The sequence below is a fragment of the Protopterus annectens genome, chromosome 12.part0 (genome assembly GCF_019279795.1).
Source record: "Protopterus annectens isolate FY-2018-M chromosome 12.part0, PAN1.0, whole genome shotgun sequence".
In the NCBI taxonomy this organism is placed as follows: domain Eukaryota; kingdom Metazoa; phylum Chordata; order Ceratodontiformes; family Protopteridae; genus Protopterus; species Protopterus annectens.
The window spans coordinates 1,381,347,102-1,381,419,190 of record NC_056746.1 but is presented as its reverse complement, the minus strand read 5'-3'; positions in this window follow the sequence as shown (position 1 = coordinate 1,381,419,190).

Genomic DNA, 72,089 nt, shown 5'->3' with positions numbered 1-72,089 from the left:
TGATACCCAGGTGAAGTATATCACATAAGGAATACAGTGCTAGTGTACTCTGTACTCAACACTATTGCTCACATGCATGACACCCAGGTGAAGTATATCACATAACGAATACAGTGCCAGTGTACTCTGTACCCACACTAATGTTCACAAGCATTATACCCATGTGAAGTATATCAAATAAGGAATACAGTGCCAGTGTACTCTGTACCCCTCACTAATGCTCATGTATGTCATACCCATGTGAAGTATATCACATAAGGATTACAATGCTAGTGTACTCTGTACCACACACTAATGCTCACGTGCATGATATCCATGTGAAATATATCACATAAGGAATACAGTGCCAATGTACTCTGTACACACACCAATGCTCACATGCATGATACCCATGTGAAGTATATCACATAAGGAATACAGTGCTAGTGTACTCTGTACTCAACACTAATGCTCACGTGCATGATACCCAGGTGAAGTATATCACATAAGGAATACAGTGCCAGTGTACTCTGTACCCACACTAATGTTCACAAGCATGATACCCAGGTGAAGTATATCACATAAGGATTACAGTGCCAGTGTACTTTGTACCACACACTAATGCTCACGTGCATGATACCTATGTGAAGTATATCACATAAGGGATACAGTGCCAGTGTACTCTGCACACTAATGCTCAAATGCATGATATCCATGTGAAGTATATTACATAAGTAATACAGTGCCGGTATACTCTGTACCTCACCCTTATGATCATGTGCATGATACTAATGTGAAGTATATCACATAAACATAAAGAACACAGTGCCAATGTACTCTGTACCCCATGCGAATGCTCACATGCATGATACCCATGTGAAGCATATCACATAAGGAATACAGTGCCGATAAACACTGTTCCCCACTGTAATGCTCATGTGGATGATACTGTTGTGAATTATGTAACATAAGGAATACAGTGGCAGTGTACTCTGTACCACACACTAATGCTCACAAGCATGATACCCATGTGAAGTATATCACATAAAGAATACAGTGCCAGAACTCTGTACTCGACACTAATGCTCATGTGCATGATATCCATGTGAAGTATTTCATATAAGGAATACAGTGCCAGTGTAGTCTGTACGCACACTAATGCTCATGTGCATCATACCCATGTGAAGTATATCACATAAGGAATACAGTGCCAGTGTACTCTGTACCCCTCACTAATGCTCATGTATGTCATACCCATGTGAAGTATATCACATAAGGAATACAGTGCCAGTGAATTCTGTACCCCGCTGTAATGCTCATGTGCATGATACCCTTGTGAATTTTATAGCATAAGAACACAGTGCCAATGTACTCTGTACCCCATGCTAATGCTCACATGCATGATACCCATGTGAAGCATATCACATAAGGAATACAGTGCCAGTGAACACTGTTCCCCACTGTAATGCTCATGTGCATGATACTGTTTTGAATTATATAACATAAGGAATAGTGTACTCTGTACCACACACTAATGCTCGCAAGCATGATGCCCATGTGAAGTATATGACATGAGTACAGTGCAAATGTACTCTGTACCCCTCACTAATGCTCACATGCATGATACCATGTGACTATATCACATAAGGAATACAGTGCCAGAGTACTCTGTACTCGACACTAATGCTCACGTGCATGATACCCATGTGAAGTATATCACATAAGCAATACAGTGCCAGTGTAGTCTGTACCCACACTAATGCTCACGTGCATCATACCCATGTGAAGTATATCACATAAGGAATACAGTGCCAATGTACTCTGTACCCGCACTAATGTTCACAAGCATGATACCCATGTGCAGTATATCACATAAGGAATACAGTGCCAGTGTACTGTGTACCCCTCACTAATGCTCACGTATTTCATACCCATGTGAAGTATATCACATAAGGATTACAGTACCAGTGTACTCTGCACCCCTCACTAATGCTCATGTACATGATACCCATGTAAAGTATTTCACATAAGTAATACAGTGCCAGTATACTCTGTATCCTCACTAATGCTCACATATGTTATACCCATGTGACGTATATCACATAAGGAATACAGTGCCAGTGTACTCTGTACCCCTTACTAATACTCACATATGTCATACCCATGTGAAGTATATCAGATAAGGAATATGGTGCTAGTGTACTCTGCACCCCACACTAATGCTCATGTGCATGATACCCATGTGAAGTATGCCACATAAGTAATACAGTGCCAGTATACTCTGTACCTCACTCTAATGCTCACATGCATGATACCCATGTGAAGTATATCACATAAGGAACACAGTGCCAGTGTACTCTGTACCCCATGCTAATATTTATGTGCATGATACCCATGTGAAGTATATCTCATAAGGAATACAGTGCCAGTATACTCTGTACCCCTCTCTAATGCTCACGTATGTCATAGCCATGTGAACTATATCAGATAAGGAATACAATGCCAGTATACTCTGTACCCCTCACTAATGTTCATGTATGTCATACCCATGTGAAGTATATCACATAAGGAATACAGTGCCAGTGTACTCTGTACCCCACCCTAATGCTCACGTGCATGATACATATCCTTTCTGAAGAAAAATCCAAAGCCAAACACAAGATGGTTTCTAGAACTGGTTGAAAGCCACAGTTCTAATGATGTCTTTGTAAGTAGACAAAAGTGCTTAAATTTGACTTTTGTCTACTTACAAAGACATCATTAGAACTGTGGCTTTCAACCAGTTCTGGAAACCATCTTCATTCAAAGTGCTTACATTTGACTTTGAATATTGGTTAATTAGAAGTTTTTTAGACTTCCTGTGATTGGCTAACTAACTGACTAACTGGTTGTGTTTCTGAAGAAAATGCAAACCATTCAGCTAAATAAATGTGCTTATGTCACCACCCCATAAGGTCTGATAATAAAGCCTACTAATGATGTATGTTAGCTTGCATGGGTTAATGCGCAGCATTATTTGTACTGGCTTGTAGAACTATCTCTTTTTCATAAGCATGCCATTATAGTATATTCCAACATTATAGATTCATAGGTTCATAGGTAAGTTCAAGGGTAGCTGCCCTTGAGGGCTATTTTAAACCTATCCAGTTTTCCTTTTGGTGCTTGAATTAACCTTTCCCATCTAGTGTTAGATTGGCCTTTTGCATCCCATGGGCAATAATTACATATTACTCCTGATGAGAATAACTAGGAACATACCATACATAATTTGAGGGGAGCCATACACTGGATAAAGCATTAGTAGAACACAGGGCCATCCTGGGGTAGATTTTCTGTTTCCCATCCATAGATTCAAATTGCACTTGAATATGGACAGGGCTGAACTTTGTTTTATGTGGATGAGGAGTCTGTTCCAGAGCAGTGGCATACTCTGGAAGATATACCTGTCCCTCCAAACTGTTCTGTTGATGTTGCAGAAGATTTTTAGATCCCTAGACCAAATATTTCTAATGCCATTTGACTTGCTGATGTGCAGTAAATCCATCTGTATTGGGTCAGAGGATTACTTGTATTCTATAAATAGGTCACCTTTTAGCAGTTTGTAGGATACTGAGTATAGTGACATAGCTGTGAGTCGGTCCATGTGGGACATATTGCTTAGGCATTGCATCCTTTTAGTAAGGTATCTCTGTGGACATTCCAATTGTTGCAGGTGTCTGGACAGATACATGCTAAAGGAGCATTATAATCAATGACTGACCTAATGATAGCTGAGTAAAGGGGAACAATGACATCACTAGATCTGGATCTAGATTTAGACACAGTCTCTTTGTCTATTTTATCATCACTCACACAACCCCCACACATTCAATCACAGTCTCTCCATTCCACACCCACAACAGTCTACCAGCATATAGCTCATACACTATGCCTTCCATTCTCACAGTGAACAAATCACTAATAGCTATAGCACTCCATATCTTTCCCAGCATTCTACTAATATCCCTTTATTCTCACACCTCCAGATACATCCCACTACTACCCTTCACCCCCCTTCCTTGGCAAACCTCATCTCTCCCTAACCCTAGTAATGCATCATACTATCCCATAGCCCCCACTCTCTTCAATACCACCTACATAGTCACCACAGATTCAAACTACCATCTCCATTATGAAAAAACACTTCCACCTATAGACTAACCAGACTCCATATTAAGCTCTCTACACTACTATTACATCTAGCTGTCCAACTAACCCGCTCTAGGGATATACACCTCAATCCAGGCCCCACCCTCCAAAACAGCATTCCACATAACTCCATCTCTTTCACTCCTGATCTCCTTCACAAAAAAAAAAAATAAAAAAATAAATCATCCTTTCTCCTTCTTAATATTAATTCAAGGAGTATCACTAACAAAGTCCATGACCTGCGTGCCACCCTCTCCCTCTACTCTCCTGACATTGTAATATTAACAGAAATCTGGCTAAAACCTAACATTAACAGTAATGAAATCATAGCACCAGGTTACAGCATACTACATAAAGGCAGGCTAACTAAGAAAGGTGGAGGAGTAGCAATCCTATTTAAAAATCACCTATCACTTGACGTCGTAGACATCCAAACTCCCTGATTTTGAAAAAGCAGAAATAATATTTGCTAGGCTACAAATTAACCCCAATAAAACTATTAATCTCCTTGGTGGCTAAATTACACCAGGAAACAATATTCCCACACTTGAATGCATACTACACTGGGCATCTAACTCCCTTCCCCAAGAAACTATCTTCTTAGGAGATTTCAACATTGACTGGCTACTATGCTCCTCCTCTAAACCATCATTGTATATTAACCTACACGGATTTACCCAACTAATCACATCTCCTACTATGATAGATAAAGCCTCCAATTGCCAATCCATATTGGACTGGACCTTTGTCAACAACCCAACCACAATTTCACACTCAGGATGTCTCCCTGACAACCTAAGTGACCACCAGCCAACCTTTCTCATTCGCGCCAAAACCCATCAGATCCACCAGACTACCTACCATCAGCTCAGAGACATAAGGAATTTCAATTCCGATGATTTAATTTCCTCCCTCAAAAGCTGCAACTGGGAAACTCTCAGACAGCTACCTCCAGACGAAGCAGTTAACTCCTTCAACTCCACTTTCTTAAACATCTGCAACCATCATGCACCACCAAGAACTATGCGAGTTAAATCAAACTATGCTCCTTGGCTTAGTAAAGAATGTAGATCCCTTCTTAAGTCCCGCGATAAGGCCTGGGTACAATTTCACAAAAACAAATCCCTCTTAACAAGATAAATATACCTGGAATTACATAATAAAGCTAAAAAACTAGTGAAATGGGATAAAACCAATTACTACCGTAATATCCAAACAATATACCAAAACAATCCACAAAAATTCTGGGCTGCAGTTAATACCATACTACACCCTGGTAAACCAGCTATCCCCACTCCATTAACACCCAGTAACACAGATAATGTAGCAACCCAGATTAATACCTACTTTACAGAGTCTATCAAAGCCCTTACAAACTCTCAGCCCTATAACAATGACCCTACTCCTGTCACAAACCAAAATACCTCCCATAACCAAACCTTCACCAACCAGTTTTCATTCCTACCAGTCTCTGTAGAAACAATCAGAAAACTACTCAAAAAACTCAAACCAGCTACCCTAGTAGCTGATAACCTCCCTGCAGAACTTCTTCAAATTGCAGCCAAAGGAAAAGCCTAACAAGTAGCCATTCTTAAACTAGATCAATCACTGAGAGCCTTGCCCCCACTATTTGGAAAATTTCTCACATTGTACCCCTACACAAAGGAGGTAACTCCACTGAGTTAACTAACTACTGCCCCATTGCTATATTATCCCCCTGTCTAAAATTCTTGAAAGAGTCATCCACACCCAAGTTATGAGCTACCTTCAAAGGGAAAAATTGCTTACAGATACTCAGCACAGCTTTTGCCACTCCCATAGCACTACCACAGCCATGATGTCCTTTACCAACACAGTTAATCATCATAGAAATAATGGCCAATATATATCCGCTATTTTCCTGGACCTATCCAAGGAATTTGATATGGTTAACCACACAAAATTAATCAACATCCTGTCTTTCCTACACCTCTGTACCCCATCCATCTCCTGGTTCCAAAATTACCTTACAGGGCATCAACAAGCCACCCTATGGCAACAACAACTATCCCCCCTCCTTCCAAGTATAATAGGAGTTCCCCAAGAGTCCATCCTGGGGTCCCTACTTTTCTCTAACTTTACCAATCAACTCCATACCTCAACACCTCATACCACCATAGTCCAATATGCTAATGATTCAACTCTTATATGCACAGCCTCCTCTCTTCAAATTCTCCACAAACACACCCAGGAATCCTTCCTATTGGCTGAAAATTGGCTCACTAAATCCCACCTCATCCTTAATCCAAACAAAATAAAACTTCTCCTCTTTTATCAAGGTAAAAACCCCTCCTCCCAAGCCAATACCCTCTCCCCAACTTTCAGGATCTCATCCAAAAACAATACCATCATTACACCCTCACCCACACAAAACTGCTAGGAGCTGAAATAGGCAACAATCTGAAATTTGATATATCTATTGCACAAACCATTAAAAAGGTCCACAAGAAACTCGGTGTCCTGTATAGGACCAACAAATTCCTAACCAAGAATATTAAATCCCCTATTGCCCGAACTCACCTACTATCTACTCTATTATATGCTTCCCCAATACTAACCAATCACCGTAAAACAGACCTTACCAAACTTGAATCTTGCTACAAATTTGCTACTGGTGCCTCATATAGATCCCATCACTGCACGTCACTTAAACAACTAAACTGGATGGAACTTCCACAATTACTGAACTTTAATCAACTTGCCTTCACTCACAAAATCCTCCATCACCCAGATAAAACTCCTGCTCTTCAAAACCTCTTACAGCCATACAACTCCTCTAGACATCACCGCTCTTCCAACAAACCCCTCCTAAAAGTTTCCAAAGCAAACAATGCAGCTGACGAATCAATATTTTCACACCACATTTCCAGATTATGGAATAAAATTCCAAGCTCCCTTATTTCCAACTGTTCTATCCCACAATTCAAAAAGCTACTCAAAATGCATCTTTCAAATTCATGGCTCTGTCCCTGCAACTCTACTTGATAGACCAATTTTTTTTTATTCAGTAGCTATTACCATTCTTTGTATGACTTCCCTTGGCCTTGAAACTAGAATTGCCCATTATATTATATCCACACACAATTATCACTCCTGTGCAACAATCTACATATTCCATCTATCCTCAACAGCACTTCACATACCCTCTCCATCCCCACTGTCTGCTTACATCACTTATCATGCAATACTAAACAACCAACAGTTATTTTCCATCATATGAATTCTAATCCATGCAATAATGACCAAATCCATACTACAACCTCTTCATCTAAATATAGTCTTTCACTCTTTTTGTATAGGATTGTATTCTCTTATATTATTTTTTATGACTTGCTATTTTTCACTTTTTTGTATCACTTGCTTGTCCTCTGTATCATTTTTGTATTGTGTCATTTATTATTGTACCTTGTTGCATGAATTATTAAGCAAATGTGGAGCTTTTCTGCCCGGGCCTCCACTGAAAAAGGACCTGTGTCCAGTCGGACTTTCCCAGTAAACAAATGTAAAATAAATAAATAATAAATAAAATATAAACTGTTCAGCACAGAAAGACTTTCTTATGACAATGAACACATATTGGTTGAAAGTTAGGTCACTGTCCACATAAGTTCCCAAATCTTGAACAACTGGATCGATTCTTAGGGGTGTATTGTCAACGTGGTAGTTCCCTGGGGTAGATGACTTCCCAAAGGGTATAATAATGCATTTTGGTGTCACTTATGTGCTTGGAACAGACTTCCTTCAGGATGGCTAAGTCATTTGGGGATTCAATGACTGCTCCTAGTTTACAATCATCTGCAAACTTAGTTAGCCAGATCCCTGTGGTATTGCCTTTTACTTCAGAGAATTAGATGTCAAACAGGAGAGGTCCCAGCACAGAACCACTGGTGACTGTTCAGTTTGTGGACCAGTTATCATGACCTGTCCTTGATGAATCAAAATTGAGACAGGTCCAGCATTTGGAGGTTCCCTGTTTCCTTATTTATTATTTCCATGAAACGTTTTTCCATGGTTTTGCATATGAGGCTAATCAGGCTTCTATGTCTGTAATTGTCTGTGTCTGTGGAAGATCCTCCCTTATGCAGGAAAATGACTGTAGCTGTTCTCAATTTACTTGACATGGAAGCTGAGATTGAGCAGTGTTGCTAGGGTTGTGGCTAAATTGTGCTACATGTTATTTAAGATGCATTCAGAGATATTGCCAGGATCCATCAATGCAGTATTTTCAGCTTTTGATAACACTTTTATGACCTGGTTTTATATGATAATTGGAGGCAAACCAGTTTTGGATATGTCTTGAGGGACAGATTTAGGGGAGAGAGGGAGGTAAAGTTAGAGACACATTTATCAGCCAGTGGGTTGTCTATATCTTCAGCCTCAGTGTAGGTAACATCATTCACAATCAGCTCAATGCATTTCTGCATTGTGTTTTTGGGATTAGAAATGTAAAAAATATACAAAATATACATAAAAGATCCTATCTCATTACTTGTTAGCTACCTTTCTATAACCAGTGGAGTCCGGTTTTCAGATTGTGCTGAATTAAGGGCTGTTTTGTAGTTTCTGTGTTGCCCAGACCTTACCGAGATAGAAGGAAGTTTCTCTGTTCATCAGTGAGAGTGGTGAGCTTTGAGTATCATATCTGTCACTGGAGGAGTGATTTCAGCTCAGAATCTGTAGTTTTATTGGCCATTTTGGGCTATTTCTATCACTTTCATCTTTCTGTTTAAAAAGCCATGTTTGCGCGGTTTTTGCACTTGTATTACCTCAGCAAGATCATGCCTGGGTGTCCTGCAGAGTTCTACAGCAGCAGAGAGACAAAAGAGAGATTTTGAGTGGATTAGATACCTCTGTTTTGCTTTTTATTGCTTATTTTCACTAACCGCACTATTCTGAGCATTTTATATTAACTTTGCAACTTATTTGATCTGTTTTTTGAATTCCGATACTGTTTTCACTTTAACTAATCATTTTTAAAATGTTTTCAACTGTTAAACTGTTGTGGGTACACGCTCAAGTGTGATAGCCATTTTTCTGCCTTGAAAGTATATGTATTACTGTATCTGCTTTAATTCTTGAAAAAAAAAAAAACTATCTCTCTACTCATTTCCCACCTTTCTATAACCAGTAGTGACCGATTTTCTGATTTTGCTGAATTCTGGGGCTGTTTTGTAGTTTCTGTGTTGCCCAGACCTTACTAAGATAGAAAGAAATTTCTCTGTTCATCAGTGAGAGTGATGAGCTTTGAGCAGCCTATCTGTCACTGGAGGAGTGGTTTCAGCTCAGAATCTGTAGTTTTATTGGCCATTTTGGGCTATTTCTATCCCTTTCATCTTTCTGTTTAAAAACCCGTGTTTGCACGGTTTTGCACATTGTGCCGTGCCATTTAACTAGGGTTAAAGTATTCCCAGTGCCAGAAAGTCTGCTCTTCAAATTTTCCCTTAGAAGTAGCCAGTTTTCTAGTTTTAGCACTCAAAACTGTCTTCTTTGTGCTCAGCACTTGTTCAAAACTCATTGTAAGCACTAAATCTACATAGTACTGCATTCAACTTTCCTCACTTGTCAGGAGGAAAGCAGTTTTTAGTACTTAAATTAATAAGCACCTATCCAGGCATGTCAAAAGGTCAGCTCCCAGTGTTTTCCCCTGTCCACCTGATGAACCTGGGAATCATGAGGCAATGTAGCAATTGCCTCATGTACACTGACAACCCTCAACTCCTACCACCCAACACTACAACCTGTGAGAGATGCACATATATAGCCAAACTGGAAGCCAAGCTCTCTCCAGCCAAGACTGGACTAGTCAGCCAAGAGGAGAAGGTAAACATCTGCACCACACCACACTCAACACATAGCCTATCAAAACCTACACCACCTAAACCCACACATAGTAATACAAAACACACACCTACATTCTCCAAGGCACTCAATAAAAACCTGGCCAAACAACAGAGACCTCCAAAGCTGAAATGCAAGCAGACACCACTACCCAAATGACACATAGCCCACAAAATCAGTGTGCCACTCAACCTCAGCCCAGAAGGCAAAGCAAAGTACCCAGCACACTAGTCATAGGCAACTCTATAGTCAAGCACACTGATGTCCCACTCACCAGGCTTTAAAAGGAGAAAATTACTGTTGGCTGCTTGTCGGGTGCCAGGATCCGCCACATAACGCATGCACTCAGGTCACTCCACAACAAGTACAAATATGCCTCTGTCATTGCCCATGTTGGTGTGAATGGCCTGAGATGTATCTCGCGGGAATACTTGAAAAGAAACATGGAGGAGCTCTCAAATCATGTAGCCCAAGCAGGTATGACCCTAGCACTGAGTAGCATCCTGCCATCACCCAGAATTATACCACAGTAGAAGGACAAAATGATTGACTTCAACAATTTGCTAAGCTCCTGGTGTCATTCTAAGGGGATTCAGTATCTGTCTACCTGGGCTGACATGCTCGACAGACCATGATGCTTTGTCAGAGATGGCCTGCACCTGTTGCCCCTGGGATTCTGGATACTGGCTAAGGCTCTTGCCACCCCTATAGTGCCGTTTTTAGGCAAGGTTCAAATGACAAACTCATCACCATAGCAGATCCAAGCAAGCAAAATCTGAGGGCAATGCTACTCAATGATAGAAGTCTAAACCTCAAAATGCACTCACTCGAGGCACTCCTTAAGATGGAGAACATCAACATCTGTGCAGTGACAGAGACCTCATTCAAGGTTCCAAAGAGCACCCCTGCATTACCAGGCTATAATTCATACCACACCTTTCAGCCACCTAACCTGGACCAAAACACTAAAGGAGGAGGTGTGTCCATATTCATTAAAGATATCCACACCTCCAGGCTAGTTGCTCAACATAATGTATCCAAAATTATTCAAGTGCAACTAACACTGGGCAAGACTGCAATCCAGGTTGTAGCTTGTTACAGATCCCCCGCCATGCCCCAGGATGCCAACTCCATGTTTCTTGATATAATAGACAACATTAAGGTACAGCCCAATACCCTAATAATGGGAGATTTCAACTACCCCACCATCAACTGGGAAAGCTACTCATGCACTAACTCATTTGCTCAACGTTTTCTGGAATTCATAAATTCCAATGCCCTGGATCAGCTTGTCCATACCCCCACCAGGGGCAGCAATATCCAGGACGTGATCATTATCAATATGGCTAACCGATGCTTCATGCCAGTGGTCAACTCCTCACTGGTCAGATTCGACCACAAGCTAATCACCCTAGACATCCATAGCCCACCCCCAACCACATTAAGGAAACCACCATAAAAAACTTCTCCAAAGCCAACTTCATGCTTCTTAAAGAAAAAAGTGGCAAACTTCACGATACCCATACAGATGGGAAATAATGGTATGACTGCTGAAACCTAAACAAATGCACTGTATAAGCACATACACGAGTGTATGGATCGTGCCATTCCCAACAGAACCAAGATGCTATCCTCCAAAAATAGGAAGCCAATCTGGTGGTCCCCTGCCATAAACAAACTCTACAACAGAAGGAAAAGCTGTTGCAAAAAAGAGTAAAATCCCATGATTGCAGGAACTCACTGGTCAGCCTCAGCAAGAAGCTGAGATCCCTTATAAAATCCTCCAAAGCTAGTTATGACAATAAAATCACCACTGATTCTAAAGACAACCACAAAGCATTCTACAGCTATGTCAAGAATCTCAGTGGCAACACTCAGATCTGCTCTGAGTTACAGCACAATGGCACTAGATATACAGAACCACCTATCACCAACATCCTGTCTGATAGATTCAGTGCAAACTTTACCTCCACTTATCCCCCAAAGGGCCCATCTCTATACTGGAAGAATGCAAAGCCCCTGTAAACACGGACACACAAGTAAAGACTGCACTCTCCAAAGCCAAGAACACAGCATCCATGTGACCAGACAACATCCCAGGCTGCATCCTGCATGAACTACAGAACGAACTAGCACCCCACTTAAGTACCATGTTCAATCATAGCTTCACTTCAGGCTTTGTGCCTCCTGAATGGTGCACAGCAGTGGTTATCCCACTCCACAAAGGGGGTGCCACCATGGACCCTGGGAACTACCACCCCATTAGCCTGATGAGCGTGGTCTGCAAGGCCATGGAACGTATCCTCATGGAGCTTATAAACAAAGACATAGGTAACCTACAAATACTGGACCCCACTCAGTTTGGGTTTGTAAAGGGTAGATCATGTCTCCTAAACCTGATTGACTTCTTTGAAGCAGTCACCAAAGCCGTGGACAAGGGTAAGGTGGTGCACACAGCCTATCTTGACTTCACCAAGGCTTTTGACACCACCCCCCACTCTGGAGTTATAGATAAACTCATTAGACTGGGTATAAATCCCTATGTCACAAAATGGGTGGCCAATTGGCTCACTGACAGAACCCACACAGTGAAAGTAGCCAACTCCAAATCCGACTTCAGACCAGTGACAAGTGGAATACCACATGGTTCAGTCCTGGGTCCTCTCCTGTTTGGTTTTTACTGCTCAGAAGTCCAGGCTAATACAGCAGGTCTTTGGCTAATGAAGTTTGTAGATGACTTCAAACTAAGAGCCATAATAGAATCACCTAACGATGTGGACAATCTACAAAGGGGCCTCACTGAGACTGATGCCTGGTGTCAAAGTCATGGCCTCAAGCTCAATGCCAAGAAGTGCATTGCCATCCCCTTTGGAAAAAACACTGTAACCACCACATAGGCGGTAGCCTACTAAACATTGAAAGTGTGATAAGAGACCTTGGGACACAGGTGGACAGTAACCTCTCCTTTGATAATCACATTGCCACAGTAGTCAGGAAATCATTCTACATGGCACACCTCATCACAAAGGGGTTCTCCTACAGAAAAAAAGAGGTCATTGTTCCTCTCTACTCATCCATCATCAGACCCATTATAGAGTACAATGCCCCATTTGGCATGTACCTTCAAGACACCTACAACAACTAGAAAGGCCACAGAAATACCTCACTAAGAAGATTACCGGCCTCAAACATATGTCATATGCAGACCGTCTCAAAAAACTCCAGCTCTACTCTGTCGCATATCGCCTACTCAGAGGCGACCTCTGTCTAACATATAAAGCCATATCAAGCCCAGATCTGTTGGACATGCTACACTTAAAGAAATCCCAGTCTCTCTGAGCCACACGCTCCAGGGACCTAAACCTTGTCACCACAATAAACAGAGCATGCTGGAGGAATATATTCCTGTCCCAGAGACTTCCCATGCTCTGGAACAAACTACCCATTCATGTCAAACAAAGCTCCTCATTGGCCCTCTTTAAGAAAAATCTTGATAATTGGATGGGAAATAGGTAATTCACACTGGAGATCACTTCTGTGGCTCTGCTCGACAGGGGTGCAGGAAAATAATTTTCTTGGGTGGCGAAAGCCAGGGTACGATTTTGGCTAGGCTTATATAGGCCCTAGGGTCGATAGTCTAGTACCTGCCTATGAACCTATGAACTGAAAAAGGCTTTGTGATTGTCTTTGACAAGATTAGCTATTTTAGCCTCAACTTTGTCTTTGGTGGATTTCATTACGCTCCTGAGTTGTTTGTTTATTTTGGTGACAAGGACACTAATAACCTAAAGTCATTGACACTGACATGAACTATGACAGAGTCATACTGGTACTTGTTGTTCAAGGACTTGAGTGTGTGTGTGATATCTAACCGTTCCTGGCACCAGACAAGCAAATAACTGTTACTGTTTCCTTGCTCAGCCTGGCAAGAGATACATCTGTATGTCTTACAATGGAGTCACCTATAACAAGAATATTTATTTGGGTCAATGCCTGCCTTACATGCTCATCACCCCTGACTTTGGGATTCCTTGTACTACGTGAGAAGATATTCTAAACTTGCTGAGTGTGCTTTGTATCTGTGTTGTGTTTTGAAGGTCTTTAAAGTTTAGACAAGTTAATCTTTAGAATCTTGTCATATGATGGATTATATGTGTATTGTGATGTCCTTGGGGAGGTGTGATATGTGGTGTACAGCTGATGATTTTAGTGTCTGAGTTTATTGTGTGTGAGACTTTTGCCTTCAAGGAGATTATATATGTACATCTCACACACACTGTGTTTTGCTGTTTGAGTAATAGATGATCGTCAGACAGCATGAAACAGTTCTTACATTGCCACAAGGCACCAATGTCAATCAGGCTGGCTACAGAAGTTGTGGGGATTCTAACAGGAATGATTCAGGGAGCAGGGGTGACTATAACTAGTTGGAGTTTGGTTTTCTTAGGATTATGTTTGCATGGGCGTACTACTGAAAATATAAAGTTCAACACAAAATAACTAAACTGGAAACCTTCTGCCACCAGAAGGAACCAGCAAACTAATTATAGTAAAAACTCAGTAATTTAGCACTAAAATCAGTGCAAGCAGTATCAGTACTCTCAATATTAAGCAATTTTATCAAAGATCTTTTAGCCTGTTGAATAGTTTAAGGGGAGAGACTTTGCAAAATGACATTTATGTTCTTATTGTCACCAGCCAATAAATGGGGAGAGGGAGGAATTATGTTGTCCAATTGTCATAAGGGGTGGGCAACAACAGATACACTGGGTTTAAGAACACAACTACAACATGACGGGTGGGAGGGAAAATTATTTCTGAACTGACTGCTCTGAAAATGTTTTAATCCAAACACTAGTCTTGAAGTAGCCTGGCATACCCTCAGTACATAAGAAGTTAATCCATTTTAGTATAGCCTTGCCACTTATCCAGATTTTTTCCAGACTATCTGGAAATCAGAATGATTGTCTGGTAGTCCAGAAGACACTGTACAAACTCCATTATTCTGTTTAACAAAGCAAGAAGAATATTGGTGTCTGTTAAAATTCAGACTCTGAAATGTTTTTTTAAAAGAAATGCATTGCTAATGCCATGTAATCAAGGAAAAATAAGCTCCTCATTGGCCCTCTTTAAGAAAAATCTTGATAATTGGATGGGAAATAGGTAATTCACACCGGAGATCACTTCTGTGGCTCTACTTGACAGGGGCACAGGAAAATAATTTTCTTGGGTGGCGAAAGCCAGGATACCGTTTGGCTAGGCTTATATAGGCCCTAGGGCCAATAGCCTAGTACCTACCTATGAACCTATGAACCTAAATACACCTCTAGATGGTTAAATAGCACAATTCCCTTGAATTACATCGGGTGCAATTGATTGTAGGTAAGAACCTTCTTCAGGTCATTGCCAGCTATAGGACCCCCTCCATTTATCAGGACATCCACTCAGCCTACTTGGATCTACTTAAGTCAATCAAGATACAACCAAACACCCTGGTTTTGGGTGACTTTAATTACCCATCCATTGACTGGGGTAAATTATATGTGTCCTAACTCACTTGCTCAAATGTTTCTGGACTTCGTTAACTCCAATGCCCTGGGCAAATTGTTGACACACTCACAAAGAGCTCCAACATCCTGACTCTGGTGCTCACCAACATGAGGGACTACTGCAGCACCCCCAGTCTGTTGCCATCCCTGGTGAGATCTGACCTAAAATCAGTGTCGCTAGAAATAACTATAACACAAGACCCCCCAGCAACAACTAGACTAAAAAACTTCTCCAAGTCCAATTACAACCTCTTACATGACAGCTTAAATAGCTTCATACCCCTCCCCCTCACTGATGGAACAGACGTCTATGCTGAGTTATACGCCAATGCTTTATACGAGCCTCTGTACAATTGTATTGACTCTGCCATACCTGATAGAACCAAAGCAAAATCTTCAAGGAAAAACAAACCTTCCTGATGGACAACTGCCATTAACAGGTTATACAAATGGAGAAAGAAATTGCTGTCTAAGAGTAGGAAGGAATGGTCTAAAAACTGGAAACACTCCCTCCTCAACTTAAACAAGCAAATAAGACTCCTAGTGAAGTCCTCCAAAGCTAACTACAAATCCAAATTAGCTTCCCTAACTAAGGATAACCACAAGGAGATCTTTAGTTACATCTGTGACCTCAAAGGTAAGGCCTAGATTTTCACTGAACTCATAGTTAACGGTACTACATATACAGAACCTATTGCTACAGCAAACCTGCTGGCTGACAGGTTCAGTGAAAACTGCACTCGCCTGTCCCTGTCACATAAACCCCAAAATATCCTTAACACCTGTCCACCACCTAGTACTGGAAGATTGCCAAATTCCGGTAATAACGGCCACACAGGTAAAAAACACACTCTCCAAAGCTAAGAATACAGCATCCATGGGAGCAGATGACATCCCGGGCTGTGTACTACATGAACTACAAAATGAACTGGCACCTCACCTAAGTGTCATGTTTAATCATACCCTCACCTCAGGCTTCATGCCCACTGAGTGGCACACAGCTACAGTTATCCCACTCCATAAGGGGGGATCCACCTTGGATCCCGGGAACTACTGCTCCATCAGTCTGATGAGCCTGATCTGCAAGGCCATGGAACGTATTATCATGGAACTTATAAACAAAGACTTTGGAAACCTTAAAACAATTGACCCCACCCAGTTTGGGTTCGTGAAGGGCCGATCTTGTCTCCTGAACCTGATTGACTTCTTTGAATCAGTCTCCAGAGCCGTGGATGAGGGTAAGACAGTGCACATAGCCTATCTGGACCTTGCCAAGACTTTTGACACCATCCCCCACTTTGGAATCATAGATAAACTTACTAAGCTGGGCATTAATCCCTACATCACTCGATAGGTTGCCAACTGGCTTACTGACAGAACCCACACTGTAAAAGTAGCTGACTCCAAATCCAGCTCCAGACAAGTGACAAGTGGAGTACCTCAGGATTCAGTCCTGGGACCTCTCTTGTTTGGCATCTACTTCTCTGAAGTACAGGCTAACACTAAGGGACTCTGGCTAACAAAGTGCGCAGATGACTGCAAACTGGGAGCCATTACTGAATCCCCAAATTATGCTGATACTCTACAAAAGAGCCTTACAGAAACAGATGCTTGGTGCCAGAGCCATGGGCTCATGCTCAATGCCAATAAATGTATAGTTATCCCCTTTGGGAAAAAAAACATGTACCCATTAATTACCACATAGATGGCAGTACACTAAGCACCGAAAGTGTGATAAGAGACTTAGGGGCACAGGTGGACAGTGGTCTCACCTTCAATAACCACATTGCCACAACAGTCAGGAAATCTTTCTATGTGGCACACCTCATCACTAAGGGCTTTTCATCCAGAAAAAAGGAGGTCATTGTCCCACTGTACTCATCCCTCATTACACTCATAATAGAATACAATGCCCCATTTGGTATGTACCTCTCAAGACATCTTTCCTTGTTTTCCCGCCTTCCTCGACTAGTTTAGACCAGTTTACAGGCATTGCTGTATTCTGGGCTGTGGTGCAGTTCCTGTGTTGTCCATTACCTTACTTGGATAGAAGGAAGTTTCTTTGCTCACCAGTGGGAGTGGGGAGCCTTGAGCAGCCTACCTGTCCTTGGGGGAAGTGACCTCAGCACAAGAAGCTGTAGTAATTGGTTGTTTGGGGCCATTTCTAGCTCTTTTGTAGTTCACTGTTTAAAATCCGCCTCTGGGCATTTTTTTCTGGCTATACTGCTCAGACAAGCTCCACGTGGGTTTACAGAGTGGTCCTAGCAGCAGGGAACTCAGAAAAGCGACTACCTTCTGGATTTAAGTATCTTTGCTTTTTCACTTGAAATAGCTTCTGTAGCTTACCTTGAACTAGCCTGAACTGTTTTTTAACTGATTGCTGCATTATTTTAAAATCTGCACTTAAAGTTACATTTTAGTCGAATTTGATCGAAAGTTTGCTTGTTTGTTTGTTTAATTTAACTGGAGGCTGCCCACTAAAGTGTGCTAGCCTGTGTAACTAATTTATCACTGTTTCTGCATTTTCTGTGTGTTTCTACCAAAAACAAAAACAAAAAATAATCCTTGTTTTCCACCTTCCTCGACTAGTTTAGACCAGTTTACAGGCATTGCTGTATTCTGGGCTGTGGTGTAGTTCCTGTGTTGTCCATTACCTTACTTGGATAGAAGGAAGTTTCTTTGCTCACCAGTGGGAGTGGGGAGCCTTGAGCAGCCTACCTGTCCCTGGGGAAGTGACCTCAGCACAAGAAGCTGTAGTAATTGGTTGTTTGGGACCATTTCTAGCCCTTTTGTAGTTCACTGTTTAAAATCCGCCTCTGGGCATTTTTCTGGCTATACTGCTCAGACAAGCTCCACGTGGGTTTACAGAGTGGTCCTAGCAGCAGGGAACTCAGAAAAGCGACTACCTTCTGGATTTAAGTATCTTTGCTTTTTTCACTTAAAATAGCTTCTGTAGCTTACCTTGAACTAGCCTGAACTGTTTTTTAACTGATTGCTGCATTATTTTAAAATCTGCACTTAAAGTTACATTTTAGTCGAATTTGATCGAAAGTTTGCTTGTTTGTTTGTTTAATTTAACTGTGGAGGCTGCCCACTAAAGTGTGCTAGCCTGTGTAACTAATTTATCACTGTTTCTGCATTTTCTGTGTGTTTCTACCAAAAAAAACAAAAAATAATCCTTGTTTTCCCGCCTTCCTCGACTAGTTTAGACCAGTTTACAGGCATTGCAGTATTCTGGGCTGTGGTGTAGTTCCTGTGTTGTCCATTACCTTACTTGGATAGAAGGAAGTTTCTTTGCTCACCAGTGGGAGTGAGGAGCCTTGAGCAGCCTACCTGTCCTTGGGGGAAGTGACCTCAGCACAAGAAGCTGTAGTAATTGGTTGTTTGGGACCATTTCTAGCTCTTTTGTAGTTCACTGTTTAAAATCCGCCTTTGGGCATTTTTTTCTGGCTATACTGCTCAGACAAGCTCCACGTGGGTTTACAGAGTGGTCCTAGCAGCAGGGAACTCAGAAAAGTGACTACCTTCTGGATTTAAGTATCTTTGCTTTTTTTCACTTGAAATAGCTTCTGTAGCTTACCTTGAACTAGCCTGAACTGTTTTTTAACTGATTGCTGCATTATTTTAAAATCTGCACTTAAAGTTACATTTTAGTCGAATTTGATCGAAAGTTTGCTTGTTTGTTTGTTTAATTTAACTGTGGAGGCTGCCCACTAAAGTGTGCTAGCCTGTGTAACTAATTTATCACTGTTTCTGCATTTTCTGTGTGTTTCTACAAAAACAAAAACAAAAAATAATCCTTGTTTTCCGCCTTCCTCGACTAGTTTAGACCAGTTTACAGGCATTGCTGTATTCTGGGCTGTGGTGTAGTTCCTGTGTTGTCCATTACCTTACTTGGATAGAAGGAAGCTTCTTTGCTCACCAGTGGAAGTGGGGAGCCTTGAGCAGCCTACCTGTCCTTGGGGGAAGTGACCTCAGCACAAGAAGCTGTAGTAATTGGTTGTTTGGGGCCATTTCTAGCTCTTTTGTAGTTCACTGTTTAAAATCCGCCTCTGGGCGTTTTTTTCTGGCTATACTGCTCAGACAAGCTCCACGTGGGTTTACAGAGTGGTCCTAGCAGCAGGGAACTCAGAAAAGCGACTACCTTCTGGATTTAAGTATCTTTGCTTTTTTCACTTGAAATAGCTTCTGTAGCTTACCTTGAACTAGCCTGAACTGTTTTTAACTGATTGCTGCATTATTTTAAAATCTGCACTTAAAGTTACATTTTAGTCAAATTTGATCGAAAGTTTGCTTGTTTGTTTGTTTAATTTAACTGTGGAGGCTGCCCACTAAAGTGTGCTAGCCTGTGTAACTAATTTATCACTGTTTCTGCATTTTCTGTGTGTTTCTACCAAAAACAAAAACAAAAAAATAATCCTTGTTTTCCTGCCTTCCTCGACTAGTTTAGACCAGTTTACAGGCATTGCTGTATTCTGGGCTGTGGTGTAGTTCCTGTGTTGTCCATTACCTTACTTGGATAGAAGGAAATTTCTTTTGCTCACCAGTGGGAGTGGGAAGCCTTGAGTAGCCTACCTGTCCTTGGGGGAAGTGACCTCAGCACAAGAAGCTGTAGTAATTGGTTGTTTGGGACCATTTCTAGCTCTTTTGTAGTTCACTGTTTAAAATCCGCCTCTGGGCATTTTTTTTTCTGGCTATACTGCTCAGACAAGCTCCACGTGGGTTTACAGAGTGGTCCTAGCAGCAGGGAACTCAGAAAAGTGACTACCTTCTGGATTTAAGTATCTTTGCTTTTTTCACTTGAAATAGCTTCTGTAGCTTACCTTGAACTAGCCTGAACTGTTTTTAACTGATTGCTGCATTATTTTAAAATCTGCACTTAAAGTTACATTTTAGTCGAATTTGATCGAAAGTTTGCTTGTTTGTTTGTTTAATTTAACTGTGGAGGCTGCCCACTAAAGTGTGCTAGCCTGTGTAACTAATTTATCACTGTTTCTGCATTTTCTGTGTGTTTCTACCAAAAACAAAAACAAAAATAATCCTTGTTTTCCGCCTTCCTCGACTAGTTTAGACCAGTTTACAGGCATTGCTGTATTCTGGGCTGTGGTGTAGTTCCTGTGTTGTCCATTACCTTACTTGGATAGAAGGAAGTTTCTTTGCTCACCAGTGGGAGTGGGGAGCCTTGAGCATCCTACCTGTCCTTGGGGGAAGTGACCTCAGCACAAGAAGCTGTAGTAATTGGTTGTTTGGGACCATTTCTAGCTCTTTTGTAGTTCACTGTTTAAAATCCGCCTCTGGGCGTGTTTTCTGGCTATACTGCTCAGACAAGCTCCACGTGGGTTTACAGAGTGGTCCTAGCAGCAGGGAACTCAAAAAAGTGACTACCTTCTGGATTTAAGTATCTTTGCTTTTTTCACTTGAAATAGCTTCTGTAGCTTACCTTGAGCTAGCCTGAACTGTTTTTAACTGATTGCTGCATTATTTTAAAATCTGCACTTAAAGTTACATTTTAGTCGAATTTGATCGAAAGTTTGCTTGTTTGTTTGTTTAATTTAACTGTGGAGGCTGCCCACTAAAGTGTGCTAGCCTGTGTAACTAATTTATCACTGTCTCTGCATTTTCTGTGTGTTTCTACCACAAAAAAAAATAATCCTTGTTTTCCCGCCTTCCTCGACTAGTTTAGACCAGTTTACAGGCATTGCTGTATTCTGGGCTGTGGTGTAGTTCCTGGGTTGACTATTACCTTACTTGGATAGAAGGAAGTTTCTTTGCTCACCAGTGGGAGTGGGGAGCCTTGAGAAACCTACCTGTCCTTGGGGGAAGTGAACTCAGCACAAGAAGCTGTAGTAATTGGTTGTTTGGGACCATTTCTAGCTCTTTTGTAGTTCACTGTTTAAAATCCGCCTTTGGACGTTCTTTTTTCGCTATACTGCTCAGACAAGCTCCACGTGGGTTTACAGAGTAGTCCTAGCAGCAGGGAACTCAAAAAAGTGACTACCTTCTGGATTTAAGTATCTTTGCTTTTTTTTCACTTGAAATAGCTTCTGTAGCTTACCTTGAACTAGCCTGAACTGTCTTTTAACTGATTGCTGCATTATTTTAAAATCTGCACTTAAAGTTACATTTTAGTCGAATTTGATCGAAAGTTTGCTTGTTTGTTTGTTTAATTTAACTGTGGAGGCTGCCCACTAAAGTGTGCCAGCCTGTGTAACTAATTTATCACTGTCTCTGCATTTTCTGTGTGTTTCTACCAAAAACAAAAATAATCCTTGTTTTTCCCGCCTTCCTCGACTAGTTTAGACCAGTTTACAGGCATTGCAGTATTCTTGGCTGTGGTGTAGTTCCTGTGTTGTCCATTACCTTACTTGGATAGAAGGAAGTTTCTTTGCTCACCAGTGGGAGTGGGGAGCCTTGAGCAGCCTACCTGTCCTTGGGGGAAGTGTCCTCAGCACAAGAAGCTGTAGTAATTGGTTGTTTGGGACCATTTCTAGCTCTTTTGTAGTTCACTGTTTAAAATCCGCCTTTGGGCGTTCTTTTTTCGCTATACTGCTCAGACAAGCTCCACGTGGGTTTACAGAGTGGTCCTAGCAGCAGGGAACTCAGAAAAGTGACTACCTTCTGGATTTAAGTATCTTTCCTTTTTTTCACTTGAAATAGCTTCTGTAGCTTACCTTGAACTAGCCTGAACTGTCTTTTAACTGATTGCTGCATTATTTTAAAATCTGCACTTAAAGTTACATTTTAGTCGAATTTGATCGAAAGTTTGCTTGTTTGTTTGTTTAATTTAACTGTGGAGGCTGCCCACTAAAGTGTGCTAGCCTGTGTAACTAATTTATCACTGCTTCTGCATTTTCTGTGTGTTTCTACCAAAAAAACAAAAAAATAATCCTTGTTTTCCCGCCTTCCTCGACTAGTTTAGACCAGTTTACAGGCATTGCTGTATTCTGGGCTGTGGTGTAGTTCCTGTGTTGTCCATTACCTTACTTGGATAGAAGGAAGTTTCTTTGCTCACCAGTGGAAGTGGGGAGCCTTGAGCAGCCTACCTGTCCTTGGGGGAAGTGACCTCAGCACAAGAAGCTGTAGTAATTGGTTGTTTGGGACCATTTCTAGCTCTTTTGTAGTTCACTGTTTAAAATCCACGCTTTGCATCGGCTTTTATGCTGGTCGTCGCATAGCGCAGCACCGGTTAAACAAGGTTAAACTTTTTCTGGCTCCGCCAAGTCTGCTCTTCAAATTTTCCCTTAAGGAAGCTCTACTCTTAGTATAACCAGACTACTCACTGTATTATAAGCCTAGCACTTGTTCTCAATACTTCTCTACTAAGTAAGCACTCTCGTACTAAGTAAAGCACTACATCTACTTACCACCCCTGTGAATATCCACTTCCCTTAAAGGTATACCACTCCTTTATACTGTTCTAGCATGTCGAGTGGTAGATTACTGGCATCGGCTCCAGTTCAGCTGGTCAATCTGGGTATCTTGAGACAATGCTACAATTGTCTCATATACACAGACAACCCCTCTCCTCCTCCCAACAAACACAAATACATGTGAGAGATGCAACTATATAGCCAAACTGGAGGCTGAACTCTCTCAAATCAGGGCTGGCATGACCAGACAGGAGGAGATGGCAACCACACACACAACAATCCCAGTCCCACATAGACCTACCACAACTGCAAACCAAACACATAAAACACAAATACATACTGAGGCTCTAATAAAAACTTACCAAAACAACAGAGGCTCCCAAAGCAGACATCCAAAAATCCACCACCTCAAAACAAAACACATGCAACACATACTTCAATAAATCAGTGTGTCGACCAATCGCAGCCCTTAAGGCCAAACACCTTACCTGATACACTAGTAATAGGTGACTCCATAGTCAGACACACTGATGTCCCACTGACCAGGCTGAACAAGGAGAAGGTGACTGTGAGCTGTCTATCGGGAGCTAGGATCTGCCACATAACACACGCACTCAGGTCACTCCAAAGCAAGTACAAATATGACTCCGTCATTGTCCATGCTGGTGTGAATGACCTGAAACGTACCTCCCTGGACTACATGAAAAGAGACATAGAGGAGCTCTCCGATTATGTAGCCCAGGCTGGTATGACCCTGACCCTGAACAGCATCTTGCCCTCACCAAGAATGATACCACAATACAAAGACAAGATGATCAGCTTTAACAATTGGCTCAAGTACTGGTGTCATTCTAAGGGGATCCAGTGTCTGTCTGCCTGGGATGATATGTTGGACAAGCCACGCTGCTTCGCAAGGGATGGCTTACACCTGTCACCACTGGGCTTCCGGATATTGGCTAAGGCTCTTACCATCCCCATAGTGCCTTTTTTAGGCAAGGCTCAAAAGACAAACCCACCTCCTTAGAAAACAAAAATGGAAAAAAACTAAGGGTAATGCTGCTCAATGCCAGAAGTCTAAATCTCAAGATGCAGACACTTGATGCACTCCTCAGCATGGAGAACATCGATGCCTGTGCAGTAACTGAAACCTGGTTCAAGGCTCCTGAGAGCACCCCAGTGCTACCAGGCTATACCTCGTATCATGCTTTTCGGCCCCAAAACCGGGCGAACCACAAGGAGGGGGAGTGTCCATATTCATAAAGGACACCCACACCTCCAGGTTAGTAGCAACACATGAAGCATCAGAGACCATACAGGTGCAACTAACCATAGGCAAAACTGCTATACAACTGGTAGCATGTTACAGACCACCCTCCCAATCTCAAGAACCCCACTCAGCCTTCCTGAAGACATTGGAGGATATGAATGTATCACAAAATACCATCATACTGGGAGACTTCAACTACCCAAACATAGATTGGGTACATTATTCTAGCCCTAATACCCTAGCCCAAAGGTTCCTGGAATTCATAAATTCAAATGCACTGGAACAACTAGTCACCTCTCCCACTAGGGGAGATAATATACTAGACCTGATCATCAAAAACATGGGGACAAAATGCTCCACACCTGAAGTATACCCCTCACTAGTGAGATCTGACCACAAACTAATCACCCTGGATATACATATCCCACCTCCACCCCCAGCACAAAAGACCACAGTGAAAAACTTCTCAAAAGCAGACTTCACTCTTCTTAAGACTGAGATGGTATCCTTTAAGCCCACTGTGCCAGTGGATACCACATCCCACAATGCCGAATCCTTCACAAATGCTTTCTATGGACATCTCCAAGAATGCATGGATCATGCAATCCCAAACAAATCCAAGTCCCTCTCCACCAAATGTAAGCATCCTGTCTGGTGGACCTCAGCCATAAACAAATTGTATAACAAAAGAAGGAAGCTACTGCACGTCAGAGCGAAATCCCCTGAAGGGAAGACATCTCTGATCAACATTAGCAGAAAACTACATTCTCTCATAAAAACATCCAAGGCAAACTTTGAGAGAAAAATCGCTAAGGACACTAAAGATAACCACAAAGCCTTCTTCAGCTATGTTAGAAACCTGGGTGGAAACCCTCAGATATGCTCAGAGTTGGTTCACAACAACAAAAAATACACTGAACCCAGTGGCGGCTGGTGACTTCAAATCACAGGGGGGCTGCAGGAGACGCTGAATGGGTGGGGTCAAATGGAAGGGGTGTGGTCAACCATAAAGGGGAGGAGCTATGCACAAAACCACAAAAAACGAACTTTAATTAAATACGCTGCCCTGGGTGGCAAACCATCATTATGAAAGTCCAATCAAGACAAAAATAAGTGTAGAAGAATAAAAATATTTCAATGCATTGGCTGCATGACAGCTTACTTAATATCTAGATGGAAACAAAAGGTTGTGAGGCATGAAAAAATAAATTACTTTTAAATACATTACTGGAATGCCAGTCAAAATCAAGTATAAGAAAACCAGAAGCACTCAACTCAAACCACTTCTCCTTGCACTGCAGTTCTAATTATAATATATTCAGCTTTATTAAAGTACCAAGCAACATGCTGAAAGTAGAAATCTATGTGATGCCCCTAACTTGTAAAAATGTTTCTTATCCAAAAGACCTGCTGCCTGACAACTTGTTTCATGGGAAAACATGATAAAAGTAAAAATGAAAAGCAAACAAGAAACAAGCTCAAGATACATTGCTTAAAGGATTACTGTACAGGTTATGGACCACACATGATTGGCATTCTGTTTAGTTTACGGTAAAGTCTGTAGAGATGACTGGAAGTCTCCAACAAGTGTAACGAGCTTTTTAAAATAATGGAATCCTGTCCTTTAATACCCAAGGCTTATACATTATCTAGTCAAGTATTCTCTGCATGGCAACAACAGAAAGGCTTTCAATGTTGGCAATTCTTTAACAGTATGCTTATTAAAGCTTACTTGCATCTTACGATGTCAGACAAGCTTACCTTATGGTCATTAAAGCATTGCTACTTAAACACAGAGCAACAGGCACTTTGAGTAATAAGCATAAATCTGAGTAATAAGCATAAATCAACAGTACAAAATATGACAGAAACCAGACCATTCTGCAAAATCAAGGACAGATGAAAAGCCACTGTAGTACTTATGCAGTGTGTCCTCCCCATCCAAGGTAGATACAACTACTCCTTGCCTTGCTTGGACACATCCAGAGTCACTACATGGGGGAGTGGGGTGCAACAAGCATGCCACAATTTGAAATCTCTCTGGCTGACTGTGATGGCCCTGACACATTTGTCATACCTCTCAACCTCAAGAGCAAGAAATCTGGACAAAGCCATACACAGAAGTGGGACAAAGGCACAACAATAAGGACAATTTTTAAATATTGCTCTAATAAACTTAGAAAGATAATAGAATAGGTCTTGCATTAGTATGAATTTTCTGAAGGGTATAAAATCTGAAACTCAAATGTCTGTCATTTTCTAACTTCAGTCTTTAGTGATTTGTCACTAATTTGCCAAAAAACACAATTTTATGAAAAATGGACCAAAATGTGATGCAAAATATAAAATAGACACAGAATACAGCTGCTACCTGTCAAAGAAGGGACACTTTAATATTAGTACTGCTACCTTGAGCAGCTGACAAAATAAAAGAATCTACATGCATTTCAAGTAATCTATAACTTTGATTATTACAGTTATTTCTTAAATGTAAACCCTCCATGTTTTTTTCCAAAATTGCTATTTTATGAGGGATTATTAGGGGGAAGAGCAACATTTTGAGCCAAAAATTGGGGACAGTTGAGACTACTATCTTTCAGAGATTTAAGTTAGTATATTCAGAAAATGGAGGCTACACTCTCAGGACCAACATGACCCTAGTAACATTTAATATATAGCCTTATATACAAAGACACTTTGAAGAATATAGCTGCAGAAACTCTGAAGATGTCATAAACTCAATCAAGCCGAAACCACATGCAGACAACATTTCACACAGACCTTCCACATTAAATCACATACCCACAATCATCATAACATGAAGTAGAGCTTGTCCATAACAACAAAATATCTAGAAACTCAATCAAGTCAGAGACACTGATCTAGCATCCTCAAAAACATCTTAGTTATTGGTGACTACATTATGCATAAAACAGATGCATACATTACTAGATTGTAAATGGAGATCATGACAGTATTATACCCATGCCTACATTCAGCCAACATTAATGCCACCTCTGCGAGGTTAAGGAAAAATACATTTAATTACAGTCATTTTTTCACTTTGCAGTGAGCAATCTAGAAAAGCCTTCTGTATTAGATATTCAACAGCATATATTGAGATTATCAGCTTGTCGTGGATGGCCCACTAAAACAGTAACAGTTTACCACATAAGACGACCCACATCAGATCTTGGAACTCACGTATATTATTGTGCACAAATACACACTCAATTTCTGAAATACACATACTTTTGGAGAGTTGTATTTTTAAAATACAAATGCTCACATTTAGTGGCATAAAATGCAATTGAAGTTTGACAACAATTTGTGGAAACATATATTGTGTTTGGTTTAACCAAGTAAGTCCCTATTTAATTTACTTACCTAATTCTGCAGCACGCACCCTGCACTTTCTTTCTTCTTCTATCTTCTTCACTCCAAAGTAAACGATAACCCGATAATCCACAGAAATGAAAAAAAAAAAAATACAATGATGATTATAACTAATTTTGCCAAAAAAAGAATCGGATCCTAACCTAAACTGACTGATTCTCACTCTCTTCCCAGCTCATAAAGCCCGGGAAGAGAGCAACAACCAATCAGCAGCATTTAGGCTTTAGCAAAGCAGGCACGTCATGACTGACGTGCCTGCGGACGTCGCAGTCCGAGCCCCTTCCAAGTCTATGCGGTTTGGAACCGCTGCCGCATAGACTTCTGGGCATCACAATGATGCCTTATGTGCTCCTCCGGCTGCAAAGAAAACAAAAAAGAAAAGAAGCTGTTTACAACCCGCGCGCTGGTAAGGTGCAGTAATGCGCATAAGATACTTCGAGTCGCGGACTCGAAATTTAAAGTAAAAAAAGAGATTTCTTTTTTTTTTTTTTAAATTTAATGATTAAATTAAAACACAGACAAGACCAAAAACAACTGAGGGGGCTGCAGACCGGCAGTCCGATGCCACGAGCCGCCCCTGACTGAACCCACAGATATTGCTAACATTCTGACTGACAGGTTCAGTGCAAATTTCTCCCCTCCTTCACCCCCAAAAGAAGAAATACTTATCCCAGCTGAATGTAATCTCCCTGTCATCTCAGATGTCCAAGTGAGAACCGCCCTAAACAAAGCAAAAAACACAGCATCAATGGGACCTGACGGTATCCCAGGGTGCGTGTTACGTGAACTCCAAGAGGAGCTAAACCCACACATAAAAATGCTATTTAACCTTAGCCTTACTTCAGGATATGTACCTGAACACTGGCGTACAGCAACAGTGGTCCCACTCCACAAGGGGGGTGCCTCTACAGACCCTGGAAACTACCGCCCCATAAGCTTAACTAGCCTGGTCTGCAAAGCTATGGAAAGAATCATTATGGAACTCATAAACAGAGACATAGGGGACCTACAGACACTTGACCCCACCCAGTTCGGCTTTGTAAAGGGCAGATCCTGCCTTTTAAACCTGGTTGACTTTTTCAAAACAGTCACTAGAGCCATTGATGAGGGCAAAGCAGTCCATACACCATACCTGGACTTGGCTAAGGCCTTCGACACAATACCCCACTCAGGCATCATAGATAAGCTAAACAGCTTAAAAGTAAACCCTTATGTCACTAGATGGGTTGCAAACTGGCTAAAGGACAGATCCCATAAAGTTAAAATCTCTGGAGCAATGTCAGACTCAAAGCCAGTCACAAGTGGTGTCCCACAGGGATCTGTCCTGGGACCCCTCTTGTTCGGCATTTATTTCTCAGATGTTAAAGCAAACATAGGAGGGCTGTGGCTGACAAAGTTCGCAGATGACTGCAAACTAGGCGCCATAGTCGATACACCAGCAGACACACACATCCTACAAAAAGGCCTCACTGAAACGGACAACTGGTGCCGTAGTCACGGCCTTAAACTAAATGCCAAAATGTATAGTCATCCCTTTGGAAAAACAAAGTACCCACAAATTATCACATAGACAGCAACCCACTGAGTATGGAAAAAGTAATCAGAGACCTAGGGACCCAAGTAGACAGCGACCTCTCATTTGACACCCACGTTGCCAAAGTGGTTAGAAAAACATTCTACCTTGCACATCTCATCATGAAGGGATTCACATCCAGATCCAAGGATGTCATTGTACCCCTATATTCCTCCCTCATCAGACCCATGATTGAGTACAATGCCCCATTTGGTATGTACCTCACCCGGCATTTGCAACAGCTGGAGAGACCACAAAAGTACCTCACCAAAAGGATCAAGGGTCTCCAACATATGCCAGACTAAAGAAACTTCAGCTCTATTCAGTAGCATACCGCCTGCTCAGAGGTGATCTCTGCCTGATGTACAAGGCCATGTCCAATCAGGATCTGATGGACATGCTCCACCTCAAAAAATCCAGATCCATCAGGACCACGAGAGCTAAAGACTTAAACCTTGGCACAAGTATGAATAGGACATGCTGGAGGGATATGTACCTGAACACTGGCGTACAGCAACCCAGAGGCTTCCCATGCTTTGGAACAGGATCCCAGTTCGTATTAGGCAGAGCCCCTCACTGACTCTCTTCAAGACAAATCTTGATGAGTGGATGGGAGATCGTAAGTTTACCCCATGGGTCACATCTGTGTCACTGCTAGACAGGGGCACAGTAAACTAATTCTATTATATAAGGGGACCTTCATTGTGTCACTACTAGACAGAGGCACAGTATTCTAGATTTATTCTGTACATTTTTGTACCATTTCATGGGGTGGCAAAAGCCACATCACTATGGCTAGGCTTACAAATGCCCCAGGGCAGATAGCCTAGTACTATACTATGAAACTATGAAACATCTGGAAAGGCTGCAGAAATACTTCACTAAAAGAATCACAGGCCTAAAGCAGATGACCTATGCTGACCACCTTAAAAAACTCCAGCTATACTCTGTTGCATATCGTCTACTCCAAGGTAATCTCTGCTTAACATTCAAGGCAATGTTAAACCCAGAGCTGTTGGACATGCTACACTTAAAGAAATCCTAATCCCTGAGCCACATGCTCCAGGGATCTAAACCTTGTCATCACAATAAACAAAACATGCTGGAGGGATAGGTTCCTGACCCAGAGACTCCCCAGACTCTGGAATAGACTGCCCATACATGCCAAGCAGAGTACCTCTTTGGGCCTCTTCAAAAGGAACCTTGATGATTGGATGGGAGAAAGGAAATTCACCCTGGGGATCACATCAGTCGCCCTGCTAGACAGGGGTCCAGGGAAGTAAATAGTTTGGGAAGAAATAGCCAAGGAATTGTTATGTCTAGGCTTGTATAGGTCCTATGGCTGATAGCCTAGTACCAACCTATGAACCTATGAACCTATGAACCTATAGTATCTCCAAGGAGCAGGTCTTAAACACCCTCTCCAAGGCCAAAAATACAGCCTCTATGGGACCAGACAACATCCCAGGCTGTGCTTTACATGGGTTAAAACATAAATTATCATCACCACTGGGCACGCTTTTCAATCACAGCCTAAACTCTGACTTCATCCCAGCAGAATGGAAAACAGCTGCCATTATCCCTTTGCACAAAGGAGGTGGATCCACTGACCCCAGGAACTATAGACCCATTAGCCTAACCAGCCTTATCTGCAAGACCATGGAACGAATCATCATGGACCTTATTAACAAAGATATAGAAAATCTCCAAATGCTTGACCCCACCCAGTTTGGATTTGTCAAGGGGAGATCATGTCAGTTAAACTTGGTGGACATCTTCGAGAGAGTTATCAAAGCTCAAGATGAGGGCAAATCTGTGCATATGGCATACTTAGACTTAGCCAAGGCCTTTGGCACAAACCCATCATTGATAAACTCACCCATCTGGGTATCAACCCATATATTGTCAGGTGGGTTGAAAACTGGCTCACTGATATTACACATACAGTCAAAATAGGGGACTCCACCTCCTCCAGCAGACCCGTAACCAGTGGTGTTCCACAGGGATCATTACTGGGACCCCTACTGTTCAGTATTTACTTCTCTGAAGTAAAGGCTAAAACTAAAGGACTGTAGCTGGCAAAGTTTGATGATGACTGCAAACTGGGAGTGATCATTGAAACCCCTAGCAATGTAAACATCCTGCAATAAGGTCTTATGCAGACAAATGACTGGTGCCAAAGTCATGGTCTTAAACTTAATGCAAAAAAAAAGCATTATCATCTCCTTCAGCAAGGGTGATTTTCCTGCAAACTACCACATCAATAGCAATACCCTAAGCACAGTCAGTGGTGAGAGATCTGAGCACAGATCAACAGCAACCTTAACTTCAATCACCATGTCTCCACAGTGATAAGAAAGGCAATTTATATTGGTCATCTCATAAGTAAGGGCATTGCCTCCAAAAAAGGAGGCTATAACCCCCTGTACTATTCCCTCATCAGGCTAATAATAGAGCACAATGGTCCCTTTATTATGTTCCTTTCCAGACACCTGCAGCAATTGGAGAGACCACAAAGGTTTTTTACAAAGAAAATTCAGGGTCTTCAAGATCTGTCTTATGCGGACAGACTGCAATCATTGTCACTTTACTCTGTGTCGTACAGACTGCTAAGAGGTGACCTGTGCCTTGCATATAGAGCAATCTCTCACCCAGATTTAATGGAAATGATGCACATTCACAAGTCTAATGACACACAGGTCACTTATTCTAAGGACCTTAATCTGGTATGTGACATCAACAGAACTTGCTGGAGAGACAGATTTGTCTCACTGAGGTTGCCCCACCTTTAGAACAAGCTTCCTATTCATGTTAAACAAAGCCTCTCATTGGCCCTATTTAAGCATGTTTTGGATGACTGGATGGGTAACCAGAAATTCATCCCGGGGGGTTCCATCTGTTTCCACTTGAACAGGGGCAATAGGTGCTGATTTTAGTGTCTGCTTCAACCAGACACCCTTGGAAACATGGCTTGAACTTGGCTAGGCTTGTAAGGGCCCTGGAGCCATTAGCCTAATAACCTTCTATGATCATATGATCCTACTAGACCTGTCAAAGGCCCTTGATACAGTGTAACATCATAAGCTTTTACGACAATATTCTATACTAGAATGCTCTCAAACTACCCAAAAATGGTTCTTCGGTTATTTAACCACCAGGCAACAATGTGTTAAGTGGCAAACTAGTCTATCTGACTACCAAGTAAATAGTTCAGGAGTCCTCCAAAGGTCCATTCATGGACCCTTGCTCTTCAATATATTCATTAGCAGCTTTCATAATGCCTCTCTTCAAAGCACACTCATCCAGTATGCTGATGACTTTACTAGAATCTCTACTTCCAATAACCCTCAACATCTCTTAAAAATTGTACAAGATGCATTCACCTCTATCAAAACCTGGCTAAATTATGCACAACTACTACTAAATCCAAATAAAACTAGGCTCCTGTTGTTCTCACTAAAGCCATTCACACACAAGTTCAAAATTTATTCACAGAATAAAACTCAAATTGAAATTGCAACTCAGGCAAAACTACTAGTTATCACTATAGACAATAAATTTACCTTCAAACAGCATATACTTAATGCAATTAAAAAAAACACATATCCAACTCAGTAAACTATTCAGATGCAAACAGATCATGGGCGCCTCAACCAAAATAATACTTGCAAATACCCTCCTACTCCCTTCCCTCTTTAGGGGGCCCCTATACTCACTAATCTCCATACATCCCTAAAGAACAAGCTCCAATCATGCTATCATAAATTGACAAATTTGTAACTGATGAAATAAATCTCACTCACCACTGTTATGCCCTTAATAAACTAAACTGGCTAGAATTCCCCCATTACGTTAATTTTGTGCAACTGTCTCTCGCTTACAAAATAATTTACAAACCTTATAGCTGCCTCGCCTTAAAGCTTACCTTACAGCCTTACACCCTACCCAGAAATCTCTACTGCACTAACAAACTACTATTACAAGTACATAAGCCTATAAAAAGAGCCTGGCACAGCCTCTACTCTTACGCCATTGCAAAACTATGGCATGCCCTACCTCCAAATATTAGTACCATTAAATCCTTTAAGACCTACAAACTTACACTGAAAGATCACTACTTCAACTCTCACATCTGCCCATCCTCCTAAGCCAAGACTACAATAGTTAATCTATCTTCTCTACCCCCTCGCCCCCCTTCCCTCTTCACATCTGTCTTTTATACTATCATCTGGCAGCTGTTCTGTAGTCTATAATCTAATACCTCCTTCAAGCTTTCCAGAATTACTTTTGAAACGTCTTCCTATCCTTCATCACACCTCTTTCTTCTTACAAAACCTTCATTATGCATCTCTCCTATGCGTGGCAGAAATGTTTGCACATTAACCTCCCTATCAGCATCTCTCCTATACGTGGCAGAAATGTTTGCACATTAACCTCCCTATCACATCTCTCACTATTACATTCTCTAATACATCATAAACTAGCTTCTCATGCTAACTTCCTTGTTATTTCTTAGTTCTTTAATAATCGCTCTACTTCTTTTATTAGTTCCAGAATATTTTGCTCTCCCTAATAATCAGAAACAAAGGTATGGTCACTAAGCTCAGTCAGATAGAGCAAACTGCATAAAGTAAAATAGAACTTGATTTATTAAAGCCAAAAGTAAAACTAAATTTTAAAATGAGCGCTTTTGTCTCTGTAATTGGAAACTTCATCAGACAATAAGATTCAAAAATACAAATCTTTATATATACAAATCACCACTTCTAAAATTGGTCATGTGATGGCCGTGTCACCATGATCGAATGAAAATTCTTAAAGAACCCTTATTTCAAGGAACAACATTAAAAACAGCAATCTTAAAAATGATTAGCATCACAATTAATTCCTCACCAATTAAAAACTCAATATATCCAGTATATTCAACCTTCCTATCTCTCAAGGGATTTCTGTTTCAAAACACAAGCAATCGTAAGCTGATCAATGAGGTCGGGACAGTTAGTGGCATTAAGTCTCAGTAGCCATCACAATTCTTGTTTTTCCAGCCACAGTGTCCAGGGCCTGCCTCTTTTGGAAATCTCTATCTGTTCTAGTACCACAAAAATAAATTTATGATGTCCTTCGTGGTTCACTGTTGCAGTCATGACTGTAGGGTTCCTCCTGCCAGCAGCAGCCCCCGATTGGCCAGAGTCCCAAAGTCTGGATCGGGCGTCAGCTGATGTCGCTTTTATCCTGACGTCAATGCGCCAGAAGGTATAAAGACCTCAGCTGATGACATTTCCCCAGTCTTTCTTGCCGCGCGGTGCCCTTTGCAGTTCACTGATGCTGGTCGGCCTGTTCCTGTGCAGATTAGCCATGACTCTATGGTACACTGCTCTGACCTGCAGTGTCGACTTACAAGCGCAATTCCTGCCAGGAAAAGACAACACTCTGGCAGACACATTGAGCAGACACATTTCGGATCCACACGAATGGATGGTGGATGTTCGGATATTCAGGATGATTATAAAGGCTTGGGGATGTCCGGAATTAGATCTCTTTGCATCCCCTCAGAATCATCAACTTCCAACATTCTGCACAAGGACCTACCACAAACTAGCATGGAAAGTGGATGCCCTCTCATTCAGTTGGAAACACCTCTCAGTATATGCTTTTCCTCCTTTTCCTCTTCTACCTCGAGTACTTCTGAAGATAAAACAGGACAGACTGCAAATGATTTTACTGGCTCCCAATTGGCCTCGGCAATTCTGGTATTCCACTCTGATGAACCTGGTTCAGGAGCCTCCCTGGATTCTGCCTCAAATCCCTCATCTACTGTTTCAACGGGAAGGCCGGATACTGCACATTCATGTCAAAACTCTGAATCTAGCTGCCTGGTGGATCCAGGGTCTGTAAACACCTCTGCCCTTTCCAAACAGGTATTGGATGTAATTATTGGATGTAATCCTTGAAGCTAGATAGCCCAGCACTAGAAAATCTTATGCGGGTAAATGGAAAAGATTTTGCTCCTGGAATCAAGTCCAGGGTGGTGATTCTGCTGTTCCGAACATTCCTCTGAATTTACAGTATCTGACAGAGTTGTTACATATGGGCCTATCTTTTTCGTCTGTTAAGCTTCATGCTTCTGCTATTTCTGCACATTACAATACGGATCCTCCGATTTTTTCTCATCCATTACTTAAACAATTTCTTAGAGGGGCTAAGAATATTCGGCCCCCTATGAGGGCTCCTGTTCCCACTTGGGATCTTAAATATGTTTTGGAGAAATTAACCTTGTCTCCTTTTGAACCTGCAGCTTCCACGGATTTGAAATTTTTGTCTTGGAAAACTGCTTTTCTTTTAGCTATTACCTCTGCTAGAAGAATTTTGGAATTGCAAGCACTCATGGCTGTGGAACCCTTCCTTATTTTTCATCAGGACAGGGTATCTCTACAGACTAATCCCACCTTTATGCCCAAGGTGGTTTCGGCAGTGGCCTTGAATGTCTATTCATTTGCCTACATTTTATCCTAATCCTCAAAGTGAGGAAGAAAGTCTTTTGCACTCTTTAGATGTGCACAGGCAGCTTTGTTTATACCTGGACAGGACCAAGATATTCCGGAAATCTGATCAGTTGTTTGTCACTTATGCTCCTACTGTTCAAGGGAAAGCAATCACTAAGCAAACTATTTCCAAGTGGATTGCCCATTGCATCAAGTTCTGTTACTCTTATCATGGCAATCCTGTTCCTGTTAATGTTAGGACTCATTCTACCCGGGCTACTGCTACTTCAGCAGCTATTCTTTGTGTGGTTCCTACCAGGGATATTTTGGAGGCTGCTACTTGGAGTTCTGTACATACTTTTTCTAAGCATTACAACCTCCCTCTCTATTCTAAATCCAGGGCCGGTTTTGCTTCTGCAGTTTTACAAGGTTTTGTGACCGCTCCCTCTGTTTCTCCTCCAGCCACCCTTTCTTAGCTTTGGGACTCAACCCTACAGTCATGACTGCAACAGTGAACCACAAAGGGCATAGTGCAGTTGTGTACTCTTACCATAAATGTAGATGTTCGAGTGTGTTCACTGTTGCAGTCTGGGTTACCCTCCCCCTACCCCCTCTTTTGATTTTTCTTTGAGTATTATCTGTTATGAGGTATTTTGGCTGATGAGGTTTTGGGCATGGTTTCCTTTTTAGCCTTTTCTTTCTGGGCACCTGACTTCTGGGGCAAGAAAAACTGGGGAAATGGCGTCAGCTGAGGTCTTTATACCTTCTGGCGCATTGACGTCAGGATAAAAGCGACCTCAGCTGACACCCGATCCAGACTTTGAGACTCTGGCCGATTGGGGGCTGCTGCTGGCAGGAAGAACCCTACAGTCATGACTGCAACAGTGAACACACCCGAACATCTACATTTATGGAAAGAGTACACAACTGTACTTTCTGGATAATCTGAAATATGTTTATATAGGGCATTTTTATCCTTTTTTTCTTTTAATATCATATAGATGTTCATATATATGGTCACATAACCTCCTCTCAATTTTCCCTATATAAAAAAATGAACAAGTGGTACATTGTGCACAATAAACCACTTTACTTGCATTGCATTGTATAGTGTCTTATTCTTAAACTTTTTCTTTTTACTTACAAACTCAATATGCTCTATTCCACAACTTGGCTGCCTGCAAATCAAGTTAAAATACTAAACTGATTTTCTTTTGATAAATACTGTATAATCTACCACAAACTGTAATTTACTTATACGTTAAACCACATTAGACCTAAATTATGTATGTTTTTGGCAATACTGTATAACATACGTATGTCTGTACACATTCTGGACATGTATGTTAATGTATTTTATAATTGTATAATCTCTTAATGACTGTACTTACTACTGGAGCTTTTTCCCCAGGCCTCCACTGACCCAGTCGGACATTCTTGGTCACCAAATGTCAATAAATAAATAATAAAATACACTGAAGAGACAAATCTGCATGGTTCTGCTGATCTATCTGTGTCCTCAGATAGTTTTCTACACTCTAAAATTCAATGAAAAAATGAGAAAAACATTGTTTTCAATTTTATTATTTTAATGATAAAATATTTTCTTTATTTCAATGTTAAATATTCCTGTTGCACATATTTATCTTATTTTTGGCTCCATTACAGTAACATAACTGTTCAGTACAATTTCTTCAGTTTTTTGTCTCAGAGTGAGTTGTGAGTTCACTGTACCCACTAACACCTTTCAATCTTTCTGGAGAGTTATGAGAAAACTGAAATTTGTGGATTCAATATTTTGATCTGCAGGTCACTGTAGGAGCATTTGCAAACAGATCGGAATAGATACAGTGTGTAATGTGCCTTCATGTCACAGAGGAAGAAGGACTCAGAGTATTTAACACGTTCAACTTTACACAGAAAGTCAGAGGGAAGATTACATACAGTTCTAGAAGGTAAATGTAAAGCATATTATGAGCCAAAGAAGTAAAACCAAAATAATTTACTGTGCAAAAGACATTTATTTTTTACCATAAATTAAGGGGTTCCAAAAGTCAGTTGATACTTAGGGAACTGTTGATAAACATAGAAAGTAGGACTACAAGCTTGGTGATTTAAGTTAATTTTAATCAGGGATAGAATTCTGGTATAGAATCAGAAATAAAGGGTTAGCAATAGATTGTTAATGCAAACCTGACAGCAGGAAAAAGTTATTGATAAGTGTTTAATATTCTGTCTGAAGAGTTAGTGTGCAAAATGAATGCATTGGATGAGAAATACGAAGCACAAACTGTTAAAATATTAAAAACAAATGTGTAAAATGCTGGTGACTGCATTTCAGGTAAGATGGTGTCTAGAAATACATGTGCAAACAGAAATTATATCCACTGTAAGCATTGTGGTTTCAGGCATGATAAAGCATTTTAACTTAATCTGTAGAATTTTTGAAAATCATGAGCATTGCCTAAAATAAAATGAAAGTGTTGCAGCAAAATGTAAGTATATTTAAAGCAAGTGGGAAGAGTAAAGCTGAGATGTTTATTAGCAGTATAGAAATGCACACACTGAATAGACTGCATGCCTTATGCAGTGTTACAGCCAGCAGCAGATACAGTAATTAAAACTGGAAAAACAATGTAAAACATCTGCCTCAAACTCTTGAACTCCAAGAACACCTAATTTTATTCAGAAGCTGAATGCTTTCATGCTTTTGTAACCAGTCGTTCTCAGAACTAAAATTCACAATATCCATCTTTCATTTTATAATGGTGTAACACCATTGTATAATAAAAGGCTAGTAACAGTTTGAGTTTGATTTTTTAAATGCTTTTCTGGTTTTAATTAAAGTTTTTACTGCAAACACCTAACTGATAATATATAAATTCTGGATTTAAAAGAAGATGATTAAACGCATGTATGTACTACTCGGGTTATTTACAGCTACTGAAAACAATACAGGACGTTGTTTCAAGCTGCGTCACTAAAAACTCAATGAATGTAATCAGATATTTTAGAGCGAAATGCTTGTGCAAAGTTTAGCATGCACGGATGCAGAATAACAGTTTAGTGGCCATAAATGCTTCTGTCACATAGCCTGAAAATATACCTTGTTGCTTAATTAATGGTGTTAAACATGCCCTCACAGATACAGTCCTTAAATGGTTTACTCGACGTTTAGCTACAGGCGTTGGCCCTGATGAGTGGGGTACTGCAGTGGTGATGCCCCTCCTAAAGGGTGGCATTACTAATGACCCAGGTAATTACAGACTTGTTAGCCTTACAAGCCTCATCTGCAAAGCCATGGAATGTATTTATAACTGACCTCAGACACTAACATAGCATGAACCTCAAATCCAAAATACTTCCATGGAAGAAGAAGGACAACATATTAAAAAAATAAAATGACTTTAAAGCTGTTTTTTTTTTTTTGGATACATTGCCTTTTTTCTTCCATAAAAGTGTTTTGGATTTAGTTTTTTTTTTTTGGTGTTATACTTCCGCTTTCCAGTTTAGTTTTAATATTAAGACTCTCATTAGACTTTATCCCAAACAGTTTGACTTTGTGAAGTGTAAATCTTCTATATTTAATCTGGTAAATGTATCCAAAATGGTTACTAGATAGTGACCGTGCAGTGCATGTAGCAATCCTGACCTGGGCAAAGCCTTTAACACCATTTCCTATATTGGCATCATACAAAAGTGAAATCTTTAAAACTCAGCCCATATGTCGTTTTAAGTCAGAACCCACAGAGTGTGACTTGAAAGGATGACACTGACCAGCGATGTCCCTCAGGGCTCAGTGCTGTGACGTCTCCTTTTTGGTAGTTACTTCTTAGATCTCTAAGCAAAGAGCCAAGACCTTTGGCTAACATAATTTCCAGCCAAATGCTAACTGAGGGTCTGAGGGTTGTTGTTAAGTCACTGTACAACACTCAAACCCTGCAGAGTTAACTTTCCCTAGCAAAGTCTTAGTGTACAAAAATGCTAAAAAGTGTAACATCATTGCTTTTGTTATACAATTCCTCCTGTCTCATCATACTGTATAGACAGCACACCATTACAAAACAAGAAATGTAGTAAGGGACCTAGGTACTTGAGCTGATAAGTCCCTGGCTTTTGACCAACATGGGACAACAGTTGTCAGGAAATCCTTTTATTTATCCCAGCTAATTGCCAAGAGAATATCACTGAGGTCTAAAGAGATAATCATTCCATGTAGTCAGCATTGATCAGGCCAGTTATCAAGTATAATGCCTTCTTTGGGATGAATCATATTAAACATATCAAACTATAAGAAAGACACCAAAGATTCCTAACCAAAACAATCACAAGCGTAAAGTCCTGAGCTAGCTAGATAGGATGGAAGCTCTATTCCTTTAATCATTATCTTATAGATGTTTGAGGACAGACTTCTGATTTGCTTGCTGTGCCATTAGAGAACCAATTGCCATGGACCTTATGTTTCTCCACAAGTCCAATATCTCCAGAAATACTAGAACCAGGGACCTAAATAAAGCATGTTGGAGGGACAGGTTTATAACCGAGCACCTCTCAAACCTCTGGATTAAACTTCCTCCTTTCAATGCAACTCACTATCTTCCACTAAAGATAAACAAGAGGACTGACTGGGTAGCCACAAATGTACACCAAAAATGGAGGTGCAGTATCACGGAGGATACTAGCAAGACTCGGATGGTCATCAGACTCTGTGGCCATGATTCCAGTCTAGGAATCTTTGGCAAAGGGATATAATGGCATCTCAGAGCTGTGAATGGGAGCGTGAAGAGAAAGCACATCGTCAGAACATGTGCAGATTAAAGAAAAATAGTTGCAGATGCAGCCAACATGAATACCGCCTCACTAATAACCATATGAGTCTGAGGAAGTCACTTAACCAGACACCGTTCCCAGGCTGAGTCTGAAAAAACTCCTTGAAGATTAGTGGTCTACCCTGGAAAACAAATACAAATAAGTAAAATAAGATAAAATAAAATTCAGCTTGTGCAGTACAGAAACAGTAGGCCACTGTTTCTGCTACCAGGATGATTATTTTAATGCACAATGCATCTTCAGAATAATAATAATAATAATAATAATAATAATAATAATAATAATAATAATAATAATAATATAATAATAATAATAATGATAATAATGATGATGATAATAATAATAATAATGATGATAATAATAATAAGAATAATGATAATAATAATGATAATAATAATAATAATAATAATGATAATAATAATAATAATAATAATAATAATAATAATAATAATAATAATAATAATAATAATAATAATAATAATAATGATAATGATAATAATAATAATAATAATAATAATAATAATAATAATAATAATGCTGGTACATTACTCAAAAGCAATTTTTCATTGATCGGTGCTTAACTAAAGGTAAATAACATAAGGCACATAATCCTGAGCGTGCATTACCAGGTGATGGTGCTATTTTGTAGAAATAGTCTGAGTTGTTTGATGAATACTGTTGTGCTTCTGACAAATATCATATAATGGCTTCCCCTTTGGTAATACCTGTAATCGTTCCTCCAGGAAGAATTCTTTATTGTACTCAGACATAAAACTGAGCAGGCATTAAAGTCCACTAGGTATGGAAGTTCTGTAGCAGCAAACAAACTAATTAAATGCATGAAGAGCATTGTAGCAGAGGTTAAACAAGAAAAGTTAAAGACTGACATCAGTGGATCCAAAGACAGCCCTCCCCACATCAGACAATTGAAGCATAATTCTAGGTATGTCTCTGTACTTGGTGGTAACCAAAGATTAAGGCAGTTATGCTACAAGAACCTATTTCCAAGTTGTACTCATTGAATACACCACTTGGCTGATATACATTTTTGAGGTCACAATTTGCAATCTCATTCACCTCAGAAATATTACAAGGGATTGTGGGATTGTGGTTGGGTGGCAGAAGCAATATCACTGACGGCATCTTAGTTTTGGGATGCCACAAAGCAGGGACATGATTTATTATCAGAAAAATTACTGGATAGAATGAGATGGAAAGGCTAACACTAAACAAAAGCTTAACTTCAGTTAAGCCTATGGGGCATAGTTTGTCTTAGACCTGATTCTACTAAAGTGCAGGCATTCATAAACATGCAAAAGTCCAATGGTAAAATCATCTTATTCACTTCCTTGTTACGGAGCAAGGTTGCTCTAGGCCTGTTTGTAACTTATCAGATGATGTAGTGCTATTCACCAAACCTCCAGAGAATTGTGTAGCATGGCTCTGATCAACAGGCCAGGAAAAGAGCTTTGATGTGCTAAAGCATAGCTTATTACAGCATACTGATGTCTCAAGTGTCCCTGATTTTGACTCAAATTTTAGCTCTGCCCCTCTCGATACCCTCCTAAAACTAGTGACTTTTGGAGAAAAGGTGTTGACTTACACATAATAAATAATGACAGTGTGTAGAGTTCTAGACTTCTTTTACTTCAGAAAATGTATATTAAGTCACAGTTTCTTATTCTGTTAATACTTTGGTAAAAAGTAGATATTTTAAAAGTATCTCTAATTGCCCCTCATTGTTTTTGGATTTGTCTCTGATTCTGTTGAGATTTGTCCATGATTCATATGGAGCTCAAGTTTAATGATGTGTCTGCAGCATGCATTGCAGGTGTCACTGCAGTCTACATTACAGGTATGAATGCAGCCTACATTACAGAGATGAATGCAGCCTACATTGCAGGTGTGTCTGCAGGCTACTTTGCAGGTGTGTCTGCAGCTTACATTGTAGATGTGAATGTAGTCTACATTGCAGGTGTGTCTGCAGGCTACTTTGCAGGTGTGTCTGCAGCTTACATTGTAGATGTGACTGTAGTCTACATTGCAGGTGTGTCTGCAGCTTACATTGTAGATGTGACTGCAGTCTACATTGCAGGTGTGACTGCAGTCTACATTACAAGTGTGTCTGCAGGCTACATTGCAAGTGTGACTGCAGTCTGCTACATTGCAGGTGTGTCTTCAGCCTACATTCAGGTGTGTCTGCAACCTACAATGCAGGTGTGAAAACAGTATTCAAAATGAAACGCTGTACAACAATGGCTGATGAAGTAAAGTTCTCTTGGAAAATAGGTAGTGTGGTTAAATGATATAAAACTTCAAAAGTGCAACATATATAGCAAACAACTTGCATACATTTCCAGTACTTCAATTAAATGCACTTACAAGATATTCATGCTGTGAATGCAGTTATATTATGGCGAAATGATGGCTTCAAAGTATACAGTCTTATGATGGCTTCAAAGTATCCAGTCTTTTTAGTCTGATATACAAAGTATCCACACTGAAGATGTAGTAGCTGCTATGTGACTGTGATGAACTGTGATAACAAACTTAACCAGTCTAACAGATCAAATAAAAGCTTCTAGCTTTAATGGCAGTTAAAATCCTTTTATTGTAGAAAAAGTTAAAATCTTCATGTCAAGTTAAAATCTTGATGTATAATAAAGCAGTCCCTCTGTATTACAAACGATAAGCGCTTTCGGTATCTTCTTCAGATCGTAGAGATTGGGACTGGAAATTTCTTTTTATAGTGCTTACTTCCTTTACTGTTGGGACAATCATTCAATCATCACACTGTCAATCAGCTGTTTAAATGCACCAATCCTCTTTCCTCTCAGCTGAGGGTGTTCCATTCCCTATACCTTTTGCTTTTGAGGGGTGTGACCAATCATGAATTATTAAGCCAGACACACCTCCATGTTAGCTAATAGTTGGTCTTCTAGCTTTTAGTATAGGTTTCAGTGGAATGATGTTATTCAAGCCTGGCTCAATATCAGCACGGAGGTTCACAATCCACTTACTCTCCTTGCATTCAGTAATACTTTCAATGTCGCCAAGACTGGATATTTGGAGCCATCATTTCGCCATAATATAACTGCATTCACAGTGTGAATATCTTGTAAGTGTATTTAATTGAAGTACTGGAAATGTATGCACGTTTTTTGCTATATATGTTGCACTTTTAATGTTTTATATCATTTAACCACACTACCTATTCTCCAAGAGAACTTTACTTCATTGGCCATTGTTGTACAGCGTTTCATTTTGAATACTGTTTTTACTTGTTACTGATAGCTGTACTTTAGCGTTAGGAGGTACGCTTTCTTTATTATTATACAATGCAGGTGTGACTGCAGCCTCCTACATTGCAGGTGTGTATGCAGCTTACATTGTAGGTGTGACTGCAGTCCACTACATTGCAGGTGTCTCTTCAGCCTACATTCAGGTGTGTCTGCAGCCTACAATGCAGGTGTGACTGCAGCCTACTACACTGCAGGTGTGTCTGCAGCTTATATTACAGGTGTGACTGAAGGCTACATTGCATCTGTGACTGCAGTCTATTACATTGCAGGCAAATGCAGGTGAACAATGTCATGGTTCAGTATTAACAGATTTTCAAATGTGTTGCTATACCTGAGACAGAGATATGAGTCAAACCATTTAAAAGTTAGAAATGTAATGGCATTTGGGAAACAGTTCTCCATATAACTAGATGTACCCTAAATCAGAAATGTATTTATACCATATACAGTCTGTCAAATTTTATTTCATAATGTGTTTGCAACTTCCGTTGTCCAAAAGGGCAAACATCCTGTTTTCTACCGTCAGTACCTGTGCCATTTTGGCATTTGCATTTATATGCTTTCTTACATCACACGTTTTCTTAAGCTGTACATGTACACGATTCTCTTTCATTTTCATTTTTTCCCTAACAGTAATACACAACCGTGTTCACAGAGCAGAACAGTGGCACAGCAGGTAGCATTGTTGCTTCACAGCAAGCGGTTCTCAAGTTTGATACTTAACTGCACTGTCTTCTCTGTGGTCTCTACATGCCCTCACTGTGTTCATGTGGGTTTTCTTCAGGGGCTCTGATTTCCTCCCACATTCCAAAAACATGCAGTAGGTGGATTAGACATTCTAAACTGGCCATATTTAGGAGTGCATTGTGTGGAAGAACTACTGCAGCAGGGTTAGCCACCCAGTGGCATGAACATTGGCTCTCAGTGATTATCATTACTGAAAGTGGCACCCCACCCCAATGTGCAATAAAGGGGTTATAGATAGAATGTATGTCTTCTCTGCATATTTTAAAGTTCTGTGTATTTACAATGACTATATTATAGGCTCATAGGTTGGTATTAGGCTATCGGCCCTAGGACCTATACAAGCCTAGCCATAACAATTCCATGGATATTTCTTCCCACAATATTTACTTCCCTGGATCCCTGTCTAGTAGGGCAACTGACGTGATCCCTGGGGTGAATTCCCTATCTCCCATCCAATCGTCAAGGTTCCTTTTGAAGAGGGCCAAGGAGGCACTCTGCTTGACATGTATGGGCAGTCTATTCCAGAGTACGGGGAGTCTCTGGGTCAAGAGCCTATCTCTCCAGCATGTTTTGTTCATTGTGTTGACAAGGTTTAGATCCCTGGAGCATGTGGCTCTGAGGGATTGGGATTCCTTTAAGTGGAGCATGTCCAACAGCTCAGGGTTTGACATGTATGTTAAGCAGAGATCGCCTCTGAGTAGACGATATGCCACAGAGTATAGCTCGAGTTTTTTTAGATGGCCAGCATAGGGCATCTGCTTTAGGCCTATGATTTTTTTTAGTGAGGTATTTCTGCGGCCTTTCCAGCTTTTGCAGATGTCTTGTGAGGTACATACCAAACAGGGCTTTGTACTCTATAATGGGTCTAATGGGGGATGAGTACAGTGGGACAATGACCTCCTTTTTTCTGGATGAAAAGCCCTTAGTGATGAGGTGTGCCACAAAGAAGGATTTCCTGACTGTTGTGGTGATGTGGTTATCAAACGTGAGACCCCTGTCCACCTGTGTCCCTAAGTCTCTCATCACACTTTCGGTGTTTAGTGTACTGCCACCTATGTGGTAATTCATGGGCACATGTTTTTTTCCCAAAGGGGATAACTATACATTTCTTGGCATTAAGCTTGAGCCCATGGCTCTGGCACCAAGCCGCTGTTTCTGTAAGGCCCTTTTGTAGAATATCCACATCATTTGGGGATTCAGAAATGGCTCCCAGTTTGCAGTCATCTGCAAACTTTGCCAGAGTCCTTTAGTGCTGGCCTGTATTTCAGAGAAGTAGATGCCAAACAAGAGCGGTCCCAGGACTGAACCCTGAGTTACTCCACTTGTCACTTGTCTGGAGCTGGATTTGGAGTCAGCTACTTTTACAGTCTGGGTTCTGTCAGTAAGCCAGTTGGCAACCCATCAAGTGATGTAGGGATTTGTAATAAAACCACCAAAGCGAAAAAGGAAGAAAACAACCAGCCAGTGAATCCACCAAAAATGTATTAAAAGCTAAAGAAACTCTTTTCTCTAATGTCTCGGCTCAACACAAAAGCCTTCAAGGAGTCATGTAGGGATTTATGCCCAGCTTAGTAAGTTTATCAATTATTATCTTGATTTCTCTTTCAACAAGCCCCTCAAGTCTTCTCTATTTCCACCAAAGATGGATTCCTAGAACGTGCAGGCAGTTAGTTGCTAATTTTGTATTTTGTCTTGTATCTGTTCCTCATTTAATAAAGAAACTTTACATTTTGAAATGCTTTTCTTCTTTTTGCATATTATTTTGAGTTTATTAAATGTACTACCGGCATATGATCTGAAATGTCATGGTTACAATGTCCCCATTTATTATATACCACTGACTATTTTTAAACAAATGATGCATTCCTATACTTAAAATTCTTTCATATTATCTCAATGATTTGTATATTAACACTTAATTTAGCTGACACCTTTTAATAACTTCAACTTTTTTATCTGTGCTCCTCCCCTTTTAATTTCCTTGTTTAACTGTTCAGACCCTACCCTCACCTTTAACACACACATAAAAAACACTGACTTTCTTATACTGAAATATTAGACAACACGAGTCTCCTGTTTCCACATTTCCACTCTGCCTTAATCATACAATTTGCTTTGTTTTTATGTCTCTTTCAGTGACCAAGAAATATCTCTTATGCTTTTCCCACACAGTATACACCATACCTCTCAACTGTCTAGATTTTTGCAAAATGCTCAGATTTTTTGTCTCATATTTTTGGTCTGTCCCTCATAAAATTTGTGGTTTTCTGAGAAATCACTGAGGACGGAAGCCATTAACTAATGACTGACATTTGAGTTTCAGACTTCATATCCCTCAGAAAAATGCATGATAATGCAAAGTCTGTTATTATAGCAACTAAGTTCATAAGAGCAATATTTAGAAGTTGTATCCGATTTTGGTCTTTGTCCAGATTTCATGCACTTTTTGTTTAACATTTGTATACCAAGAAAGTCCAACTGGCACAGATCCCATTTTCAAGTAGAGGCCCAGGGAGAAACACTCCAGATGCATATCTTTGGAATAAGGGAGGAAACCTATGCAAATGCAGGGAGGACATGCAGACTCTACACAGAGGTACCTAGGCCAAGAACTGAATGGGAGAACCTCTTGCTGTGAGGCAGCAATGCTAACAACTGCACCACTGCACTGCCACTTAGAGGTTGAGAGTTATGCTGTACACTTTCTAATGTAGTTAGTCCCTCTAGTAATAACCAGATTGTATTTATCAACGGTCACTGGGTCACTGCTATTTCTACCATCCATCCCCTTCTCTTTTGGTCTTACTAGAACGTTTCTTTTATTTTTGTAATATACTACATTTTGGAAGTTGAAAATTACAAGTTTATATATTTGTATCATATCTGAGCATTCTCTTACATTTTGTTTTTATGGTATTAGAATTTTATGACACAAATGTTATAACTTTTTGCTTTTTACTTGTTTTCATACACTGTCTCCACACATGTTGCTCATTAGCTTACCATATAACAGTTATGTCCTTCACTAATTCATCCTTCTCTCTCTCTCTATTGACATGTCAGCACTCCAAATGCCAATACACTGAAAAAAAATACAGAAACTGCAGAAGAAGAGAGAATCACAAAAAATTGCTTTTTCCTTTAAGTAACTTAGCCACCCCCCCCCCCGGACTTATATATACCAACTTCGAGATCACCCTACCTCAGAGAAATGTAATAGTCTAGGAAATGGCTTTCTCAAACTTAGTATACCTAAGTCCATTTTCTTGGTCATTTAGTCTCCATGCTTTGATATTTTAAATGGCTACCAGATTCCCTTCTTTTGCCCCAGTGATCCATTCATTCCCTCGTTGGGATAGGAGCCAGGCAAGAGCCTGGTAGCTCAGTTGTCCTGTGGTTGGACAACATAATCAACAGATTCATTCAGAGGAGAGGTGAGAGTTGAGTGGTAGGGGCCTGGACAATCTACTGGACACAGCAGGCTCCCCCACCAGAGCTACTATTTACTGTGACAGTACTCCAGACCTGCAGGAATGCTGTCTACGTGTGGGAAGCATGAGTGCCTCCACAGCTACTTCTGCTGATCACATAACATTAGTCATGTGGCCGGCAGACCCATGTGCCATGGGGTCCAACACCACCTAGCACTCCACCAAAGCATCATTCAAATGTTGTGCCACATCTGCCTCACCCCCAGCATGGGTCATCCATCAATAGGGCCTTACTCCCATCTTCTTCATCCTCCCTCCTCCAACACCTGAGTCATTCATGAAAACAGGGGTGTCTTAATCACACTCGGGGCTTCACCCTTTTAAGCCTTGGGGTAGTCAGCATACTTCTACAATTCTGAAGTCATAACTATGGTCCTCCTAACCTCTGAAGGCATGCACGTTTAAGTTCTCCACACATACTTCAATGTTTAATACTAAGGTTTCATTTTGTTTTAAAGCCAAAGCGTAAAACTGTTTCAGAGCTTTTTCAATAAGCTCCATTTGTTAGGCTTCCATGTATATATATTTTTTTCTAGGTGCGTTTGGCACCAGTGCTGACCAAGCATCAAGCATCCTCCAATCAGTCCAAGACTATGCATGAAAAGTACTATGGAGTGTGGCAGTGAAACTCAGTTGTCAAAGCACTGGCCTTGTAAACAAGGTGTCATGAGTTCAACTGTTAAAAAGGCCTGTGGTTTTACTCTTCTGGCACAGAAAATTGTATGAAGTTGGACAAAGAGCATGGTGCTATAATGGTTAAGGTTCGCACCTTTCAACCATAAAGCACCTGGTTCAGTCCTGAGCTCCAGCCACTGCTTTACAGTTCTAACTGATTTCCATCTCAATCATTTTCAATACAGGTAACATATAATTATTGACCACATGATGGGTAAAGCCAATACAACACCAAATGTGATAGGTTAATTCAAGCACCAAATGGGAAATTGGCTAGGCTTAAGATAGCACTCAGGAGTAGCTAACCTATTACTTAGCTATGAACTTATGAAGATAGCTATTCAGTACAGTATTGGAGCAAGCTGCCCAGAGTGGTTACCGTCCAGGCAGCCATCCACATTTGTGTCTTCAAGGTCCCAACTCCAAAAGACTTGTTTTCAATGTAAGAGACTTACACCAGTGTATTACACCAGAATAAGTCACTTACATTGACAGCAGGCCTTTTGGAATTTTGGTCCCCTGTGTAAGTCTGTTTAGAGACAGGCCTTACACAGAGGTAAGTCACTTACACCAGAAACAAATCTATTGGAATCAGGGCAGACTTACAGCAGAGGAAGTCAGTTACACTGAGCGCAGCTCTTTTGGAATCTGGTCCTAAATCTGTTTGCTTGTGGCAGACTCACTCAGCTCATAGCCCAGTTAAGCCTGGCTTTCCCCCAGACTGGAGACCTAACAGTATCCTTTCTGTCATGTCCCCAGGTCAGGAACTACTTGGTGCATTCCCTATGGGAGCTTTGAGTAATCTAGGATGCAAGCTATGGGGACAATTTTACTATGGCCATATCCCTGGTTCCCAGTGGCTGATGTGTTCTCATGCATCACTGTGAAGACATTCTGCAATCTTTCCCTGACATTGCATGTATCCACAACCCCATCCCATGTCTGATATTGGCTTGAGATCATCAAGACCACATGCCCCAGTCTATGAGCATTTATAGCAGGCATGTTAGCAGATGGAGACCACCATTTGCATTACCCCCAGAACAGGCAGGCTGAAACATTGCTCATTTCGCATGCAGCCCTAACCACCTCTTCCTACATCCAAGCTCGTACTTGAACTTTGGCTGTCTGCATCATAGTTAGGGCTTTACCTCTCTATGTTACAGAGATGGGCTTGGCTCCCATGTATATGATTTTTTATCAGGCATAAGACAGTTTGAATACACACAGTTTTAGTTTTATATTTTCTTGACACATAGGACGTATGTCAGTCCTACCCACTTCACATTTATGACTATCCTATTTATGAAACAAACACTTTGTTTTACCATATTCACCCCAACCTTGACCAAGACCATCTCTCCTAAAACAGTCTTTTACTTAAGCCAAATAAAATAAAACACCTCCATTTTTCTAACAAACGGGAATTTTGTCAGATGTTGGAATGGCTAGTTACAGTGTTTAATAGAAGTGTTCCCCAAATAGCTATCAGCCACTGGTTTTATGTCCTCTGGTACTCCACAGTAGTTCTGCAATGATCTGTGTCAATACCTATTTCATTTAATCTCTTTTTAAATAAATTTAGAATGAAATATAATCACTAGGGACTCTGCATAGTTCTTATATTAGTCTGACATAAGTTTTGCAGATTTTATTATGTCTATTTTAAAGGGCGGCCATGGTGGTGCAGTGGTTAGCATTGCCGCCTCACAGCAAGAGGTTCTCCGGTTCAATCCCTGGCTGGGGTGCCTTCTGTGCGGAGTCTGCATGTCCTCCCTGTGGTCGCGTGGGTTTCCTCCGGGTGCTCCGGTTTCCTCCCACATCCCAAAGACATGCTGCAGGTGGATTGGACACTCTAAATTGGCCCTAGTTGTGCGTGTGAGAGTGCCTTCTGTGGAAGGTTGGGCACCGGGCTGACAACTCGACACCGTAAAACTCCACTGCCAATCAATGTGCGGACAAGGTAATCCGCTCTGGCGACCCCTAACCGGGAAAAGCCGAAAGAAGAAGAAGATTATGTCTATTTTAAAATGCTTTAACTCATTACATCCGAGTTACGCCTCCAGGTGCATCTGCAGTTACCTCCTACTGCTCCTCCAGGCGTCAAACACTGCTTGTTCATATTTGCATTAATAATTCCAAAAGCATGCCCTGTACAAGGTATCAGAATATTTTATCTTGAAGCATACATGATGGCAAACACAATTATATTGATATTTGACTTACGTCAATGAGTATTTGTTAGAATTGTAAGGTGATAACTTTATTTTTTAAAGGCTCAAGCCACGCCCACTAGGAGTTAAAGGTGCACAATCAAACATGCTGTACTGGAGGGAATGATCCTCCTTCTTCAATGAAAACTCTGGAATATTCACCCCCTGTCCTTATGGATTAACATATGTGCTTCTCAATAATTATACCCTACATGTTTCTTCTAAATGGTTTACCCATTGTGATCTATTTCAAATATTTCAGGCTTTACCATTAAAAGAAATATGAATGGCATTTTTCTCTACTTCCTTACAGATTACTACAGCAGATACGTCAGAGAAAGTTTATCAGGTTGAAGTACAGATCGCTTACTTATACATGCCATTGATGGTAGTATATGTGTTACAGAGTCCCTATCAGTTGATAGAGTTTTCAGAAATGCGAACTCTATATGGTCGAGACCATATGATCGAGTTATTGAAAACCCTGAAAACTCAAAGCTTTTCAGTGGAGATCGCGGTACTGCAAGGATCAGGAAATGTACCCTTTTCCTCACTGTAGTATGATCTCAGAGGTGGTATATATAATTTGCAGGGGGTGTGCAGGGGGGGGCTTGCCCCTATGCAAAAATGTAAAAAAGGTTTTTTTTTTTTTTGATGTTTGAGTTTTTGGAAACTCAATCTTATGATCTCTTCAATATTTTTTTTCGAGTTTCTGAAAAGTTGATTATTTGACGTAGACCCCTGTTGTTACCATTTGCAGAAACCACAGTAAGCTGAGTTGTGCAGTAGTCAACTTATGGTCTGTCAGCTAGTGGACTGTAAGTATTAAGTAGTAAGTGGCATTGTCACCTTGGACAGGAGTGTGTGACTGTGGAGGCAGTAGGATACAAACAGGGGGTGTGGGTCAATATATATATATATATATATATATATATATATATATATATATATAGCTATGTCTCTTTCTCTCTTCTTCTGTCTTTGTGTGTGCATTTGTGTATGTGCGTGTGTGTGTGTGTGTGTGTGTGTGTGTGTGTGTGTGTGTGTGTGTGTGTGTGTGTGTGTGTATGTATGTATATGCATGCACATAAACACACCATACCTCTCAACTGCTCAGATTTTTGCTTCATATTTTTCATCTGTTTCTCATAAAATTTGAGGTATACTGGCCAATAATTGAAGACTGAAGTCACTAAACAATGACAAAAAATTGAGTTTCAGACTACATCTTCTTCTTTCTTCTTCTTTCGCCTGTTCCCATTAGGGGTCACCACAGCTGATCATCTGTTTCCATTTCTTCCTGTCCTCTGCATCTTGCTCTGTCACACAACCACCTGCATGTGCTCTCTCACCACATCCATAAACCTTATCTTAGGCCTTCCTCTTTTCCTGTTACCTGGTAGCTTCATCCTTAGCATCTTTTTCCCAATATGCTCTGCATCCCTCCTCAGCACATGTCCAAACCAACTTGACCTCTCTGGCTTTGTCTCCAAACCTTCCAACCTGGGCTGACCCTCTAATATACTTATTCCTAATCCTGTCCATCCTCGTCACACCCAGTGCAAATCTTAACATCTTCAACTCTGCCACGTCAAGCTCTGACTCCTGCCTTTTTGTCAATGCCACTGTCTCTAACCCATATAACATGGCTGGTCTCACTACCCTCTTGTAGACCTTCCCTTTCACTCTTACTGGTACTCATCTGTCAAAAATCACTCCTGACACTTCTTCACCCACTCCATCCTGCCTGTACTCTCTTCTTCACCTCTCTTCCATACTCACCATTACTCTGAACTGTTGATCCCAAGTATTTAAACTCATCCACCTTCCCCACCTCTACTCCCTGCATCCTCACCACTCCTCTATCCTCCCTCTCATTCACACACACATATATTCTGTCTTAGTCCTGCTGACCTTCATTCCTCTTCTCTCTAGAGCATATCTCCACTTCTTCAGGGTTTCCTCCACCTGCTCCCTACTCTCACTACAGATCACAATGTCATCTGCAAACATCATAGTCCATGGGGCCTCCTGTCTGATCTCATCTGTCAACCTGTCTATCACCACTGCAAATAAGAAAGGGCTCAGAGCTGATCCTTGAAGTAATCCCACCTCCACCTTCAACACAGCCATCACTCCCACTGCAGACCTCACCGCTGTCACACTACCCTCGTACATATCCTGTACCACTCTTACATACTTCTCTGACACTCCTTACTTCCTCATACAATACCACAACTCCTCTCTAGGCATCCTGTCATATGCTTTCTCTAAGTCCACAAAGACACAATGCAACTCTTTCTAACCTTCTCTGTACTTCTCCATCAACACTCTCAGAGCAAACATCGCATTTGTAGTGCTCTTTCCTGGCATAAAACCATACTGCTGATCACTGATCATCACCTCCCTTCTTAACCTAGCTTCCACTACTCTTTCCCATAACATCATGCTGTGACTGATCAGTTTAATCCCTCTGTAGTTACTACAGCTCTGTACATCACCCTTATTCTTAACAATCGGTACCAAAACACTTTTTCTCCATTCCTCAGGCATCCTCTCACTTTCCAAGATTTCATTAAACAATCTAGTTAAAAACTCCACTGCCATTTCACTTAAACACCTCCATGCTTCCACAGGTATGTCATCTGGACCATCAGCCTTTCCATTCTTCATCCTCTTCATAGCTGTCCTTACTTCCTCCTTGCTAATCCACTGCAATTCATGATTCACTATCTGCACATCATGCAACCTTCTCTCCCTCTCATTCTCTTCATTCATCAGTCCCTCAAAGTACTCTTACATCTGTTCTACACACTCTCCTCACTTGTGAGTACACTTCCCTCATTAGCCTTTATCACCTTTACCAGCTGCACATCTTTACTAGCTTGGTCCCTCTGTCTAGCTAGTCGGTACAGGTCATTTTCTCCCTCCTTAGTGTCCAACCTTTCATACAACTCTCCATATGCCTTATCCTTAGCCTTCGCCACCTCTCTCTTTGCCATGCACCTCATCTCCTTATACTCCTGTCTACTTTCTTCATCTCTCTGACAATCCCACTTCTTCTTCACCAACCTCTTTCTCTGTATACTCTCCTGTACTTCTTCATTCCACCACCAGGTCTCCTTGTCCTCGTTCCTCTTTCCAGATGTCACACCAAGCACCTTTCTAGCCATCTCTCTTACTAGCTCTGCTGCAGTTACCCAGCTATTTGGTAACTCTTCACTGCCACCCAGTGCCTGTCTTAACTCTTCCCTGAACTCCACATCACAATTACCCTTTTTCAATTTCCACCATTTGATCCTTGGTGCTGGCCTCACACTCATCCTCCTCTTCTTGATCACCAATGTCATCCTACAAACCACCATCCTATGCTGCCTAACTACACTTTCCCCTGCCACCACTTTACAGTCTCCAATCTCCTTCAAACTGGCCCTTCTACATAAGATATAATCCACCTGTGTGCATCTTCCTCCACTCTTGTATGTCACCCTATGCTCCTCACCCTAGTTAAAATACGTATTCATCACAGCCATGTCCATCCTTTTCGCAAAATCCACTGCCATTTGATCTTCTGCATTCCTTTGCTTTACACCATACCTACCCATCGCTTCCTAATCCCCTCTGTTCCCTTCTCCAACATGCCCATTGAAATCTGCTCCAATCACCAGTCTCTCACCCTTGGGTACAGTCATCACCACTTCATCCAACTCATGCCAACATTTTTCTTTCTCATCCATCGTGCACCCAACTTGTGGAGTATATGCACTAATAACATTCATCATTACACCATCAATTTCCAGCTTCATAAACATCACTCTATCCGACACTCTTTTCACCTCCAAAACACTCTTAGCATACTGTTCCTTCAGGATAACTCCTACGCCATTTCTCCTCCCATCTACACCATGATAAAACAATTTGAACCCGCCTCCGATACACGTAGCCTTGCTCCCCTTCCATCTGGTCTCTTGCACACACAGTATACCAACCTTCCTTCGGTCCATCATATCAGCTAGCTCTCTCCCCATACTGCCAACATTCAAAGTTCTGACCCTCAATATCACAGTCCTAGCCTTTACCTGCCTTCAGGCATGCCTTCCCCCTCTTCTCCTCCTTCAGCCAACAGTAGCCCAATTTCCACCAGCACCCTGTTGGCCAACAGTACTGGTGGCGGTCATTGTTAACCCGGGCCTCGACCGATCCAGTATGTATATCTGTACTGTTGTCCGCATGTATGATTTGGCAAAATTTTACGCCGAATGCCCTTCCTGATGCAACCCTCCCATTTATCCAGGCTTGGGACCGGCACAAAGAAATGCACTGGTTTGTGCATCCCCAGTGGCTGGGTTAGTTTTAGACTACATATTCTTCTAAAATGCATACTAATTCAAAGTTTATAATTCTATAAGCTTTCAGAGTTTCTAAGAACAATATTTAAAATCTGTCCCTTATTTTGGGCCCTTTATTTTTGATTTTTGTCTAGAATTCTTGCACTGAGAGGTTGAGAGGTATGAAACATACACACATACATGCACACACATGCGAACATATATATAGATAGAATGATATGGGTGTTATTCTGTTGAATCAGACTGCTGATCGATGGAGTGATGAATGCAAAAAAAAGAAGGGAGGAGGAGTATCCATCTTCATTAAAGACAAATACACCCCTAAACGGATTAAACAGTACGACACCCTAGTGTTACTCCAAGTCTAACTAACTGTAGGAATACGACACACTAGTGTTACTCCAAGTCTAACTAACTGTAGGAAAGCTCCCCCCCTGCAAGTCATTGTTAGCCATAGGTCCCCCACCATGAACCACAAAAACCACACAACCTAACTGGACCTACTTGAATCACTGTCAGTACAGCCAAATACCCTGGTCATGGGTGAATTTAACTATCCTTCCATCAATTGGGTAACACATGAGCACAATGTGCTTGCCTAAAGGTTCCTGGACTTTATTAACACAAATGCTCTGGATCAGATAGTCAGCACCCCCACAAGGGGCTCTAAAATCCTTGACATAATGCTCACCAACATGGAGGATCGCTGCACCACCCCATCTGTGGGGCCCTCCCTGGTAAAGTTCAATATTAAATTAGTCTTTTTCAAAGTAATGATTGTACCTGACCCACCCTCAGGACAAAAAGGTTAAAAAATTTCTCCAAAGCAAACTATAGCCTACTGAACAACAGCATCAATAGTTCCAGACCCCCACCAACACTGAGAGCAATGACCCCTATACAGAGGTGTACACAAATGTCCTGTATAAACACCTATATAAATGCATAGGCTCAGCCGTACTAGAGCGGGTCAAATCAAGATCATCACGAAAAAATAAACCACTCTGGTGGACACCCAGAATAAATAGGTTATACAATAAGAGAAAGACACTGCTGTCAAAAAATAAGAGAAAACGGCCCCAGCAAAGGAAGACCTCCCTCCAAAGCATAAACAAGCAGATCAAACATATTGTAATGTCCTCTAAAACTAATTACAAAACTAAATTAACATCCCTAGCTAAGGAAAATCACAAAGCATTCTTTAGCTACATCCAAAATATAAAAGAGAAGGCCCAGCTTTGTGCCGAACTAGCTGTGGATGGTACCACTTATACTGAACTTGAGGACATCTCCAATCTGCTAATAGACAAGTTTGGTGAACACTTCACCCCCCCTGTCCCTACCAGTCATACCCATAACATACCTGTCACCAGTCCTCTGCCTAGTATGTCCAGAGAGCAGATCATAGCCGCACTCTCCAAGGCCAAAAACGCAGCCTCTATGGGACTGGACAGCATCTCAGGTTGCCTATAAATAGTTTCAATTAGAGATTGCTGAATCACTGAGCACAGTCTCCAATCTCAGTCTAAGCACTGGCTTTGCCCCAGCTGAGTGGTAAACAGCAACTGCAATCCCCTTGCACAAAGGGGGTCTCTCAACTGACATTGGGAAGTATAGATCCATAAGCACAACCAGACGTATCTGCAAGACCATGGAGAAAATCATCATGGACTTTATTGACAAGGATATAGGTGACCTTCAAACTCTTGACCTGACCCAGTTTGGCTTTGTTAAGGCAGATCTTGCCTGCTAAACCTGGTGGACTTCTTCAAGAATGTCACCAAGGTCATGGATGAAGGGAAACAGTTCATACTGCCTATCTTGACTTAGCCAAGGGCTTTAACACAATCCCTCACTCAAGCATCTTTAAAAAACTCACCTAGCTGGGGATTAACCCATACGTCACTAGATGGGTTGTCAACTGGCTCAAAAAGAGAACACATACAGTCAAAACTGGGGATGCCACCTGTGTGAGCAGACCTGTCATCAGTGGTGTTCCCCAAGGATCTGTGCTAGCCCCCCCCTACAGTTTGTTTCTATTTTTCAGAAGTTCCGGTGAAAATAGATGGCCTATGGCTTACTATGTTTGCTGATGACTGCAAACTGGGTGCAATCATAGAATTCCCCAAAGATGTCAACATACTACAAAATGGCTTACACAGACAAATCATTGCTGTCAAAGCCATGTACTTAAACTAAATGCAAAAAAATGCATTATCATCCCCTTCGGCAAAGGAGATACCCCTGCTAATTACAACATTAATAATACCCCCTAAGTTCAAACCCAGTGGTGAGAGTTTAGGAATACACATTGATAGTAGCTTTAATTTTGATCATCAGGTATCCACAGTAGTGAGGAAGGCCTCCTACATTGCACACCTCATAATCAAGGGTATAGCATCCAAAGCTAAGGGGATTATAACTCCCCTGTACTCGGCTCTCATCAGACCAGTAATAGAGCACAATGCTGCCTTCTGTATGTACCTCACCAGACATCTGCAGCATATGGAGAGTTCTCAGAGGTTTCTCTCCAAGAACATTCAGGGCCTACAACACATGACCTACACGGACAGACTGAAGGCCCTATCACTTTACTCAGTATCGTATAGACTGCTTAGAGGTGACTTGTGCCTGGCCTACAGAGCAGTCTTTGACCCTGCCTTAATGAAGCTGCTGCACATCTGCAAATCCAATGGGATATGATTCACTCACTGTAGGGATCTTAACCTACCTTTGATATTAACAGAACATGCTGGAGAAACAGATGTGTCTCCCAGAGGTTGCCACTCCTCTGAAATAAACTCCCAATTCATGTAAAACAGAGTTCTTCAATGTCCTTATTTAAGTGTAACCTGAACATTTGGATGGGAAACCATAAATTTACACCAGGGGGTTCACTGATGTCTATCTTAGACAGGGGCAGCCAGTGCTGATCTTAGAGTCGTGTACAAACATTGACTATATACCTTGGTCCACAAGGCAACATGCGTATAACATGGCTAGGCTTGTAGAGGCCTTAGAGCCAATAGCCTAGCAATCTTCTATGATCCTATGATCCTATGAATGACTGACAAATGCAGGCAATTGTTCCGTTCATCAAAATTGTAAGATTTTGGATGAATAGAACATTGAATGCTTGCAGGTAATTTAAGTGTGTGTTTGGAAAAGTAAGGCCAAAACCTTTTGAAATTCTGAAGGTTTCAGCATTAGAGGGCAGGAGTGTAGTATAGACTGTGTTTGTGGGTATATGTTTGTGAGTGTGTGTCCAAGCAGTCCAAATAAGTGATAGTATTATGGAAAGGGTTTTTGAAAGATAAAGTTCAAGGCTGGGGTGGGGTAGGGAGAAGGTTAGAGTTAGGGTTAAGGTTAGCAGGCATTAGTATGGAGATCTGAGGGGGATAGAATGTTGGTATTGATTACATAAGTTTGAAGCTTGCATTCCAATAATTCACCACATACTTATATATAACACGCTCACACACAAACACACACACACACACACACACACACACACACACACACACACACACACACGCACACACACACACACGATCTAAGATTAATTTTATCTAAACTTATAATATCGGCAGGTTATTTTTGTTGCCTATGCGAAAGTACCTACCCAGGATATAGGGTTCTACTACAGTAAACTGACAGCTCACAAGACTGACAACGAGGTCACCGACACCACAAGAACGAAGTGCAAAAACACGAAAGTTCACATGCCTGACAAAGCACAATCCTGACAGTTAACAAAACAAAATAAATTTGCTGTTCCAAAAAACACACACACAATACAAGCACACCAAAAACTTTATAAACCTACACTAAACCTTACATACACAACTATCTATGCACTAACCTTAACCCAAACCCTAACCCTAAGGTCCGCCACTATCGCACACTTACCTTACCCGCACCTTAACCCTAAAGTCTGTCACTATCGCACACTTACCTTACCCGCACCCTAACCCTAAAGTCTGTCACTATCGCACACTTACACAGTCGCGCTCAAATGCAAGCACACATGTTTCGCATGTCGGTGTTTTCAGCATCGGGATTTCAACTTGTCGTGTATTTGCTTTGTCGATCTTCTGGTGTCGGTCATCTCGGTGTCGTTGTTTTGGCTTGTCGGTCTTATCAGGTAGACCCGGTTATAGACATACGGTATGCAAAGCAAACAATTATGATCACTTTTGAAACAATAACATGGAAGTGAAATGTATCCAATAAGTTTGTACCATTAATGCAAGCAGGTGGTAACTAAAGAGATATAGAAAGAGGTTAAATGTAGAAAAGTATGTATTGTAGTATTCCATAGATTTCCTTTAGTTCATTTTAACAGTTCAGACACTGACACTTACTAGTGGAATAATTAGAAGTTTAACATAACTGTTTCAAGTAATTGTGATAAGTTTCAGATAATCCATAGAGCACTTTTGAGTTTATTAGAACATTTTAAGCCTTAGAATCATTTGCAGTAATCCTTTTCTATTTCTTTTGTACCAAATGGGCACATAACCTCTTTCTTTGAAAATTACTTTCTGGCTTCATTCAGCAATAATATCCCAATGTTTGATATCATCTCTAAAGAGTTTATTTGCTGCTGTCTCATCCAATTAAAATATTTTAATCTGAAGACTAGGAATTGTAATGTTTCATGGATTTTTTGTTTACCAAACAGTCAGTTTGAAGCTGTAGAAATCTGACAGTTCCTCTATTAGCTTGACTTCCGGACCTGGTCTGTAAATGCTAAGAAAATGTTAGCATGTTTTAAATCCAGACCGTTAATTATTTGTTGCCATAAACTGTATAAATTTACCCATCAGAAACACTTCCATTTGTTTTTACATATTCACTGGGTGGGTACCAGGTAGAGTTTCAATTAATAACTCTCAGAAACTGGATGTGCCATAAAGGTGGAATACATTTCCAGCTTTTAACAAGAAATGCAATAAATGAAGACCCTACTACTCTACTTTAATCTATCTAGCATGCGTGTGAGAGAAGGGGATACATTGCTAGTATTGATTCCAAGTGTCCAGAAGCTGGTGCAATTATTATCCGGATGATGTAATCCTGTTACAAAAAGGCATGACCAGATCGTATGTATATTATCCATCGCTGATACAGTTTTGTAGTTAAACGTTAATTGTATAAGGGAAGTGTAGCCACTGATGTAATAATTTAAACACAGCGAATTGGTCAACACTGGGAATGCTGGGGAAGTGTTAAACCTCAGGAAATGAAACCCTGTAAGTATGTTGGGAAAACTGTCACTAATTTGTATCCATTTCTCAATGATGATATCAGTGCTAGCAGGGGATACCATACCAGGGTCATTGTGGAAATGGCTAATCCATAAGTTCCACTTGTACATGTGTATTTTGACATCTTTAAACTTTCATCTTCTTTGACAGACTCCATGACTTTGTAAATAAAATCCTGAACTTGCAAATACTCCCACCATAATAGACTAGTCATTAAATCTTCAGAAGCCTGTCATCCTGTGCCTGTCTTTCGCCCATATGTCTCTTAACAAACAAATGCCTGGTTTAATCAAATTATTCTAATATCAAGGTATCCCATCCAAATGCCCCAAATCTCTGTTACACATCCTCTTCCAAAGGGCTTTTTTATTGAATTGTTTCCCCACTTGAATGTTTTGCTTACTACCCAGTTTTCCCAACGTGTGTGGAATCCCAAATTCTGTTTGCATCTGATTGTGAAATGCCAGCACTTGCTTCCTCTAATGTGGCAAATTCCATTAATAACCAAATAATGCTGGGATGGAGTCTTGAAGAAATAAACTGACATTTTTTTACTGACTCGTTGTATTTCCTTAAAGTGGAAACTATCAGTCCTCCCCCTTGTTTCACCAAAAATAATTTCAATCTATCTATTTTAGGACAGAATTGTTCCTAAAGAAAGTTAAAGAATAAGCCTTGCATTTTTATAATTGTTAGGTTTGTGCAAGTGAGGTAGATGCCTCATTATGAACAGAAGTGTCATCAATATAAACTTCTTTATTATCTGTAGTTTCTGAAGAAAAAGAAAAAATAAGACTTCTTCCAACATATTGTTTTGTCTGATATTTGTAGGAATAAGAGATTATAGTTCACCTCTGGAATAGATATGGGATTAAATGTCAGTTTAACACCTGTGTAATCATACTTGGAGACTACATTCCAGTGTCTGTTTCCTTCAGTGCACTCAGGGTAAATTAGGTTTTGCTGGGCTTTTTTGCATATTAATATCCAATCCTGTAAAATTTTGTTGATATTTAAAGTGAGATTGCTGAGTCATAGGATCATAGGAACCTATGATCATAGAAGAATATTAGGGTAATGGCCATAAAGGGCCTTTCTAACCCTAACAGTGCTTCCCAGAAATAATAGAAAGGTACTTGTCCCACAAGTTATTGGGGGGTATCTAAACAGTTGCATGAGCATTTACAAGCTTCCTCTGTCTAATAGAGATATAGATGGCAGATCAGGGGTAAATTTGTGATTTCCCATCCAATGATCCAAGTTTCTCTTGACTAAGTGCTGGAAAGAACTTTGCTTCACATGGATGTAAAGCCATTTTCTGAGAAGGGGCAGCCTCTGAGTCACATACATGTCCCTCCATCATGTCCTATTTATGTTGCAGGCAAGGTTGATGTCCTTAGACTGGGTGCTTCTGGTTTTATTCATTTTATAGATATGCAAAAGGTCCATTAAGGCTGGATCAGAGGATGCTTTGTAGACCAGGAATAGGTTGCTTCTCAGCACCCTGTACAAAACCGGGTGTACTGACAATGCTTTGAGATGATCTCGAAGGACTTGTTTTCTATACTATGCATTCTTTCTGGGGCGAACCTCTGTGGTCACTCCAGTTGTTGTATATGCCAGGTCAGGTATATACCAAGGGGCCATTGTACTCAATGGCTGGTCTTATGAGAGAAGAGTACAACAGAACGATGGCATCTTGGACCTGGCTGTCATACACTTGTTTATAAGTTGTGCAACATGGATTTCTTTTCTTATTATTGAAGACACATGATGGCATGATGTTCAAACGTGAAGTCTCTGTCTGCATGTGTTCTCTAATCCCTGGCTATTGGATCTACTCTTAGGGATGTATTATTGATGTAACAATTTGCAGAGTTGACTGCCATACCAAAAGATACTATCATGGACTTCCTAGCATTGAGTTTAAGACTGTGACTCCTCCATCAGTTATTAGTCAGTGCCAGAACCACTTGGGAATGTTTGTGTCTTGGGGGGATTTAGTGACTGCACCCAATTTGCAATCATCTGCAAATCTGATCAGCCAGAGGCCTTTTATGTTAGCCTTCACGTCGCAAACATAGATGCCAAATGGGAGCAACCCTAGTACTTTGCTCTGAGGGCATCTGACAGTGATTGAACTTTTTGTGGAGGTAGACTTCCCTTTCTTAACTTCTTTGGTCCTATCTGTAAGCCATTTGGCTATCCATCAGGTGCATAGGGATTTAAATCTAATTCAGTGAGCTTGTCTACAATTCCCAAGTCGGGAGTTTTGCTGAATGCTTTGGTCAGGTTGTCGCACCACTTTGCCCTGATCCATTACTTTAGCAACCTTCTCAAAGAATTTTATCAGGTTGAGTAGGCGTGACTTTCCCTTAATGAAACCAAATTGAGTTGGACTAGCATCTGAAGTGTTCCTGTGTCATTATTTATCATATCCATAAAAATTATTTCCGTGGCATTGCATATGAGACAAGTCAGGCTTATGAGTCAGTATTTTCCTGGGTCCATGAATGCCCTTGTGTAGTGAGATAATAGTTGCAGTACTCCATTTGTTTGGCACAAAGCTTGTTTAAAGATTACAATTAAATAGTGCTTCTCAAGGCCCTAAAAGGACATGCTTCATGCTATTAAGGAGGTATCCTGAGATGTTATCAGGCCCCTTTGATGTAGTGTTTTTGCCATGGAGAATGCATTAAGGACTTGTTCCCTGGTAATAGTTGGAGAAGCTATGGTTGGGGGCATTTTTAGAGAGGTGTCTGGGGAGAAATTGGGGTAAACTTTGACCTGAATTTATCAGTCACTAGGTTTGCTATATCCACAGGCTCAATATAGGTAGCTCCATTTACAACACTGTTGGGTCTGGCCTTCGAGGTTTTGGACATGACCGAAGAATGCCTTAAGGTTATCATTATCATAGGAAGCTACTTTTCCTTCAAATTTGCTTTATTTAATTAGTCCCTTGAGTTGTTTATTTAGTTTGATGTAAATACATTTACTGGTGAATACTAGACTATCTGTCTGCAGACTATTAATATGCCTAGCCAATAACCAGAAATTGTCCAAAGGTAGGAATCAAACCCTGTACCTTGTATCTGTGAAAGTAACACCTTAATCATTACGACCACCCCCAACTCCAGTCATAAGGATGTCAAATCTATACTACACAGTTAACAGTAAACCAAACAGACAAATAGTTTATTACTAAATAAATATTTATTTTACATTGTGATAAAATTCTTATTCAAGTATTGTCATCAACAAACCAACTAGCCAAAGGGTTTTATTATTGACTGAGTACCTTCTATTGTGTTAATTCTTATTCGTGTATTGCATGCGCACCTCAGTGATTAAAGTAAGAGCAAAGGGGGATATTGGGCATCTTTGCTTCATTCCCTTTTGTAGTTTACCGGCCTGGGACAACATTCTTTTGAGAATATCTGGGAGTTGGGCTGGTATATAGCAACTTATATTTGGAAATATAGGGATTAGGTAATCATAGTTGTAGTAAAAGCTACATAAATTCTGATTCTACTGAATCAAGTGCTTGTTAAGAGTCTATTAAACTGCCATTGCACTTACATCAAGCTGCCAACAGCAGACTTTAATAGGATATGTGTTACCTCACCAAGATTTAATGAATCCCTTTTGGATACATTGAAATTATATAGGGAAGAATCATATTATCATTCCCAGCAACTTCCAAGTCCCACCCCATACCTGTTGTCATCTCCATCAGCCTCCTGTTTGTAACAACCTCCCATTATCATACCTCCTTCAAAATTCACAAAAATGTGACAGCTTCAAAAAAAGGTCATCCTGTTCGAGATAGCTAATTAAGTATATGTAGTAGAAATTCACCCAGCATTCCATGGGGATCTAGGCTCATTTGCATCTCTTCACTTTCATTTCTTTGTCTTTCTAGCATTCCTGTTCCTGCCTGCTACTTCTACCTACAGTGGTGTCCTGTCCTTTCAAAGTTTCTGAAAACAGAAATGAAAAGTACCTCAGCATGTTGCTTGATTTCTCATATTTCCTCTCTGTTACTTTGAATATTGACCTGTACAGTCAAGTACTTTCTTCATATTCCACTGCGCGTTTAATATGCACATTTTATGCCATCCACCAGTGCCTTTGTCCAACAACTTTCTGTGAGACTGCACACATTCCTTCCTTACAAATCTAGTTACTGACAGAGAAGCAGGTACTGAAACACGAATAGGTTTATATTTCAGTCAAGGACTGTAGGATTTAAACCCTCCATTAAGACCTAAATTACTCAAGAAGGCTTTATGCATGCACAGATATGCTTAAAAAAAATCATTGACCACTTAGAATATAGCTTATTATGGGCTCAAGGGTTCAGATTAGAAAATGTTTAGACAATATACACAGCTCTATGGTACTGGTCACTTTAAGGCTTGACTACCTTATCAGAGTTCACACATGCATTCATTTTGCACTAAGTAATGTTCCTATCATGTAAATGAATGAAATAAACTAAAATAAAGATGGGGCAAATGTATTTCAATATTTAATACACATAAACTGTTTTGGCATCTCCTACACTTTTAAAATTCAGCACAGGCAATTGGTAAATAACTTTAACAGCAGCAAGTCACAATATCACCACAGCTGTTTCATATACAAAAAAGGGAAAATTGAAACCTATCACACAACACATTTTTTTATAATAATTTTTATTATTAGTAGGTTTCATGTTTCAAAACTAGTATCAGATACAGCTCTTTTTAGTGGTGCCTTGAAAATGTAAATGGATATTCACTGCCTGCATTTTAACACGAGTTGTTGGTGAGGATGTTGCATCTAGATGCATCCAAGTGTTCAGCTACTGTTTTTTAAAAGTTTCTCTTGCTTTTCCCTATATACATTAAAGGTTATGTAGAATGTTATAAACATTGGCAGACGTACATGCTATAGTTTGTTGCACTGGAACATCAGGTTCTGAACACAGCTAGGGTTTACACTATATGTCCCGTATGCAGAGAAAAGGCACTCTCATAGTCCTCATTGCCTTGTACGATGGATGGGATGTTGTTTACATTTTAGAAGATTTTCTTTAGATTTTCATAATTCACCTCTAAGGAAATATCCAAGCTCAGTGTAACCAAAACCATCATTTTTACAAGGGGTCGGGTTGACATAATGTTTCAGGTTTTCACCTCATAGGCGCAAGGTACAGGGTTTGTTTGATTCTGGTCATGGTTCACTGGCGATTCTTAAAATATCCCTTCAGGACAGTTAGCTTAGTATTCACCTTTGAAAAAAGCCAAGAAAGACACACACACACACACACACACACACACACACACACACACACACACACACACACACACACACACACACACACTCACACATGCACACACACACAATGTTACCAAAGTAGCATTCACTATTATATGGAATTTCAAGATTAGGACAGCTAGACCATTTAAAAATATCTGTGGAACCCAAAACTTGTGGGTGAGGGATTGGCATAATGGGTAAAGGCTTTACCTCACAGATAAAAAATGCAAGGTTTGATTCTAACCTCTAGTTGTTGGCTAGGCTTGTAATAGTCTACAGACTGAAAGTCTAGTATTTGCCTTTAAACCTATGAAAGACTATTAAATGATCATACCAATCAGCAAAAGAAGTTTTTTTGAATCACACTAATTATGGTTTTCTTTAAGGGATATATAATAGGGGCTGTTATTATACCAGGACTGAGAAGGAACCTTCAGAAAGTACAAGATTGTGAAAGGTGGTCACTGATTAGTACTTTCAATTAAAAGTCTACCAAAATGAGACTTTGAGCAAAGTAATTTCAGCAAACGCATCCTGAGAATGGATGACCTCTGGGCACTCAAGTCCTTTTTGTAGCTCAGAATCAAAGGAGTTAAATAATCGACTGAACTTCTCTGCCTATCTTGTCTAGTCATAGCTGAATTATTTCCTTGGTGCCAGTCACTGCATCCCTTCTTCCAAGACCTGATGACCTCAGACTTAATTATCATGAAGGTGGAGATGTTGTGCCCTGCAGGGGTCCCCAACACCACCATGGGAGCTGCCCTGCTACTTTCCAAAACCAGACTCATCAAACTAATAACTTACCAGTCTAAACTCATAAAAAACAAAGTCCCCACTCACTGTTTTCCACAGAAATTCTCTGCCAGTGTATTTCTTTGATTTGCAATGGCAGTGATTCCTTTCTTTTGGGAGATTTCTCCCCTCTTCGAGTTTGTGTGATCATGGAGCTAGAACTGATTAGTTCTGGGAGTGTAAGGAGGCTTGTTCTCATGCAAAAAGTGCTTACAATTTTTTTTTTCTTTTTTTGCTATGTTGTTTTCTGCTAGTTGATTCCTTGGGAGTTTTCACTTAACCACTCATACTGGAAGCCTACATGGCAGTGCAGAAAGAAAGACTGCTCCCCACTAAAGAAAACTTTTGTTTTCCTTTGTGAGTTTTCAGAATATCATTTAATATTGCACTTGAAGACATCCAATTGCTTTTTTACAATCTAAATGTGTTTAGAGGTGGGCACTATATACTGTGATAAATTAAAGGTGTTTCCATGACTCCCTTCAGTTTCAGTTTCTCTGCTATCCTGCCAAGCCATTTTTGTTCATTTTTGCCCTTGTTTAATGTGGCTTTTATTTCATTTATAAGAAATCACTTTCTAGCAATGTTCCGTGTGTGATTTCTTCTTTGCCTATTCAGAGGATTGCAGATTGACTTAATGTTTAAGAATAGGTGTAAAATAAGTAGCCTTTTAGATTTCTGTTAGATAGCAAGATAAATATTAATGTACCAAGATAAATATTAATGTACCAAGATAAATATTAATATACCTACCTCTCATGATCATCTTTGTACTGTTATTATCTCCAAACTTATACCATTGTATCCAGTATCGGCTATAACAAAATCTAGGTAAGAAATGACATCTACATTACATGCTAAGGTAAAAGACATTTTACCTGTATCTATGTAGTCAGAAAATTCAGCAATTGTATTGCTGTTCCCTTCCACATTTATTATAAGTACTCAATCTGTGTGGAACAGTATGCTAAGAGTGTTTTGGAGGTGAAAAGAGTGTCGGATAGAGTGATGTTTATGAAGCTGGAAATTGATGGTGTAATGATGAATGTTGTTAGTGTATATGCTCCATAAGTTGGGTGTGCGATGGATGAGAAAGAAAGATTTTGGAGTGAGTTGGATGAAGTGGTGATGAATGTACCCAAGGGGGAGAGACTGGTGATTGGAGCAGATTTCAATGGGCATGTTGGTGTAGGGAACAGAGGGGATGAGGAAGTGATGGGTAGGTATGGTGTTAAGCAAAGGAATGCAGAAGATCAGATGGTAGTGGATTTTGTGAAAAGGATGAACATGGCAGTGGTGAATACATATTTTAACTAGAGGGAGGAGCATAGGGTGACATACAAGAGTGGAGTAAGATGCACACAGGTGGATTATATCTTATGTAGAAGGGCCAGTCTGAAGGAGATTGGAGACTGTAAAGTGGTGGCAGGGGAAAGTGTAGTTAGGCAGCATAGGATGGTGGTTTGTGGGATGACATTGGTGATCAAGAAGAGGAGGATGAGTGTGAGGGCAGCACCAAGGATCAAATGGTGGAAATTGAAAAAGGGTAATTGTGAGGTGGAGTTCAGGGAAGAGTTAAGACAGGCACTGGGTGGCAGTGAAGAGTTACCGAATAGCTGGGTAACTACAGCAGAGCTAGTAAGAGAGATGGCTAGAAAGGTGCTTGGTGTGACATCTGGAAAGAGGAAGGAGGACAAGGAGACCTGGTAGTGGAATGAGGAAGTACAGGAGAGTATACAGAGAAAGAGGCTGGCGAAGAAGAAGTGGGATTGTCAGAGAGATGAAGAAAGTAGACAACAGTATAAGGAGATGAGGTGCATGGCAAAGAGAGAGGTGGCGAAGGCTAAGAATAAGGCATATGAAGAGTTGTATGAAAGGTTGGACACCAAGGAGGGAGAAAATTACCTGTACCAATTGGCTAGACAGAGGGACCGAGTTAGTAAAGATGTGTAGCAGGTAAAGGTGATAAAGGATAATGAGGAATACGTACTCAGAAGTGAGGAGAGTGTGTTGAGCAGATGGAAAGAGTACTTTGAGGGGATGATGAATGAAGAGAATGAGAGGGAGAGAAGGTTGGATAATGTGTGGATAGTGAATCATGAAGTGCAGTGGATTAGCAAGGAGGAAGTAAGGATAGCTATGAAGAGGATAAAGAATGGAAAGACTGTTGGTCGAGGTGACATACCTGTGGAAGCATGGAGGTGTTTAGGTGAAATGGCAGTGGAGTTTTTAACTAGATTGTTTAATGAAATCTTGGAAAGTGAGAGGATGCCTGAGGAATGGAGAAAAAGTGTTTTGGTACCGATTTTTAAGAATAAGGATGATGTCCAGAGCTGTAATAACTACAGAGGGATTAAATTGATCAGTCACAGCATGAAGTTATGGGAAAGAGTAGTGGAAGCTAGGTTAAGAAGTGAGGTGATGATTAGTGATCAGCAGAATGGTTTCATGCCAGGAAAGAGCACTACAGATGCGATGTTTACTCAGAGTGTTGATGGAGAAGTACAGAGAAGGTCAGAAGGAGTTGTATTGTGTCTTTGTGGATTTAGAGAAAGCATATGACAGGGTGTCTAGAGAAGAGTTGTGGTATTGTATGAGGAAGTCAGCAGTGTCAGAGAAGTATGTAAGAGTGGTACAGGATATGTACCAGGGTAGTGTGACAGCAGTGAGGTCTGCGGTGGGAGTGATGGATGCATTTAAGGTGGAGGTAATACATCAAGGATCAACTCTGAGCCCTTTCTTATTTGCAATGGTGATGGACAGGTTGACAGATGAGATCAGACAGGAGTCCCCGTGGACTATGATGTTTGCAGATGACATTGTTATCTGTAGTGAGAGTAGGGAACAGGTGGAAGAGACCCTGGAGAGGTGGAGATATGCTCTAGAGAGAAGAGGAATGAAGGTCAGCAGGACTAAGAGGAATATATGTGTGTGAATGAGAGGGAGGATAGAAGAATGGTGAAGATGCAGGGAGTAGAGTTGGCGAAGGTGGATGAGTTTAAATATTTGGGATCAACAGTTCAGAGTAATGGTGAGTGTGGAAGAGAGGTGAAGAAGAGAGTACAGGCAGGATGGAGTGGGTGGAGAAGAGTGTCAGGAGTGATTTGTGACAGACGAGTACCAGTAAGAGTGAAAGGGAAGGTCTACAAGAGGGTAGTGAGACCAGCTATGTTATATGGGTCGGAGACAGTGGCATTGACAAAAAGGCGGGAGTCAGAGCTGGAAGTGGCAGAGTTAAAGATGTTAAGATTTGCACTGGGTGTGACGAGGGTGGACAGGATTAGGAATAAGTATATTAGAGGGTCAGCCCAGGTTGGAAGGTTTGGAGACAAAGCCAGAGAGGCAAGATTGTGTTGGTTTAGACGTGCTGAGGAGGGATGCAGAGTATATTGAGAAAAAGATGCTAAGGATGAAGCTGCCAGGTAACAGGAAAAGAGGAAGGCCTAAGATAAGGTTCATGGATGTGGTGAGAGAGGACATGCAGGTGGTTGATGTGACAGAGCAAGATGCAGAGGACAGGCAATTCCTCCTTATACCAGTAGTATAAAGGAAAACTTAAGAGCCTCAGGGAATCAGATAACACAAAAAGTTGTGCTCACACCTTGGATAGGCTGGCTTCAACAGAAAGTAAACCAACTCCCACTATGAAACCAGCTGAACAGAATCCAGACAGTGACCAGAAATATCAAGCAAATAAATGAATGTAGTACTGTTTTGTTAACTATCAGGAAACCAAAATGCAGACACCGAGAAAAGCAATCTCAAGCAAATAAATACATGCAGCACAGTTTTGTTAACTATCACTAAAACAGAAAAAAATGCAGTCACAAAACCCAGCGATATCAAGCAAATAAATAAATGCAGCACAGTTTTGTTAACTATCACTGAAACAGATTAAGTGCAAAAAAATGTACTTATAGAAAGAAGCTTTCTGTATTCAGATGGCTATCGAATCAGTCACAGCCAGGCCACAATGAGCAGCTAAGATACTGACACACAATCTACACCCCCTAACACCCTTAAGAGTTGACCCGGTAGTTAGGGATCTGTGGACATATGTAGGCAGCAGTCTGGCCTTCAACCAACATGTAACCAAGATAATAAGAAAAATCATTCTATGTCACTCAACTCATAAGCTAAGGTATGGCAACCAGGTCCAAGGAAGTAATACTACCACTCTACTCAGCCCTTATCAGACCCGTCATTGAGTACAATGCTCCCTCTGGCATGTGCCTAGCCAGGCACTTGCAACAGTTAGAATGCTCTCAAAGGTTCCTCACCAGAAGAATCCAGGGTATGAATACCCTGTCCTTCACAGATCGCCTTAAGGTCCTATCTCTGTACTCAGTCTTCTACAGGTTGCCAAGAGGTGATCTGTGCCTAGCATGTAAGGCATCCTCATATCTAGCTCTGATGGATCTCTTGCACATCAATAAAACAAACAACACCAGAAACAATTGATCCAAGGATCTGAACTTTGACTGCAACATAAATAGAACATGCTGGAGAAACAGATATGTGTCTCAAAGGATTCCCACACTATGCAATAAGCTCCCTATCTACATGAAGCAGACCTCACCCCTGACCCTATTCAAAATAAACCTTGATCATTGGATGGGAAATAGCAAATTACCCCCCCCCCCCCACACACACACACACACACACAGTCTGGCTCCCATGTCTTCAATAGACAGAGGTTGACAGTAAGTAAATTAATCCCCAACTAACATACCCTCCCACATAACCCTTAGCTATCTCTTTACTAACATGCCCTACCATATAGGCATCCAAGGAATTTGGGGACAAAACTGAGTTGAACTGCATGGTTAGTTTTATAAAGTGCCTGGCTAGGCCCTGGTGGTCATTAGCCTAATATATACCTATGAACCTATAAGGTCAAGTTTATCTAAATGCTTTCACCAAAGCACTTCAGCAGCATAAATGTAAAAACCTACTAGCTGAGCTAATATACTGTGAAATTCCAGTTTTAAATATTGTCAATAAAAACAAAGAAAAAAGATTTAAAGCATATCAGTGAAAGTATTCCAGAAAATGGCATTGCTTAAATAAGCTGTCTGACTGACTGCTTAGTGTAAAACATCATGTTCATAAAACTACATAATGCACATTCTATTAGAAGAACCAGGATCACTGGCCAACTCACAAATGTTTATTTATTTAACATTTGTTTACTGGGAAAGTCTGCCTTGGACCAACCCAATTTTCAGCAGAGGCCTGGGAAGAAACACTCCAGACACATGACTTTGTAAAGTGGGATGAAACTGGAGCACCTGGAGGAAGCCCACACGAACGCAGGGAGGACATGCAGACTCCACACAGAAAGCACCCCACCCGAGAATCAAACTAGTCAAACTGTGCTTCTTCGTCTTCACTGAGTTGTAGGTTTTGTTGCATTCCTTCGAGTAATT